The 72,089-nt window shown below is 39.1% G+C and overlaps 1 long non-coding RNA gene across 3 annotated transcripts; it reads right to left on the reverse strand.

Annotated features, from left to right (window-relative positions):
- Positions 1-26,183: 26,183 nt before the first annotated feature.
- LOC115653998 lies at positions 26,184-36,224 on the reverse strand. Of its 3 annotated transcripts, none has more exons than XR_004001062.1 (4): positions 36,144-36,224; positions 35,053-35,214; positions 33,846-33,971; positions 26,184-32,427 (listed from the first exon to the last, which is right to left on the reverse strand). It is a non-coding gene; the product is annotated as an uncharacterized LOC115653998 (long non-coding RNA). The 3 variants fall into 3 exon arrangements; XR_004001060.1 differs by having other exon boundaries at positions 33,846-34,197; XR_004001061.1 differs by lacking the exon at positions 33,846-33,971.
- Between the last annotated feature and the right edge of the window lie 35,865 nt (positions 36,225-72,089).

Raw genomic sequence — 72,089 nt, forward strand, 5'->3', positions numbered from 1 at the left:
GATGTTCTCAACAAAACATCAGCGGTCCACATATAATTGGAAAGTCACTAATCTTGTTAACTTTGAAACCATTATGATCATTTTAAACTAGATGCTTATACAGGTAGGTCAGATTGCAAACCCTTTACTTATTATAGACTCATAGAAATGTAGGACTGGAAGAGGTTACCTAGTTCAGTCCCATGCATTGAGACAGGACTATGTATTATCTAAACCAGTGGTTCTCAAAGCTGGTCTGCCGCTTGTTCAGGGAAAGCCCCCGGCGAGCAAGGCCAGTTTGTTTACGTGCCGCGTCCACAGGTTCGGCTGATCGTAGCTTCCACTGGCTGCAGTTCACTGCTCCAGGCCAACGGGGGCAGCGGGAAGCAGTGTGGGCCGAGGGATGTGCTGGCCGCCGCTTCCCACTGCCCCATGTGCCTGGAGCGCTGAACCGTGGTCAGTGGGACTCGAGATTGGCTGAAACAAATCAGCCTGGCCCGCCAGGGGCTTTCCCTGAACAAGCAGTGGACCGGCTTTGAGAACCACTGATCTAAATCATCTCTTAGAGGTGTTTTTCTAACCTGTTCTCAGAAACCTCCAATGATGGAGATTCCACAACCTCCCTAGGTAATTTGTTCTAGTGCTTAACTATCTTATAGTTAGGACGTTTTTCCTAATGTCTAACCTAAATCCCCCTTGGTGCAATTTAAGCCCATTATTTCTTGTTTTATCTTCACTGGTTAAGGAGAACAATTTTTCTCCCTCTTCTTGTAACAGCATTTTATGTACTGTGCTATTATGTCCCCTCTCAGTTTTCTCTTCTTCAGGCTAAACAATCCAGTTTTTTTCACTCTTTCCTCAGAGGTCATGTTTTCTAGACCTTTAATCATTTTTGTTGATCTCCTCTAGACTTTTTCCAGTTTGTCCATATCTTTCCTGAAGTCTTAAGCCCGGAACTGCACACAAAATTCCAGTTGAGGTCTTATCTGAGTAGAGTGGAAGATTTATTTCTCATCTATGACTTACAAAACTCCTGCTAATACATCCCAGAATGATGAGGGTTTTTTGGCAACAGTAGTATATTATTGACTCACACTTAGCTTGTGATCCACTATAACCCCCAAATCCTTTTCTGCAGTACTCTTTCCTAGACAGGCATTTCCCATTTTGTATTTATGCAACTGGTTATTCTTTCCTAAATATACTTTACATTTGTCCTTATTGAATTTCATCCTATTTATTTCAGACCATTTCTCCAGTTTGTCAAGATTATTTTGAATTCTAAACCTTTCCTCCAAAGCACTTGCAACCCCTCCCAGTTTGGTATCACCTGCAAAGCTTATAAATGTACTCTCTATGCCATCATCCAAATAATTAATGAAGATATTGAACAGAACCAGAGCTAGGACAGATCCTTGTGGGACCCCACTCAATATGCTCTTCTGATGTTGACCATGTTAGTTTCCCAATGGAGGGAGAGATGGATAGCTCAGTGGTTTGCGCATTACTCTGCTAAACATAGAGTTGTGAGCTCACTCCTTGAGGGGACCATTTGGGGCAAAAATCTGTCTGGGGATTGGTCCTGCTTTGAGCACAGGGTTGAACTAGATGATCTCCTGAGGTCCCTTCCAAACTTGATAGTCTATGATTCCATGAATTACTGGGGAAGCACAAACAAAAACGGTATTTACTACTTCAGACTTTGCTGTGTTTTCTGTTATTGTCTTTCCTTTCTCTTTGAGTAATTGGCCTACCCTTTCTTGGTCGTCTTGCTTCTCATGTATTTATAAAATGCTTTCTTCTTACCTTTTATGTGCCTAGCTAGTTTAATCTCATTTTTTGCCTTGGCCTTCCTAATTTTGTCCCTACGTGTTTGTGGGTTTACATAAGTGGTCTCTTACCAGACTTCCTAGCTTTCCTGTACATTGGGGTAATTTGCTCTTGTGCCCTTAATATTATCTGTTTAAAAACCTGACAACTCTGCTGAACCTTTTTTTTCCTTTAGACTTGCTTGTTCATACCTAGGTCTCTGCATTAGACCAGGCCCCTTCCAAGTTCCCTGTCAATCATGGGCTTTTTCTAGAGCATTGTTTGGTTTCTGACATGGTCAACAAGACAAGGGTGAGCTTCAGCATCCAACAGTGCACTTGCAGGTATGGCCTGTATCTCTAATTCCTCTCCCTGATATTCAGGACTTGGACTCCAGAAAGATTCTGAAAGCCATCTAGAAAGTCTCCCAGAGATACTAGACTGTAGATCTAGATTCACTTCAAAGTCCCTTCTCAGGCAACTCTGACTTTCCAGGTCTTTCTCAATCAATGCTTTCAAGCAAATCCAACATTTTCAAGGGAAGCAACCCATAGCCTGTATCCCCCCTGTCCCTAAAATCAGCATAATTTTCCGTAGGCTACTGTCTCTCTTCCTCCTACCCTTTTCTGGGACTGCTTTTCTCCTTAGCATCCCCACACCCTTAGGTGTTACCTTTCCTCCTCTCCCTTTCATGCTGGAGTGGGGTTATATAAACCTCAGAACCCTCCTACTTCCAGCAGCCTCTGAGAGGATTGGCTAATTGCTTCAGCTGTTTGCATTTTTCCCTCCCCACAAATGACAGTTCCAACTGTTGCAGCTGACAGTATTTGAAATCTGTGATGTTCTGGTTCAGTGCATAGGTAATCTGGTATGTTTCTATTTCCTAACCAGGTAAATACAACTCTTAGATTTAAGTTTCCCTTTTGAATACTGATTAATACAAATTCTAATGATGATTTGTTCAACTCTTTTGCAAGATTTGACTTAATATCATTTCTGGGTACATTCCTGTGAGCAACTTCATTTCCTAGGATTTTTGCCTTCTGTGAATACAAAAGGGGAACACACACAGCCAAATAATGTCTGTTTATAAACCTGCCAACTCTGCTGAACTTTCTTTTCCTTTAGACTTGCCTAAACTTTGTCATCAAATGTGTCTAAGTAATTCTTAACTTGTTCTTTTCCTATTTTAGCCACAGATTGTACTCCATTTACACTGATGGGAAATGGAAATGGGGAAATGTTTTGCAGTATTCACCAAGCTGCAGCAATTAGCTTCAGAAGCTTGCAAATAAAGTCTTTTTAAAATTGTTTTTATCCTTTCCATTTATCTAGCATTGATTGATCCTTATCTTTACTTTTTAAGAGTCACAAGCCTACTTGATTATGACTCATTTACTTCCTTTTCTGTCTTTCACCATTGTAAACCAGCTAGTTGGTTAACTCCCTCTGCTGGTTGAATGCACAGTCAAGTTTTTCCTCACAATGTTTATTTCGCATTTGGAAGTACCTTTTGACTTACAAAATGTGTTTGGTATAACTCTGGATACATTCCAGTAATGTTCCTGTTAGCACAGCAGCTTTTTGTGGTAACAGACAGGATTGACTTTATAGCCATGAAGAAGACTTATTAGTATTCATGTCTGTATATTGCCTCCTGATAAAATTCTATACAAGAACATCCCTGACTTTGCAGCAGTGGAACATCATTGTGTCACAGGACTACAATTCCTATTGCTTTTCTTTCAAAACAACACAACTTAGAACAGAAAATATAACTTGGTGGTCATTTAGTGTATTCATGAAGCTTTGCAGCTGGTGAATAATTACTTGTATAAACTGACCTTAGTGGCTACTATAAAACAGTCTAATTATTGCATTCTTAGAGTGACTGTAATTAATGTAATCTCTAAAGCACTAAGATATTAATATTTCAGGTTGCAGATTGTCTGTAACATTTGCTGCACAAGCTGGTGGTTTAATGTGCAGGCTGTGCCATTATTCACTGTTAATCTTTCAATATTGTACCTTTAAAGTGCCAACTCTTAAAAAAAATTGTTGCTATAAATTCATAGGTTTGAACTCCACTCTGGCTGAAAATTAGCAATTAAAAAACAGCAGTTGCCTAATATAATAGTTTGGTGGGTTTTTTTTCATAGGCACTACCTCTAATGCTTGCAATTATAAACAAGCACTAAGTACTACATACCAAAATCTTCTGGATTTTAGGTGCTTGTGACAGAGTGCTATTAACAGCTTCAAACTGGGCTCTACAGAAGCCTACTACACCCTGATCACTTAAAACACCCTAGGGCACTGGGTGTGGCTAAGGTAGAAGGGAACACTTCCACTTGCAGGTAGTCAATGAGGAAATTAGTTCAGCAGCTGGAGAACCAGGAAAGGAAGCAGGTAGTATAAAACACTAACTCAGGCATCAGAAAAAGGGGTTTCTCATAACTGCTACTGTATGGTTGTCTTATACCTGGAGTTTAAGAAGGAGATAAACAATAAACACAGATGGTGAAGGTTCATTGGTTTGCTTGTATGCTGCTTAATTCATCAAGAGGGCTTACCAGCCAGGTTTTCCTGGAGAGTAAGGAGGAGTCCATTCACTGTAGTATTTAATAAAGCTGATGCCATTTGATATAGATATTCAAAGCCTTAACACCCACTCAGTGCAAATAAAAGAAACAGAGAACAATTGCCCTCATTTCCTATCTATGCACATTTGACAAAAAAGTCTTTGTTATATTATTGCAATGAATCAGAAGTAGGCTACTTTCTTGAATACTGTACTGTTAACCTTGAAGAAACCTGAACGGTGTAGGTATGGTCCATAAAAATACAAAAGAGATCAATGGGAGGTATCATTTTGTATGTAAAGAGATATGAGCTGCCTATGAACCCCATCCTTGAGCTCCTGCTAGTCTGTTTAAAGATGTGAGTACTTTTATTAAAATACAGAATCCAGTAAATATATTATTTAAAAGTATAGTGCTGCCTGCTTTCAGAAAAGTGTCCTTTGCTTTGGATGACTGAATTAAACTATATTGTTAAATCCTAAGGGTTGATTGTATTATTGCATCATATTCATATTTTTGGTTTTGTTGTATTTGTTCATATATCCTCCAGGCTAACATTTTTATACTGCTTTCAGAAAACATAGCCTATTAGTACACCTAATAGATATGAGAAGCTATGTGTTTGAGTATCCACACTATTGAGCAAGGTTGTCAAAACCAATAATCTAATTAGTAATAATTATTAATAAACAACTCTTGTAATGCAGAGTTGTACAGAAGCTGCATATTTACACAAGCATAAATATGTGGGCAGGTTCAGTGGCTCCACAGGCTGTCTGAGGGAGCAAGATTGTGTTTAATGTAATTGTATTAACGTGGAGCATAATATTATGGAAAAAATGGACACAATTGCAAAATTTTGTGGTCTTGCCATGTAATCTTGCCTATCATAAAGCTTTCCTGATTCAAATTTAAAGGGAAAACTGAATGTGTAGCTTATAACCTTTTTGCATTTCTCTTCTGAATGACTGTACTAGTCTGTACTTGTAAAATGTTTCATTAGAAGGATGATGAGCTTCCAAAATGGCCCTTTAATGCATTTTGTTATGGCTCAGGCAGCCTCTGATATCAAACTTCTGTTCTCCTAAACCTGTTTAAGTCCATTAGAGAGAGATCCTTTTCCAAAAAAGACATTCTTTGTTTCCCCAAGTTCAACCACATGCACAAAGAGTTTTAAGCTACTGGTAATTTGTTCCAAAAGTTTTACACAGTACCATTCACAATAACTCTCCTATTTATTTGTTTTTGCAGTTTTTTTTAAAAGTAGGTAACATATTTTAGATACTTTTCTTTATAAACATGCTCAAATGCTACCATTCTTAATATATATTTTAACCTTTATTGTTGTTTACTCTGTGCTCTCCCTCAATAGCACCAATGGTCCTTATTACCAATATTCCACTTTCCATCCGAAAATATAGTCTTCATGGTCCTTGACTTTCATCACTTTTTTGTCACAAAGTAATATGTAGTGTATCTATGTGTAGAACTCAAAAAAAAAAAAAAGTTATAGTGCCACTTGTACCAGTATATCAACCATTTCCAACAAATAAACTTATATAGGCTTTGAAAGTTCAACAAGAATAGGTTTCGATAAATTACACCACATACTCAAATCTCGTTCCCAGGAACTCGACTGAACAGCTGCTAAAGAGAATATGAATATTAGATCAAATAAATGGAATGTTGAAATTCTGAATGGTGGCAGGTTCAGACACCTACACCACGGGAGAATGTTCCTTGGTGTCTTTAGCCACCACAAAATATTTATCCTGGGTGAGGTTCACATGTTGGACTACAAGGTACATGAGTAATATCTTTTATTGGACTAACTTCTGTTGGTGTAATGTACAAGCTTTTGAGCTACATGGAGCTCTTTTTAAGTTCTAGGGAAGGAACTTGGAATCAACATAGCTACAACAATACTGATATTTTAACTAGGAATTTGCGTGAGACAATTGGGAGATTCTCATGTAATCTCCCTGCCTGATTTTAATACTGAATGGGAGGAAGAGTGGATACAGCAAATGGAGAAAGAAACAACAGAGAGTAGGAGAAAGTTCCAATATCAATGATAGTAACAGTCAGGTAGGTGATATTGGCAATAAAATGACTGTACCTAATTCGGTGAGATATCTAGGTGAAGCCAAACAGAAATAGCTAAGATGTTGCAAGGAGGTTGGGTAACAAAATGAAGGAATTAGAACTAATAATGAAGGAAGTGAAACCAAATATTATAGGGATAATGGAAACATGGTGGAATAGTAGTCATGACTGGATTACAGGTATTGAAGGATAAGTGCTTTTCATCAAACGCAAAATTGAAGGAAAAGGTGGTGGAGTAACATTGTATACTAATGATGAGGTAGTCTAAATAAATTAGAAGTGATGAAATGTATAAAGTGGAATCTGTTTGGATTAAAAATCACTTTGGGGAAAAAAGTTAACAGAGGCTTCACTTGAATAGTGCTTGGAATCTGCACGATCTAAGATGGAAAGAGACCTCTTTAATATTTTTAATGAAATAAATACTACTGGGAATTGTGTGATTATGGAAAACTTTGCTCTCCTAGAGATAGATTGGAGGAAAAATGATGGGGCCCAGATATTCCTGGATGTCATAGCTGACAACTTTCTTTACCAACTAGTCTCCAAACCAGCAAAAAATGATGCCATTTTAGATTTTGTATTGGTGAGTAGCAACAACTTCATTTATAGAACTAGTTGTAGAGGACACCTTTGGGTTGCATGGCTAGAGGGGAGAGACAGCTCAGTGGTTTGAGCATTAGCCTGCTAAATCTAGGGTTATGGGTTTAATACTTGAGGGATCTATTTAGGGATGTGGGGCAAAAAATTGGATGATTTAGTTGAGGATTGGTCCTGCTTTGAGCAGTTGGATAGACTAGATGACCTCCTGAGATCCCTTCCAACCCTGATATTCTATGTCAATTCAGTTTAAATTAAACGGAAGGATAAACAAAAATTGGTCTGCAGATAGGGTCCTTGATTTCAAAGGAGCAAACTTTTTAAAAAATGGAATTAGTTAGAGAAGTGGACTGGCCTGAAGAACTCAAGTATTTGAATGTGGAGGAGGCTTGGAATTACTTTAAGTCAAAGTTGCAGAAACTCCTGGACCTTGCATCTCCTGCAAGGAGAAGAAATCATAGGGAAAGGTTGCAGACCAAACTGGATGAGCAAGCATTTCAAACAGGTTATTAAGAGAGCAGAAAAGTGACAAGGAATAGAAGAAAGGATGGATCAGCAAGGAAAGCTACTTCTTGGAGGTCAGAAAGAGTAGCGGAAAAGTACGAACTTCCAACAGCCAAGCAGAGCTGGACCTAGCAAAGGAAATTAAAATCACAGTAAAAGGTTCTTTAGCCATATAAATAAAAAGAAACAAGGAAAGATGTGGGACCGCTAAGCACTGAAGATAAACTTTTTTTTAGTTTTAATAAAAACTAAGACAGAGCTTGGGGAGAGTTGCAAGGTGGCCAATGCGAACATGGATATGGAAATAGAAATTACCATATCCGAAGTGCAAGCAAAACTCAAACATCTTAATGGGGCCAAATCAGGGCCCAGATTATCTTCATCCAAGAATACTAAAGGAACTGCTACATGAAATTGCAAAACAAATAGCAAGGATTTTTAATGAATTTGTAAACTCGAGGGTCATACTCTATGACTGTGGAATTGCAAATATAGTCCCTATATTTAGAAAGAGGAGACGAGGAGTGATTCAGGAAACTACAGGCCTGTTATTTTGACCCCAATTGTATGCAAGAACAAATTTTGAAAGAGAGTAGCTAGGACATCAAAGTAAATGATAATTGGGATAAAATACAACATGGTAGATCATGCCAGAAGAACGTGATATCTTTTTGTTGAGAAGTTAGCCCATTTTCTAGACAAAGAAAATGCAGTATATCTAATCTATCTGGGTTTCAGTAAAGCATTTGATACATTTTTCTGTGGGAAATTAGTTAAATTAGAGAAGATGGGGATTAATATGAAAATTAAAAGGTGAGTAAGGAACTGGTTAATGGGGAGATGCTAACAGGTCACGCTGAAAGGTTACTAGTGGAGTTCCCCAAGGATCAGTCTTGGGCCATATCTTATTTAACTTATTCATTAATAACCTTTGCACAAAAAGTAGAAGTATGCTAATACAATTTGTGGATAACACAAAATTTGGAAGCATAACCAGTATGGAGGACTTAAATATAGGAAGGTCTGGATGGCCTTGAAAATAGGAGTAATAGTAATGAGATGAATTTTAAAGTGCAAGGGCATGCATTTAGGGACTAACAACAAGAATTTTTGCTATATGCTGGGGACTTATCAGTTGAAAGTGACCAAGGAAGAGAGAGACCTGGATGTATTGGTCAATCATAGGGTGACTTTGAACCATCAGTGCGATGTAGCTGTGGAAAAGGCTAATGCAATCGTAGGATGCATCAGGTAAAATATTTCCAATAGAGATAGATAACTGCTGTTACTATTATACAAGGCACTATTGAGACCCCATGGAATACTGTGTGCAATTCTGGTCTCTCGTGTTTAAGAAAGATGAATACAAACTGGAGCAGATGCAGAGAAGGGCTATTAGGATCATCAGAGGAATGGAGAACCTACCCTACAAGAAGAAAGTAAGTCTGTAAGGAAGTTGGCTTGTTTAGCCTAACCCAATGAAGGCTGAGGAGAGCTATTGCTCTTTCTAAATACATGAGGGATAAATACCAGGAAGGGAGAGGATTTATTTAAATTAAAGGGTCAATGTTGGCACAAGAACAAATGGACATAAACTGGCCATCAACAAGTTTAGGTCTGAAAGTAGATGAAGGTTTTCAGTCATCAGAGGAGTGAAGATCTGGAACAACCTTTCAAGGAGAATGATGAGAGCAAAAAACCTAACTTGTTTCAAGACTGAGTTTGATAAGGGTATGGAAGGAATGGCATGATGAGGTTGTCCACAATGGGATGTGGTCCATCCAGGCCTGCTACTAGCTAATATCTCCAACATCAATAATTGGGACATTAGGTTTCTGGATGACAGGTGTCACTTAAATGTTCAGGGTCTAATAGATTGGCATATTTTGGGATCAGGAAGGAATTTTTCTCCAGGTCAGACTGGTAGAGATCCTGTTTTTTGATTTTTCTTTTTTCCCTCCTTCCTCTTCAGCATAGGGCATTGGTCCTTTGCTGGTTTGAACTGGAATATATGGTGGATTTTCTGTAACCTGAAGTCTTTCACTCAAAATTTGAGGTTATGGGACTATTAGAAGAGTGAGTGGATGAGGTTCTATGGCCTGCGATATACAGGAGATCAGACTAGATGATCATAATGGTCTCTTCTCGCCTTAAAGTCTACACTGCAATTAAAAACCTATGGCAGGCCCTTGCCAGTTGACTTGGGGTTGTGGGGCTCAGGTTACAGGGCTGTTTAATTGCAGTATAGACATTCAGGCATGGGTAGGAGCTTGGGCTTAGGACCTTGCAATGTGAGATGGTCCCAGAGCTCAGGCTGGAGCCTGAGCCATCTACACTACAATTTAACAGCCCCTTAGTCCAAGTCCTGTGAACCCAACTCAGCTGGCACAGACCAGCCATGGATGTCTTATTGAAGTGTAGATGTACCCTAAGAGTCATGTATGATGCATTACAGCCCTGATGCAAGAAAGCACTTAAGCATGTGGTTAATTTTAACCATGTGAGCGGTTCAATTTCAGATGCTTAAAGCTAAGGATGTGTTGAATGGGACCGTCCATGTACTGGATTGGGTCATAAGTTAAGAAAGCAGTTGTGCAAAGACAGGTGGAAACAGATTGTAAGGTTTTTAAAAGCAAAACACAGGCTCTCAGATTTTTTTTCCTTGGTAACTAATGGCAAACATGAATAAAAATTTGCCCTGTCCAAAACATCCTTGAAGCCATATAGTTACACCACAGGTGCATTTGGCCTTGTGTGACTCTCATTTATTTTAAAATATTTTTTTCTCTCTGTTAAATTTTAAAGGGGGAAAAATAATAGCTAACAAATAAAAAGAAGTATATGCATCACCTTTTTTCCCTTACTGTATTTTTGAAAATGGTGGTCCTTATAAGTGGTTTCAGAATAAAGTACTCATTCTGTCATAAATATACAGTAGTTGGTAGGAAAATTAAACAGAAAACAAACAGTTCTGAAAAGATGTCACTGAATGATAAATGGACAGTAAAGACAAAGTTTGAAAATGCAGCATTAAGAGTAGTTTTAAACATTTTAAATCTCCCAGTATTTACGATACATCATGTTCCAGGCTACAGTGGGTGATTCAAACAACCTGGCCCATTGTGCCTCGCATTAAGGGTCCTGATCATGAAATCTGAATCTGGAACATGAAATTTGGATTTACACAACATTCATTATGGGCCTGGACTGAATGATTCAAGAAATTGGTGATGATGAACAGATCCTCAGTTAGCATAAACCAATATACTTCTGTTGACTCCATTGCAGCTATACCAAATTACATGACCTGATGATCTGACAGGTATACATATTTTTTACATGTGAATCAGCAACCATAATACATGATGTCTATATTTAGAGGTCAAACTAGGGACCCTGGGGAAAGTGGTGGTGATACTCCTCCAGGATTGTGCTTGCAAATGTTTCTGTGGATGTTCAAAATATGGTCATGCAGCTCTCTGAGCTCTGCTTGGCTCACTGAGTTTGGCAACCTCTCACTAGGGCCTGAAAATACTCATGGCTTCTGCAAAACTCCTTGAGCTTGAGATCTTCTTCAATATCTCCTAAATGGCCCCCGTTTGTGATACCAAAGTGAGACTATGGTCCCAGAGAATTGTTCAGATCTCTGATGTTCCCTTACCTTTCTTATATGAGGAATGCAATAGTTAACCATGTTGACATTTACATTATCATAACTGTGCATCTGCATGAACACCTCTGTCATTGTGTGAGGCTGGCCCTTCAAGACAGAGCGTGCCCAGTGCACCTCTGATGCATCAGCTGACCTAAGGTATGGCTACACTTGCAGCTGTACAGCGCTGGGAGTTAAACCTGTCTTCGTACAGCTGAGTAGGGAAAGCGCTGCAGTCTGACCACATTGACAGCTACCAGCGCACTGTCGTGGCCACATTTGCAGCATCTGCAGCAGCATTGAGAGCAGTGCATTATGGGCAGCTATCCCAGCATTCAAAGGGCTTCAACGTGCTTTTCAAAAGGGGGGTGGGCGTGGGGTGGAGTGTGACAGGGAGCGTGGGGGAGAGAGAGAGTGGATTTTTGGAGCCGACACAGTGTCAACATCCTGCCTTGCAAGTTCTGACCCTCTCCCCCACCCCCTCCTTTCACTCACTGAAAGCAAACAGCAGCAAGTGTTTTTTTTCCTCACAGACCAGATAAGCAACCTCGCCAAAACAGACCTCCCCACGCCCGCCACGCTGCTTCTCTCCTCAAGTCCCCTCGCTCCCCCGCTCTTCAAGCAAACACTAGCTGTGGGTGTTCCAAAGGGAACCTCTCTGCCTCTGCTCATTCACCGCAAACAGTAGCGGTGTTTGGTTTTTTTGATAACCAACTCCGGAGCCCAGAGTTGACAACAAAACAAAGAGAGTAACCTTCACTTCAAAGGATTGTGGGAAGCTTCTGGAGGTCAGTCACAGGGTACTAAGATTATTCCCTGTTTACACTTGCAGTGCAACGCTGCAGCAGCAGTGCTATGCTCTTTATTCCTCTTGTGGAGGTGGAGTACAAGCAGCGCTGTAGCCATGGAGATACAGTGCTGTATGTGCCTTGCCAGTGTGGATGGGGAGTGAGTTACAGCGCCTATAAAGCCACCAACAGCACTGTAATGCTCAAGTGTAGCCAAGGCCCTAGACTCCTCTAGGAGATGAGGCAGTGAGAACCTGAGAGATTCACCCAGAGTGAACTGAGGAGCTGTTTTGTTTAAGTTTGGACACTTAAAACGCTGCAGCTACACTACTGTTGTGCTTCAGTGAAGATGCTACCTACACCAACAGGATGGCTTCTCCCATCAGCGTACGTACTCCACCTCCCCAAGAGGTGGTAACTATGTAGATGGGAGAATTCTCCTGTCAACCTAGCACTGTCTGCAGTGGAGGTTATGTCAGTTTAGTTGCTTGCTAAGGGGGGTGGATTTTTCACACTCCTGAGCGACATAATTATACGAATCTAATTTCCTAGTGTAGATGTAGTGTTATGTAAAATTGCCAAAAAAAAAACTTGTTCGCAGCTCCTTTGTAAGCTGGGGAGAAGTCCTGCTTGTTACACCTTCTTTGAGATGAATAGGGCAGTTTGCACCTCTTAAGCTATTGTTTCAAGCTTTCTACAGGCAGAAGCAGACATCTGCGCATCTGTTACACTATTCACACTTATGAGCTTTTTCTCACAAATACAGTCATGATAGTAAGGACTTGTCTTCATTGGCAATTAACAGCGCTGCAACTGTCTCACTCAGGGGTGTGAAAATACACCCCCCTGAGCCCAGCAAGTTGCAGCACTGTAAAGCGTGGGTGTAAACAGTGCCCCAGTGCTGGGAGCTATGCCCCTCATGGAGATAGTTTTTTTTAGAGAGCTGGTAGATCTCTCTCCCAGCACTGCCCCACAACTACACAAGGCACATTAAAGCGCTGCTGCAGCGCTTTAGCATTGCCAGTGTAGAGTAGCCCTTAGACTCATATTATGGATACCAAGAAAAGAAATTTAACAAAGCCATCAATGTTCTGTACCACTGCAAACCGACTCCAAATGAGCCCTGCCTTTATTAATAATAATTAAAATAATAATTTACATATTATAGATGTTCAGCAGCCTTTGTGAGAAGAGTTACTTTTGGTTAGTTTCTAAAGGACAGAGACAAACTCACAAAATCATAGATATCACAGTTCTACAATGTGCATTCTTTTCAGCCGTGTCAGAAAAGCTGTAATTTTGCAAGACATGGAAAATGGACTACCCTTTTACCCTGGAGGTGGTCATTCCAGATCAGAACTGAGTCTCACTTGCTGGTACCCATGCTGTCTTGCTGAATAACAAAGTAGAGAAGAGTGGATATTTCCTACATGAATATTTTAACTTTGAGCCTGATTTTCAAGAATTCAGCTTCCCAGGTTCATAGAGGAAAAATATTGTTCACATGTCCTTAATGAAGTCAGTAGGAAAATTTAAACAAACCTAAACAAAATGTTATTTAAAAAATGATTTGCAAAATTATTTTGCATTTTCTGGCCAACTCTATCCTAATTGCATGCATTGATATTGCATACGCAGACAGACACACATTTGTTCACATAACCATGGTAATTGTACATCTATGCACTTAGACAAGACATTTTTTTCATTTAGCCTTAGATTATTTATTTTTCAAAAAGTCAGACCACAATCTAGAAAATTTCTGATTGTCCAGCATAACTGAGGCTCATACACAGATTTTTGGTGTGCTACTGTGGTTGTTGATGTAGCTAGCATGCCTGCCAAGCCACAAGCAGAAATCAAACCTGTAGAAATCAAACACAAATAATGTACCATAAATGAAGAAAAGTTCATGAAAATGATCAGAAATTGAATCCTAACAGTTTAAACTCCCGCACAACCCAAAGTTTAGCAATTTATTTAAGTCTTCTTTATTGTCTTTTTGTTCTTGCTATAGTGTAGCAATAAAAAAAAAGCAGACAGCAACCATCACTCATAGACTTCAGCATTCTCTTTCATTCTTACATGAAATATAATATTATCCTTCACCTCTTTCATTTCCTTTTAGCCAATAATATAGAAATATTCAAATGGAAAGAAAATGAGTATTACAATAAAAATGTTGTTAAAGGTCAAATCACCTTATTCAAAACCATCATTAACAGTTTGGAGGGAAAATGTATCTGCTCTTTTTCTTGCAATCCATATTTTCTGAAACCAGTAGAAAAAGTCACATGACACATTGGCAGTTTCACTCTTGGAGGGATAAATCATAATTCCCATTTGAAGTGCAGTCACTAAGGTAACAATGTTGTTAGTGGCTACTATACCACACAATGGAGGATGCAAAAGATGTAAATTATCTGTCAATTACTGCTCTGTTTCCCATTGCAAAATATCAATCTACATACATCCCAGTCATCACTCTGTTTTTAACATCTGGAGTTACAGTATGTAACCTTATAGTGTGTAAATGATTGGTGACTATGGTATACACTGAAAACAGAGAGTAATGATAAATAATTAAAACAGCATGTAGTGATGGCACACTCTAAATCTTTTCTCTTTCTGCATTTCTCTTTCCTGATTTTTATTAGTAAGTACAGGTGCCTAAAAAGAGGATTTCAGTTTCATCTGCCTATTCCCCACCAACCTTTAATTTGTGACATCACATTTAGTTGCTATGAAATGATCTCCATGTTACAGCAAACAGAGGATTATGATAACTTCAGATTGGGAATAAACAGCAGGAATTGATGAACCCTTAAGAAACAAAAAATCTTTTTTTAATGTAAATGATAAGAGAGGAAAAATACAGAAGATAATTGAAATAGAACTGGTTTACATGTTTTTTTCTTAAATGCTTGCCGTAAGAGTTGGCAACTCTTTAATATGTTTACATTTATTAATTTTTGAAGTGTTTAATGAAGAGCCTGGCAATATTTACTGGAACAGTAATGAAACTCTCTGATGAACATACAACTTACCAGTAGCAGACTTGAAGAGTCTGATAGGGCAAATTCCCTTTGACTTCTTCTGTGGAGTATTGCATGTCCAGGAGTAGATCATGGCCACTCTTTCCTTACAGAATTACCACCATTGAGGAAGATGTGAGTGAAAGCTATTTGCCTTACTCAGTTTGGCATGTTAGCTAACAAAAAAAAACACCCCATATTTTACATCATCAGTCCACTAACAGACCTTTCACATTGGGACTGGACAGGTTACATTTTTATCAAAGAACAAATATAGACCCATTAGTGTCTATACTTTAGAACTGCCTATACACAGTATATTAGAAATATAATTAAAGAAACTCAGGTGCATATTGTTAATTAAAATCTTCAGCAGATATCTCACTATTGATATCAGGAAAGTGACCTGGGGGGAAAAAATCCCAAAACACCACATGAAGACTGAGATTGCTGCAAAAGTCAAGCAGACAGACACTTCAGCTAGGAGAACAATATTGGATAAAATAAGAAATGGCCTGAATTTAGGTTAAAAAATAAAAATAAAGCCCTTTCGAAATATGTGTCTAATTTTTTTTTTAATTTTCCTTGATTTTGCGTCTCTTAGTTTCAAACTGGACAAACAGTCATCTCATGTAGTTACTGATTATGCAAAGGTCAAAAAAGTTGAAAAGAGCCTACTCCTTACCTTAAGCTCCTGAAAAAGCACAATGCACAATTACAGTCCTTGTGCTAAGGGGTCAAACAGAGCTAATACTTAAAATGAGACAGGGAGATGAGAGGTCATGCCCTTTTCCATACTGCACCAGCTAGGTCTACTAACCTCCCATAGTGGGGAGCACAAACAGAGAATGTCCATACTGGGAAAATGCATTGTGTTAGAAAATGTGTTCACTAACACAACATTAAACATGACTTTGTCCCAGATCCACAGATGGACATAGGCTGAGTGTTGAGCAACACAGAGCCTAACATTTAGGAACCTAGATAATCACAGGAACAACACTGCTACCCATAACGTCTGAGTTAGACACCCAGCCTCCTTACTCAGTACATAGGCAGATATAGGTGCCTAACAATGCAATCCACAAAATCCAGCACATTAGACAGGGAACTACCTAAATTAGCCAATAAAAGATGCTGACCAAAGGGTTGTGTCCTACCTAAGTCCCTCCGTCTCACAAACATAGGTGCAGGAAGATACTTATCTCTGCTTAGTAATCCACAACACAAACCTCTCTCTCAGTCTTTGGCAGTTTAAGAGCCTAAGTTGTTCCTTGAGGAAATGAATTAGGTACCTGCCTTGCTCCACCCACCCGCTGTTGGAGGTGGTGATGGTACACACCTTATAACTCACCTGGAAAATCAAGGTTCAAGTCCTGTTTCTCTGCCGGGGGGGAAGAAAGGATTTGAACAGGGATCCCCCAGTTCTCAGTAGAGTGGTTTAACCATTTATCTATGGGATATGCTGATGTGGGATTTCACAGTCTCTCCTGTTCAAGCTGTTCCACTATGGATAAATAGTTAAAGGGTGATTGGAGCAGAGGAATTGGACCTTGGATCTCCCACCTCCCGTGTGGGTACCCTAAGCACTATAGAGTCATGCTTCCTATCTCCCCCCTCCATGAATATAATGGCTATTTCAATATTTATCAACAATGGAATAATCATTAGGCCAGAAAAAGAACAGATGAATGCCTGTATTTCCCTAGTTCACGGATTGCACTGGGGTTCAGCAAGAGATAGGTGTCTGGATGCCTAGATTGAAGCAGCAGTGCACATGTCTAGAGGCAGAAACATAGGCACATAGGGAAGCTTTACCCTTGAAAACTTAGACACAAAGAGAGTTTAGGCACCTATAGCATTTAGTGGGAGTTTTGTGGATCACAATGAAGCGTAAAACTGGGATTTAGGTTGCTGCAATTGAAGATAAATTGAGGGAGGCTAAGCTACATTGATATGGGCACATCAAGCTGTGCCCGGAAAGTTATACTAGTAAGATGGCTCTTGCAATGGCTGTGGAGAGAAGATGACCAAGGGTGAGACCAAAGACTCAATTCATGGACTGTATATGAGTGGAACTTAGATCAATCTGCATAACAGCTTGGTGTACAATCACAAGTTTTGGAAGAAGGCTATAAAAGTCATCAACCCCAAATAGGTATGTAGCAAGAAAGAAGAAAAAGCAGAAGAAGCAGAAGATGATGACAATGAGCCCTTAAAGATGGTCCAGTAGCTGCCTTCCTTGGGAGTTGCTGAAAACTTTCTTAATATCTGTCTGTCTGACTTTGTTAATATCTGCAGGAGTATTAACTGGGATGGCGTAATTCTTTACTGCCCTATACCATAGGCTCTTCTCTAAATGCAATGCATGATCTCTATATCTTGCAAATGTGACAGCAGACAACTTGGACAACATACTTGTGACTGAAACAGGGGCATCTAGCACAAAAAAGTTGAAATGCACCTGTAACGCTCATTGACCAGTTCATCACACAAATAAGACTATTTTCATGATACAGGAAGGGTGACTAAGTAGGGAAAAACTTCCCATAACCATCTGAATTTCTGGAAACTTAACTGAACAAGCTTTATAAACAGTTTGATGTTTGTACCTCACTCTACAGCTTTTAGTTAAAAACAATAATTAGCAATTCTTAAGCTCTACAAAGTGTTTGTCAATGATTAATTAAATTAGTACCAAAATATTTCAGCCATTTAGAGCATAACAAATTTAAGTAATTGCAGCTGTGTACTTTATATTATCTAATAAATCTTTATATATTAGTGCATTTGATAAACATAAATTAATGTGACAAAAGTATAACATTTTTATGTAGTGAAATTTATTATATGCCAAGCCTACACAACAAAACATAAATATAGGAAGAGCTGAGTAGAAGAATGTGCAGGGAACACATAGTTTCTTATTAGGGTATTCGGCCTTACAACTCCAGTATTAATCATGGGAGGAAATCTAAAATGACCAAAACATATGGAGAAAGACACACAAAAATTGGGATATCTAGACTTGCATTCATTGTCAGCTATCTACATGTTTATTTTTCATCTGTAACCCTTCTGACAGATGTTGACAGCAGCAAGAAGGGCCAGATTTGGTTTTCTAGGGCTTTACATAAAGACTAAACTTATACCAGCATGAGGCCCCATAAAGAAACCTGGGAAACTATATATACCACCCTAGGTATCCTTGATGGGCAATTCTTCCTCACTCACAAGCTTTAAGTCAAGAGGTTACAATAAACCAAACTTTAGCGGTAGAGGGGAACCACAGAGAGAGGGAGAAAAACAGGAGAATAAATTTGAAAAACAAAATAGCAATTACAGATGCTATGATGAAAGACTCCAACCCCCAGATATCTTAACTTTAGTCCCAACCTTCCTTTGGCTATTGTGTCTGTTTTTGCCACTTTTCTGCTACTCAGCTCCCCACTCATTTAGTCGTCCTGAGTTGGAGAAGTCCAAGGTTCCTAGCAGGTCAGTGCTACCTGGATTGCTCTGGGGCTCAACTACCTAACCCAGCTAGAGTGATTTCAGCTTTAATTGCTGGGTAGGGAAACCCTCACAAGAGTCCCTTGGGGTAGGGAAGCTGCCTAGCTCAGCTGCTGCTGGTCTACCTGTCTCCTAGAAAGTGGTCCTGCCACTCTACACCATGTGCCACCTCAGAAGAACCACTGCTGCTGCCACTCTTCACCATCATTCCCACTAAACTGCTGCTACTGCACTGTTCAGAAATCTCAACTCCGTTCTTTGGGAGAGATCAATATCTAAAACCCTTGACAGAGTTCTCGCCACCAGTGAAGCACTCCATCAGCACCCACAAACATTTTCTCTCCTCTCTCCATATCTCTGCTCTGTCCATGCTCCCTGTGGCCCCAGGCACATTCAATGTCAATGTTTTCGGCTTGTATTTCCAATGAGGTCAACTGTATTTCATGGCCTCCAAACACAAAACATAACTGAATTTCTACCACAGTGCCCTAAACCATCATAGAACTGAAATGTAAATGAGGCCTGGCCCATTCAGAGAACTCCCCTTGCTCTGCAACAGATGCTGGCAAAGAGGTCCCCCATCAGTGGATCCTCTGCCCATCTGCAATTCTTAAGCAGCTCTGGGCTGCTCTTCTCCCATTTTAGCCACAGGTGAAGCAGTGAGCTCCCTTCTCTCTTAGGCTTCTGGCCACAGGACTTACACATCTATTACTAGTTTGCAATTTAAAAAAACAACATTGCTAGATTATGGCTCAATTCTGTGATGTTCTGAGTATTCTATTTCTCCTCTGCCCCACTGAAGTGAATGGCAATGATTCCAGTGACTACAATGGGAATAGATTCAGGTCTAAGCACACTGCACCTTTCAGGAGATGCTCAATATTTTGCAGGATTGAGACCTTGATTATCCATCCGTGTTTTTTTTGCAGGAGGAGTGGGAAAATAATCGTTACTTTCATGACTAGTAAATGGTGAAAAAAATGGATTCCCACCTCTGGCTTTTTTCTTACATACATGGTTTTCTGTATTATCACGTTGGAATCAAAGATTTTCCCAGGATTTAAGACTGAAGTTAAGCTAGCAGTACTGCTTAAACAAACAAACAAAACATGAGAGTGAGAGAAACATATTGCTAACTTCCTGAATGTAGTGGTCTGATACTCAGTTTTGGATGACTAGCCAAGTTTGTGAAGTGTCATTACTTTCCTTCATGCTTTCTGACCCTCTGTTGAAACCGTAGCTTTTCCTACATTCTGACATTATATCTCCTTAATAGATGTGGTCCACTTCCATGGCATTGTGGAAGGATAATTGAGGGAAGTGTATTTTATTTTCTAGCCTCATGAAGGGCATATCTAAGTTATGAAAAAACAGCCATTTCAGAAGGGGACACATATATGAAAAGGAATAGAGAGTTCTACTGACAGTGGGAAGCCTACACTAAATGTACTATGGACATTAGTTCTTATATATTTGAATATATACATTGGCTGATTCCTTTTCCTTTTGTTTAATTATTATATGTTGATATTATTATTATTATTTATATTACAGTAGCACCAAGAGGCCCCAAATGAGATCAAGTACTGGGAACCAGCCAGCATCAATGTTAGGCACTGTGCAAATGCACAGTAAGAGCCAGTCCTGTTCTGAAGACTTTGCAATTTGGATAGATAAGACAGAACAAAGGCTAGGAGGGGAAGCAGAGGCAGAGGTCACACAGCAGAGGTGGGAATGTCCAGTGCCCTGTCTGCTAGACCGTGCAGTTCTCCCCCTCCTCACTGCCACCCTTACGCCCACACTCACGATCAACACAGGGTAAAATTCTCGTCACATTGAAGCCCATAGGAGTTTTTCCACTGACTTCAATTGAGCCAAAAATTCACCCTCAATGTTGTGTATTTTACAAACTATGGAAAATAGATTATATATGCTGATCTATACAATAGTTCTTTTTAGATTGTTAGATTGCCTTATCTATATTCTAATATATACAGTGGTATAGTAGTTCAAGTGCGCACACATAATAAATTCTAACCTCTGCACATATAGGTGCAACTCCCATGAGTTTGTGAGTCAGGGCTGTGATTATGACCAGCATTTATGTTGATGGCTTCTTGCTATGCTCCTACATGTTTACATAACAGCAGGGGACATTCTGACTCATAATAATATTGTGACTCAGGAACCTCTTAGTGCCAACAGACCAAGGGAACAGACTGGATACACAGGGGTTACAGGTATCTTCTGACTCTGGTATTTACATTCTAGCTCACCAAAAGAGTATCATGTGAGTTCTTGAATAAAAGCCTGTGTCACTCAGGTCATTAATATCATTGTAAAATATTTGTATAGATACTATATAAGGAGTTATATGTATATATTGAAAATACTTTCTTAAAATCTGTGTCTGCAGACTGGTCACCCACAAAGGTGAAAAACGTTTTCTGTCACACAAGAGATGTTATCCATCTATTTGTTTAAAGGGAAATCAAGTGTAGCCTCATACACAATGAGTTGCCACTCACCTATCTAATTCAAATGCGAAAGAAGGGCTGGCAGGGACTTCAGAAAGAAATTAACAGGGAGAGAAAACAGTGGGTATGGGAAATCCCCATCTGGAGCTCACATGCACTACTATATTTGGTGGGGAAAAGAAGATGCCCTTGCATCTTTCACTGAGGAAGAAAGCGGGCTGCAAGTTTGCTTTTTGAAAAAGAGCTCTCAGCTAGGCTTCACTGAAAATGCCGGAGAGAATATTGGGTAAGATAAACTTCTTTAGATAGGAGGTTAAGCTGTTAGTTAAGTTTAGTCTCTAGAAAGCTTGTTATGATCTTGTTTTGTATGTAACCATTTGTTTCCAATATTTTTACACACTATCTCTTGAATCTCTGTTCTTTGATAATACATTTATTCTTGATTTCACTATAAATATGTAAGGGCTCTAATGTTAAGCAATGTAGCAATTATGAATTGAATCTTGACATATACTGCTATTTTGGGAACAGCAGGTCCAATAATTCTGTGAGTATTTAATGAATAAGGAGCTGGACACTGCAGGAAATGGTCTAAGAACTTAGTGACTGGTGTGTGCCGAACACTACCTGTGTCATGTACTTCTTGTACACAGTAGGTTGCAAGGCTCGAGTATCTGTTTATAGCTTCTAAGTTAGTGTCAGTTTTTTTCAAGTTGCTCCTGACTTTTGTTCTGTTGTATGACTAGTTCAGACCGCTTTGCTTTCTGTATAGCTGTGGCTAGAGTTGTCTGTTTTCAATTGTAGCTGCTGTGAAAGATTTATCTGTTAACTCATTAACCTGCCTTTCTCTGATATCTTCATGTTTTACATTCCCAAAAATCAGTTTTCAGCCAATATATGCAGAACTCTTATAAAGCATTCAACATTTTCCCCTAATTCTTGTATTCTCTGGTTAAAACATGCTTTTTCATAAATCATATTTCTCTGAGGTTTATAATATGTATCAAAACATAGCCAGAACTCTTTCATAGTCTCATAGACTTTAAGATAGAAGGAACCATCATGATCATCTAGTCTGACCTCCTGCACATTTCAGGCCACAAAACCTCACTCATCTACTCCTATAATAGATCCCTAACTTCTGGCTGAGTTACTGAAGTCCTCAAATCATGGTATAAAGACATAAAGTTACAGAGAACCCACCATTTACACTACTTTGAACCAGAAAGCAACCACTGCCCCATGCTTCAAAGGGAGGTGAAAAACCCCCAGGGTCTCTGCCAGTCTGACCGAAGGGAAAATTTCTTCCTGACCCCAAATACAGCAATCAGTTAAACCCTAAACACGTGGGCTTGACCTACCAGCCACAAACCTGGGAAAGAATTCTTCGTAGTAACTCAGAGCCCTCACTATCTAGTTTCCCGTCACTGGCTGTTGGAGATATTTGCTGCTAACAGTCACAGATAGGCTATATGCCATTGTAGGCAGTCTCATCATCCCATCCCCTCCATAAACGTATCAAGCTCGGTCTTGAAACCAGTTATGTTTTTTGCTCGCATTGCTGCCTTGGAAGGCTGTTCCAGAACTTTACTCCTCTGATGGTTAGAAACTTTCACCTAATTTTAAGCCTAAACTTGTTGATGGACAGTTTATATCAATTTGTTCTTGTGTCCACACTGGTGCTTTGCTTCTCCCTCTCTGGGATTTATCCCTCTGATATAGATTTATAGAGAGAAATCTTATCTCCTCTCAGCCTTCTTTTGGTTGGATTAAACAAGACAAGTTCTTTAAGTCTCCTTTCATAAGGTAGGTTTTCCCTTTGTGACTGTCTTCAGTAAAATCAAAGGATTTAAAGATAAGCTCCTCCTGCTTCCCCATAGCACAAATTAAAGAAGATATCTCCAATTTTCAAGTGGAGCTTGGTAGTAATGCAAAATCTTGCTAATATTGTTTCCAGTCTGTCCATTCTGAAGGTTTGTCAAAGTTGAAGTTCTCTGGGACACTGAAGAGTAGCAGGTTGATGAGTTCCTGCCACCTTTGTTGCTTTGTTCCTTCTGTCTACAATCTTTATTGCTATTTTCCTTCCTTTTCTGTTCTCCTCTAGAACTAGTTTACTTCTCACATCATTCTATGTACTTCTTCTACATGGTAGGTTGCAGAGCTAGCAGATCAGACTTCTGTTTCAGATATAAACTGACTACAAAGCTTACTTCTGCACAAGTTAAACACCAGATGTGTTCATCATAAAATCCTTTAATGTCCTGCCAGGTATGGCTGAGTTTAGTTTAAATAAGGTATTTTACACACAGTATAATACAATTTAGCGTGCCATTAAAAGCTGTATAGTGAGGGAGGCTGAGGAGGTCTGAACTGTAGTTTTTGTACTTCCAGGGACTGGCGGTTTCAGAGAGCTGATCCACAGTAGGCATAGACAAGATGGCTTTACACCAGGGGCAGATGGTGGTGAGGTGCCTCACAACCCTGGGTATCCCTGGGGAGCATGAGAAATATATAAAACCCACATTATATTTACTAAAATATATTTTCATTATAGAATAAACTAAGGGGCAAAGTTAAGTTTGTGCATGTCTGTCAACAGTATCCATTAGTGTACGCTTAAACTGTGTTTTGAAAATAGAAATGTAAAACTTCATAAAATTTTCAAATATGAAAATTTCTCTATCATATTGGCACAGAAATGCTGAAATCCCAATTATTTCCTTTTACCGGGGATAGTTCAAAAATGACCCACTTTTGGCATGTCATCTAACTTACAATTTATCCATACAAATATAGCTTTGGTGTTTAGTTCTTCATCACCCAAACACAAAGTCAAAACCATGGTCAAAGCCCACAATACAGCCTTTGCCTTCAGAGTTAAAGATTTTGCCAAAGTCTTTCTAGTACATGCTGATGTAGTAGTTCTTTAGGTTGTTGTGATCAATACATTTGACATACTGAACATTTACTGCTCACTGGGTCTGGTATTTTTTTTTTTAACGAAATGCTCTTTCTAAGTGATGTTTTCTTAATGATATATACACCACCTGCTCCTTATCTTTGTTCATGGCTTCTCAGGATTTTTATTTGACATTTACTAACTTAAATTGCTGCAGAGCTATAGATTACATTAGTTCATATTAAATCTAAGGCCCAGTTCCTTGGCTGTGAGAAGTCCACATAACAACTCAGAAGAAGATTGCCAAGATGGATTTGTGACATTGCACTCTATATGATTTTATGAAATTATGCTAATGAATGTGAATATAATGTAACTGGAATATGCTTCATGCAAAAGGTCTCTTGTAAGATATCATTACAAAGCTTATAATCTACTGAGTGTGGTCATCCTATTTGTATGTATGTCTCATTCTTATGTCTGAAACTAGAAATATGAACGATAACTCTGAGGGCCTATTGTAATTATGCAAAGTGTGGGCCATTAATGATGGTTTGGAATCTTGATGGCTCCCATCAACCAGGACAATTGACTGTGGATGGCTCTGTTTGCTTGCAGGCCTTCCTGTGAGTCAGGCTGGGAGGAATCAGGGCTTGGAGTCTTACAGTGACATGTGATCATGTCACCTGAACTGGAATCCATCTTTAACCTGGTGCTTTTCTGTTTAGAAGGTGGGGTGGGAACCCAGAGAGGGACAAAGGATTCCTTCCTTGTGCAAAAGATATATAAGGGGGTGGAACAGAACAAAGGGGGCTGCAATCATGAGAAGTCCCCTGGCTACCACCTGAGCTGGAACAAGGGCTATGCCAGGGGAAAGGATTGTGCCCAGACTAGGAAGGTATCATGTCTGTGACAGAAGCTTCTTGAAACATCTGAGGGTGAGGTTTTATCTGTATTCAGTTTTCTTACTGTACTAGGCTTAGACTTGTATATTTTATTTTATTTTTCTTGGTAATTCACTTTGTTCTGTCAGTTATTACTTGGAAGCACTTAAATCCTACTTTTTGTATTTAATAAAATCACTTTTTAATTTATTAAAGAGTATGTAGTAATACCTGAGGGAGAGGGAGCAAACAGCTGTGCATATCTCTCTACCAGTGTTATAGGGTTTACCCTATATACGTTTTATACAGGGTAAAACAGATTTATTTGGGGTTTGGACCCCATTGGGAGCTGTATATCTGAGTGTTGGAGATAGGAACATTTCTTAAACTGTTTTCAGTTAAGCCTTCAGCTTTTGGAGGATGTAGTTCAGACCTGGGTCTGGGTTTGCAACAGGCTAGTATATCTGGCTTGAACCAGGCAAGGCACCGAAGTTCCAATCTGCCAGGGAAAATGGGCTCAGAGGTAGTCTCAGCACATCAGCTGGCAGTTCACAAGGGGTTTTCTGTGATCCAACCCATCACACAATTTAAGCCAACTATGTGTTTTTTCAATCCTGGGCTGGCTGTGCAGGCAACTCCATGGCATAATTAAAGCATCCTGAAGCCACCTGCCCTTACATCCTGCTACTTTTTGTGAGTTAAGTCCTCAGCCAGAACCTGTGATTCTTCATGTGTGCTTCAGCAGACAATACATGACCAAGGATCAGATCATATGACCTCACCCCAGAGACAGCTGTTTAATACTACACAAAGAGCAGTAAATTAGTCTGTGCAAGATCAACACCTGCCCAAGATGGCTCTACCTGTTTCATTGAGTCACCCAGCAGACCCCCTTACATTTTTTCCCCTCATGGACAATTCTGGCATCAGAAATAGCCCTTTTGGGTTGGTGGCTCTACTTTGTGTCTTCTCATGACCTAAATCCAATCCACTTTTCCAGTGCCCTGTAATTAGTGTTTAATAAAGGAGCCCCACTACAGTATTTCTTTAATATGCCACTATTAAAACTGGATTGTAAACATTGCCATTTTCTTTCTTATAAACTTAAAGCAGTAGTTTTTTTTTAATTGCATTTGTAAATGTATTAAAAATGGCCCCATCTAAGAAACTACCTGAGGTCAGAAGTAACAAAAATTTATAATAATAAAATAAATAATGACCATGATAAGTTCTAGAGATGGTCGACATTTTTGAATGAAAAGTTTGTTTTATTTTATAATGGCCTTCTATAAAAAAAAAGTTGTACAGTTCTTTTTTTTTTCAGATTTTTGGAAAAATCAGCTTTTTTTCTTTCTCCTCTTTTTATACACATAAAAAGTCAAACATTAAAACACATACAACAAAAAAATTGAAAAATTTAAAACCAATACCATATTTTTATAACCTGCAGAACTAATATAATTTTCAATTCCCCTCCACCCCCAAAAAAAATTCTTTAACATTTTTGACTAACTCTAATAGTTATCTTTTATTCACTTCAGATATATGCAATTTTTATATAAATCAAAATTTATTGTGAGTATGTAAGCAACTATAAAAGATATTGGGCCAAATTCTACCCTCATTTATATGCCTATTTAGGTTTCACGAAGATTCTGGACCAACAGTTCTATAAAGCTCCAGTATAGATGCATTTTATACACTTTATATCAAACATTCTTTTGTCTTTTAATTATAACTCCTATGTTGTCCTTTGGAAAAATAAACTATTGACAAACAACTTGCATGTCTACAGACCTATGTTTGTATATCCAAAATTTCCAACTCGAGTATTCTAAGTTCATTCAGTAAGCATTACATGAAAGTCATAGCTCTGATTGCATGCTGATTGGCTTGCTCAAGAAGGTAATTAGAAGAAGCCTTGAATTTCTTTATATTGCCTTTGAAAGCATCATAGTAAGGCTATAAGGTGCTTTCTTATGCACCATGTCTCTATGGTCCACAGCTTGCATAAGTGTATGGAATGGGCTGTACAGTACTTTCTGCCACTTCTACTACTCTTCCCTCTTATTGCTTTAACTTTCCTCCATGCTTTGAAATAAGTTCCATTTGATTCATTTACTCCATTTGCTTGTTCCCTCTATCACATTATTTACTGACAAAATATGAACCTTTAGTCTTCTGCTTTTCAACTGAAAATGTCTGCCTCAATTGATTTTATAATGTGCTTCATACAAACTGAAATAAATGGAGTAGTTAAGTAAAAACACAGAGTGCTACTTGAAGTACACTTTGGATATTTTAAGAGCTTTCAAACACTCGATTGCTGTGCTGTTAACTCTGAATTGTGGCCTAAAAGGAGGGACAGGGGAAAATGAACAAATACCATCTAATTTGATGAAAACTATTTCTATTCATTAAGAATAAGAAAAAAAATCAGATCCTATGCCAATGTACTCCTCAGAGCACCTCTAACAAATTGTATGTTCCTCATTATTTACCATTTTAGGAAAGAAATGGTCCTTCATGGTAACAGCAAGACAAAAGCTCATAATTGACTGAAATGCATGGGTCCAGCTAACTAAAACCATTTCTAACTAGTGGAGACCCGAACAGAAGGTATGAAAGTTTCAGCCAATTGCAAGAAAGGTCACAATTTATTTATTTTTTTAATGAAAAAAAAAGATGATAAAATATTTTGGATGTGAATTAGAGATGCTTCAACTTAAAACTGGATAAAAAGAAACTGCAGCATTTCAAAAATGTTTTACCAGGTGTCCGATTATTCCAAACTATGCATGATATATTGAGGAAAATTGATCTTATTTAAAAGCTTTCTCTGGTATTATTATGCTGTCCGCACAAGGTTTTCTGATGTGCATGTATCCAAGGGACTTGATTAGTATTTCCAGGAGCCAATGCAACAGTGTGCAAGCAGCACTTTGATAGGTTTATACAACAGGCAAACCAAGCCAAGTATACTAAAAAAAATGAAGCTTTTCATTTGTAAACAGTTCTAGCAGTGTTGTTTAAAAAGATGAGCTTAAGAAGAGAATTCTGTAAAGTTTTAGCAACCTAATAATAAAAAGCCAAATCCTGAAAGGTGCTCTACATCTGAAGCTGACTCTGAAGTCAATAGGACTTGCAAATGCTCTGTGCCTCTTTGGATTTGGCCCTGCATATTAAAGAATTATAATATAATTTGATCTTCCTATCAAGTTCATAAAACACTAAGGAATCATTCTTATTTCCTCATTGTATTCAACATATATCCCTGCTTGTCTGAAATAATATCCTCTGTGCTCTCAGTTAATGGCCACTTCTGTTTTTCCCTTCCAGGTTCAGAGCTAGTAGTAGCACACAGTAGTACTTTATATAGCTTGGCCACATTTACCAAGGATTTGGGTTTTGAAATTCTTCTCTCCCACTCTCTATGTCAGTGAAACAGAATCCAACCTTTTAGACATATTGTATTATGTGAACCCCACTTGTATGCAAGAAATGTGTGCCAAAATAAGGTCACTTGAGGCAGTCAGGGTTGCATACTAATGAGATAATGATCTACATGCCTGTAAAAATAATAGGAAAATATCATGACACAACTCAAACTGTTCAGGCACTTGAGAAGAAAAGAAACATTACATTGCATGGCCAGTGAGTGAAAACTAGGTGATTGATGTGTTTTAGGATTTTGTTCAAGCTAAACTTATTACAGCTGAAAAAGTGCAGTGTTTCAAGAGCCCATCAATGACAGCATTTAAATCAAGGGAAATTAAATATATATGAGGCCAGATTCTCCCCTGTACTGCTGTGAGTGGAGGGAATCCAAACCTTGGGTGTGCAGAAAGGAGGGAGCACCAGCTCTGTGACACACTCCTCTCTCTCCTCCCTGGGACTTCTGCAAAAGCCCTTTTGCTGAATATTTCTTCGGGTGGATCTTCACAAAAATGTGAGACCATACATAGGAGTGGGTGAACGTGCTTAACAGATGCACTGAGAGCTTGATTCCTGTGGATATCAGAGAAAGCATTAATGCTACTCTAATTCACTGCTACGGCAGGGACTCAGGACAGGTAACCAATGGCAACCTGAGCTTTTGCAGGTGTGCTGATATTGTCATGGATCTTGTGTAATCAATGACTTACAGGGTGGAAATTCTGCCTACTCTATAGGGATACAGGGAGTCTCACTCCCATGTCAAAACATGGGGTTGAGGGAATGCCACAAGTTGAAACTCAAAGAATTTGCTGCTTGCATATTTTTTTTTCTGATGTATTAAAATATGCCCTCTTAATTTAATAATGCAATTTAAATAACATTTAGGGTATTATTTTATGTACACACTTACAGCTTTTGGGAAAGATGGTCAACAGCCTACAGCTATTTGACCAACCTCTTTGCCCTTCCCTGTATATTTTCAGATAAAATAGGGCCTAAATTTAAACTATTCCTGGATTCAGTTTTGATTTTATAAAAGCAAAATCCTCCACAGTTTGGCCAGTTTCTAGTTTCTGATGATGTTTATGCACCACACTATAACATGGTCATCTTACTAAAATGAATAACTGCATGATAGTATCTTTTCTCAAATCAAAGCCAGATAAAAACAAAGCCATTTTAATCAGCTTAAAAAAAAAACAAAACACCCAGGGTAATATTCTTTTGAAGTGGAAAATGCTTATTTTTATCAAATATTCAGAGTTTGTAGGGTTATTTTTCATGCAATATCTTTCAAGTAGCTTATGAAATCCATAGTGAAGATATTCCTTTAATCACATTGTGCTCTGTACTAACTGTAAATGATACAGAGTCTGATACATGCTTTCATATTTGCAACTGAGTTTATTCTGCTTTCCATGTTTACATTCATGATCCCTATTTCACTGGCAGGGAGGTAATTTCTTTGGCTCCGAGTTATCCTATATATTGAAAAAGTGTGCAACCTTTTAGTTTCCCGAAGTGAGATCCAGGAGCCACTGATTCTTTGTTTTCATACATACTTGCTCAGGTAAAGTGTTCAGTAGGGGCCAGATTTCAATGCTCATAGACCTGGTCAACACTGAAGAACACTGGGTCAGACCAATGGTCCATCTAGCGCAGTATTCTGTCTCCAACAGTAGCCAGTACCAGATCTTTAGGAAGAGTGTACAGAGCAGGGCAATTGTGGAGATATCCACCCCTGACATCCCCTCCTATCTTCAGGCACTAAGAGGTTTAGGGTCACTTCGAGCATGGAGTTGGTTAGTAGCCATTAATGGACCTATCCTCCATGAATGTATCTTTTTTGAACCCAGTTATAGTTTTTGCCATCACAACATCCTATGGCAATGAGGTCCACTAGTTAATTTTACATTGTGTAAAAGAGCAAGTCCTCTTGTTTGTATTAAATCTGCTGCCTATTAATTTCATTGAGTGACCCTTGGTTTTTGTATTGTGGGAAAGGATAAATAACAACTCTTTATTCAGTTTTTCCACACAATTCATTATTTTATAGACCTTCATCATATCCCTCCTTAATTATCTCTTTTCTAAGCTGAACAGCCCTAATCTTTTTAGTCTGTCCTTGTATGGAAGCCGTTCCATACTCTTGATCATACTTGGAAGTAATAGAAGTAAAACTATATCAGTTGGGGTATGGCTTTTTACCAGTGCATTATAATTGTACAAACCCTAGTGCAGACCCAGCTATATCAGAGTAAAAGTGCCTTATGCTAGTATTGTTATTTCCCTTCACCTCTGAGAATCAGAGCTATTTGGGAATTTTCCAGCAAAACAAATATTTTGAGGAAACCTGCCCTTTTTCCTGTCAGCTCGCTTGGCAGACTCCTGGAGATCCCAGGGTCCAGCTGGGATCCATGTTTCCAGGGCTGCCTGCCATGTGGACTTCATAAGATTTGAGGAACTCAGGACTTCCAAGCTATCTGTCACAGAGCCAGAAACCTGGAAGCCCTGAGAGCCCTCGGTTGCCAGTTTTTCAGCAGATCTCAGGGCTTCCAGAGTCCCTGTAATGGAACTCAGAAACTGGCAGTTCCAGAAATCCTGGGATACACATCCCTAATTTAAATAGTTTATACTGGTACAAAAAATGTGGGTAGACCAGACCTTAGGTATGCTACTGTATGGAACTCTATTGGCTGATATTAGCAATATTACTTCTATTAGTACCCTTAATGTTAACTTGAATTTTTCATTATTTGTAAAGAATAATTTTAGTTGTTGGGAATTAATTCTCTGGATTTTTTTCTACTGCATAGATGTAAAAGGTTTTACATAGATAAAGTTTGTGTGGAATCTTCAGTGGTTTAGCTGCTGATGACAAAAACGAATCCAGGGAAAACTACAACTCAAAATTTGCTACAGTCTTTTTCTCCCTCAGTTTTCTGAATAATCACCATAGGTTCTTGGAGTCCTTGGCCCAGATTTTCCAGTACAATCCATTTGCTTTGCATCACCCAGACAGTGAAAAGTGAATGGATTTTAGCCAGAAGTGGCCAGCAGAAAATGTGGGTGTGGCAGATGAGATAAGGGTGTACTTATGATTATTTTCTACTGTGCAAGGTCTGTTATACATAAGATACAAAATGTAAATTGAGATCTAAAAATGAAAAGTAATATAAAGAAATATAGAATTGTATATGTCAGATCAAATACACAATGATAAAGAGAAAGAAATAACCCATGTCTACCATACTAACAAATTCCTATCCAGATGACAAGTCACATTCACAGAGACAGAGATTTTAAAAAATCCAAATTATATTATAATGAACAGCTCAAGAAAATATGGAAAAAATATCAAATATCCTATATACATCCCAACAGTCTCATATGTTTCCATCAGATAAATCAGACAGAGCCAATATGGTATACAGGCAAACTATTAATTTGAAGTCCTTCAAAGGAGCAATTATTTCAGAGCTCCAGTTATGGCAAAGTATTGTTAATATATGTAATAAATCAAAGGTAAACTTAGACAAAAATGAAGTGTGTTGATTCCATATAATTAAAATGCTGGTCCAAGAATTGGTAAAGCTAGGCTTTCAATAGCTACAAGTTTCCATTTTGATTAATGTCATTTATGAGAGGGAGTGTGTGTTAATGTTTAGAGCAGGGAACTGGGAGTCAATACCCTTGGGTTCCATTAGCGACTCCCACAACTCATACATGTATTCATTTCATCCATATTACAGATGGATGAAATAATATTTATCTACCTCATAATCAAAGCACTCAAGATAGGAGTAATCCAAAGGGAAAATAAAATTTGATAATATTATAGGAAAGTTAAGGGGCGGGAATGGCCTTATGGGTAGATGGATTATTGGCTCATATGAAGGAAGGGAAAGAAATGTATTGTACAGACTGTTCCCACTTTCCCTGGGTAATTCTCCCACTTCCACTAGAAATATGGAAGACTGACACTGTACTCATTCCCTTCTGTTAGAGTGCTTTAAAAATTCTGGAGAACAAAGACATTTCTATGGCGAACTCTTTGGCAGGCTCTCTCTGTGTTAGCCCAGGGTACTGGCTTATTCAATCCAAGAGTTCCATCTTCTGGCTCAGAGAAAGGACCTGAAATTCAGCGCTCATCATAACACATAACTGTAATGAAATGAAAAATGCTGTAAGATGTAAATTTGACATGAGTAACATCCAGGTAAAAATCTGCAAAAAACTTGACAGTGGGTATAGAAACAAGCATCTACAGTTGTTAATTTCATCTGGCACCAATCAATGGATTCAAATGTAAAGGATTACACAGTATTAGAAGTATGCATGAAGTGCATAGGTAATTCTATATCATGTAATTTGGATTTACATATAATTCTTGCTTACAAGACTAGAAGAGAACAATACTGGGATGATTTGGGCTTCTGAAACATTATATCAGCTGGATCAGTAGATATTTGTGTTGCATATAAAATAGGCTCTGCTGTGCTTTATATGAATTTATAATTTTGTACTATTAGTGTTAAGCACTTTGTATCATATTTGATTGTGTTTGAATGTTCACTGATTATACAAGATCATAAGTAAACTGGAGATCATTTTATAATTATAAGTAAAATGTTTATAAGCAGGAAGAGATGTCCATCATGACTAGAGTTTTTTTTCTAACGTGGCTATAAAAAATTTGAATAATATAGTACTTCCCCCACCCTTGTCCCAAATAGTCTCATCTTTTTTGCCCTGTGGCTGTCATTAAGAAATAGACTAGCAAAGTAAAGCATGCTAAAAGCTAGGAAATTTTATTTGGCATGCTCTCTCTGATTCTGTACATTGCTAATAGCACTACAGCAGAAACAATGAACATCAAAACAGATGCTCCAGGTATTTGAAATTTTGGTGTAGATTATAATAGAAAAGGCAGTGCATCTATTTACCTAAAGTACTTATTAGCGATAACATGAGCTGTTTGATTCCAACAGTAGTCTTTAGAGTTGTGTGAAAAAATTTGCACATTAAAGTGAAGTGAAAGATGCTGGGAATTTGAGTATAATAAACAAACCAACAAAATTTGCTCCAGCTTTCGTTATTTTAAATCTAAATGAAAGCCTTTTCTAATAATTGTAAAAAAGTTGTCAATGTTGAGCAGAAACAATTTCATAGCGATTAGGCAGAAAGCTGAGGAGGGGAAATTGGGAAAGGTGAATTCAGTGAGCAGCTCTGCTTGTCACAAAAATCTTCCCTGATCTACATGAGTGCAAATATGGGAGCAGCATCTGGGTAACCATGGGGATAATTGGGCCTTATAATACTTTAGGTTGGAGAAGAAGAGATAATGGAAGTGTTACTTGCGTATTCACATTACGTCTTATCATGAATGGATTTTCTGGAGTCTGGCTGCCAGCGCCTCCTGAATTTTCTAACACATTATTATCCACTATGTCATAATTCAGTTGGTAAACTAAACAGAACAAAACACTTTGTCTCTCTGACTGGTCTAAAATATGCATGTGTATATTTGTAAATAAAATAATGGACTAGTTGGTTTAGAATAATGCATTAAACCACCAGACCTTAGTATTAACCATGTACTGGTGCGTGTCCTTGTTTCACATAACTTCTTAGGAGTAGTCTGGGAGTAAGAAGTCCTATATCCTTGTGTGAGCTGATTGAGGGCTCCCAAAAATCACATCCTTTGCCTGTGGGTGAATGAAGGGACTGTTTGCCAGATGTCTGTTAGACAATACAGTTTAAAAACTGTCCTTTACTTTAAGCTAACTGGCAAAACTTAGTCCTGTCTGAAGAACATGGAGTTTAGGTAAAGATCGTCCATTGATACTCTAAACAAACAATAAGCTTCTAGGCTGATGCACAGTGAAGGAAAGATTTCTCTTGCCCGGAATGTGGGACAGCTATGAAGGACCCCTGTGTGAAGAATTTTAAGAAATTAGAAGAGTTAATTCTCAATCATTTTTATATCTAAAAGAGAAAGGTAGTACACCAGCCTCTCTCTGACAATGACAAGCTCATATTTAACATTACAGGAAGAATTTCTTGGAGGTGTTTACCAAGTCTAACCAAGAATAAAGTTTTAAGGAAGATTTGGTGGATGGAACTGGATGATGATTTCCTCCCACATTTTGATGCAATAAAAGTGGTTAAACAGTATACTGGGAACCTTATATCTCGACAGACTGACCTGCCTTTTTATTAAATTAAAAATTATGAATTTCTGCTAGATTGGCAGACACAAAGTGAGGTATAGTCATTCTTCAGCAAACTATGCTTAAGAATCTTAACTGTTCACCCAGGAGTGGCTTTAGGGATTTTGCCCCCCCAAGCATGTCAGGCAGGCTGCCTCCAGCGGTTTGCCTGCGGAGGGTCTGCTGGTCCTGCAGCTTCGAAGCCACGGGACCAGTAGACCCTCCACAGGCAAACTGCTGGAGGCAGCCTGCCTGCTGCCCTCGCGGCGCTGGCAGAGCGTCCCCCATGGCTTGGCGCCCCAAGCACGGTTTGGCATGCTGGGGCCTGGAGCCGCCCCTGTGTGCACCATAGATTATTTAATCTGAGCAGCATTTCTTTGCTAATGGAGGCGTCATTACTAAACAAAATGCAATGTTCACCATGGAAGATGTAAGTATTTACCAAGTTACCACACAATAATATAGAAGATGTCACACTTCACTTTTCTAAGTGCAGGAAAGGCTTCAGTATCTCAAATACCTCTCTGTGGCAAATATTAATAAATGTTGGCTGTCTGATGATGTCTATTACCCTTACCTGTCTGCCTGCAGAAATGGTAGTTTGCAGTATCAAATACTCATCAGAATGAGAAACACCTTTCAGTTGCATTATATGTCTTAGCTGGAGGAGGTTCATGAGCCATCCAATGTCAGAAGAAGGTAGAGGATAATGGAGAAAATGCAGATAATTCTTCTGTCACTGATCATAGATCATAAGAGATGAAAGTTAAACAAAATCGAGAGCTGTTGCCTTAGGCAGAATTTTATGTTTGCTTCTCTCTATTCAGTTCAATGAACTATTTCATTGTTAATTTTGAATAACTTGTGAAAACCATAGAAATAGCAGTGAATGGATTTTATAATGTAGTGCCTAGGATAGCACTCACATTGGTACCATTCTCAAAGTTTTAATTAATAAACAATAGTTTTGAAAAGAGAAAGAGAACCGAACTAACATGGAGAATCAACGCCCAAATGGCTTTCTGACCCTTTTTACACCAACACATCTGTTTGTGTTTAGTAATTTTCTTTTAGTTTTCAAACAGTTGTTGTTGGGTGTAACTGGTATTACAGTGATAAGTGGACAGAATAGAAGAATTTTTCACTTTATTATTTTTCTTATTATTCAGACCTGCCAAACCTACAGTAGACTGTAGGTTTTCAGCAACTTCCAGGCTCTGTGTGGAAAACCCCTAATCTGTGAAAAAATTCCATCTTCTTGGCTGTTTTTCCTAATTTTCTTACCTCCTTGGAAAAAGCAATCAATCAAAGCTTCTCCTCAGGCTCAAGGAGCCTCACTCAACAGGTGGAGCAGGAGGAGGCTTGCCTCTCTTTCCCTTTGACCACCTCCACCCCCATGTAAACAAAGTGCTCAGTGCAGCAGTCAGCCCTCTGAGCTCAGACTAGTTGGTTTCCAATTGCTCCCTGATGGCTCTGTAGCTCCCCCTGCCTCCAGCTCCTGGAGTGGGTGAAGGTCCCTGAAAACCCCAACCCTCAAAAGTGACTGTAGTCTCTCCTTCCTGGGATGCTGCTCCCACCAGGGCCGGCTTTAGGCCGATACGGCCGATTCCGGGGAATCGGGCCCCGTGCCTAAGGCACCTTTTAAAAAATTTTTTTTTTTAAACTTACCCTGGTTCCCGGCTGCAGTCTGCTCCTGGGTCTTCCATGGTCCCGCTCCTTTGAGCGAAGCGCCGGCGGGAGAGCGGCGCGGCCCCGCTCTCTAGAGCTCCAGCCGGGGCGGCGGGGCTTGCTGCGCTCCGGCCGGGGCTCCAGCTGGCAGAGCGGGGCGGTGGGGCTTTGCCGCGCTCCGGCCGGAGTGCTGCAAGTCCGGCAGCTCCGGCTGGAGCACGGCAAGCCCCGCTCTCCCGTCTGGAGCTCCGGCCAGAGCGTGGCAAGCTCCGCGACCCCGGCTGGAGCTCTGGGCCCTTTAAATAGCCCCTATAGCGCTGGGGCAGTGAGGGGCTCCGGGGGCTATTTAAAGGGCCCGGGGCTCCAGCTGCCTCTGCCACCCCGGTCCTTTAAATAGCCGCCGGAGCCCCGCCTCCCTCATGCATTCCCCAGCGCTCCCGCAGCTATTTAAAAGGTCCTGGGCGGGGTAGAAGGGAGTTTGGGGGCTACTTAAAGGGCTGGGGTTCCAGCTGCCTCTGCTGCACCCCCTGACCTTCCCACACCAGTCCAGCACCCCCTGCCTGCAGCCAGCTCTGCACCCCGTGCCCACAGCCAGCTCCTGCCAAATCCCCTGCCACACACTCCTGCAGCCCTGCCCAAAGCCAGCCAGCCCCACACACACTGCTGCCTGCACCAGCCTTGCACACCCTGCCCAGCCCACACCCCCTGCCCTGTCTCCAGTCAACCCCTGCTGCACCCCACTGCCTGAAGCCAGCCAGTCCCGCACTCCTCTGTCTCCAGCCCTGCAAACCTCTGCTGCACCCCCTGGCGGCCCTGCCTGAAGCCAGCCAGTCCCGCACTCCTCTGTCTCCAGCCCTGCAAACCTCTGCTGCACCCCCTGGCGGCCCTGCCTGAAGCTAGCCCGTCCCACACCCCATGTCTCCAACCAGCCCCACACCCCTTGCCCTGCCTGCAGCCAGACCCTACCTCCAGTCAGCCCCTGCCCTGCCTCCAGCCAGCCCCATGACCACTGCTGCCCTGCAGTTTCCAGGGCAGTAACCCTGCACACCTGCTTCAATGAGGGGGGCAGGGAGCAGCTGGGACCAACACATGTGCACACCCCCAGGGAGTGGCGGGGACCCACACATGTGAAACGGCAGTCATTAATAGCCTATCAACAGCATATATGATGCAATGTATATAATATATAATTTTATTATTCATATAGTTATGGAAAGTAAATAATACATGACAGAAATGAAGGGCTTTTTTTTCCACTTTTTTTTTTAAGTCATCCCTGCCAGGGCCCCGCTGAAAATGTTCGAATTGGGCCCCACACTTCCTAAAGCCCGCCCCAGCTCCCACTCAAGCTCCTCATGTGCTGCTGCTGCTCCCCACAGAATCCCAAATTGTTTCCACTCCCTTCGTCGGCCAGACATCATGTGCTTCTGCTTATCACTTCCCACATCTAACCCGAGAATGCTGTTCCCCATTTACCACAGGAGTCTACTGGTATCATCATGAGGATCTGCCCTCCTATCTTTGTACTCAGTGCCAGAGGTGTTCAATCTACAACTCACATCCAAAGGGCCAGATTCCAAAACGCTTATTCAAACTGAGCATCAAGGTACTCTGTGAGCAGCCCTATTTATTTTAGTGGAACTTCTCCTGGAAGACTTGACTGTAATTTTCAAACTGCCCTAATCATGAGGTGGCACATAGTTATACAGCCTATGGTCAGAAAAAAAGGAATTGAGATGCTTACTACCTGTATACCCAGCTAATCCACGCGACCAGAGAGAGGAGGTTGGCCGATGGAGACCCCGGCGACTGTGGGGCTTGTTTCCGATCCATGGTCCGTTCACGCATCCGGGCGGAGTTCCTCTGGGCGGCGTCCACTGGCTCCCTTGACGCCTTCGAGGAGCAGTGGGCGCTGTCCGGGGTTCTCTGCTCGGTGTCCCCGTCAGGTTCCCTTCTTATGACCCTTTGACCTCACTCCTGTCCCTGTTCTTCTATTAGTTGTCCCCCGAACTCAGTGGGTTCTGTGGTCCTGTGGGTCCTCCCCTTAGGCTGGGGGGGGATCCTTTAGCAGTGGGCGGGCTTCACCCGCCCACTTCCCAGACACCCAATAGATACCCAGCTAACTACTTTGGCTGGTGAGTAGGGAGTGTGGAATTAGGGGCCTCATTTTTCCCACTTCTTTTTAGTGAAGGGTGGATGTTTCAGGCAAGTAGCCCCTTTTTTCTTACCACCACCAGAGTTATAATCTAAGCATGAAGGGATTAAAGGATCCCTGCATAGCTGACTAAGGTCTGTAACATCCTAGCATGGAGTGAATAAGGATATTTGAATCTGGCCTGCTCTGAAAGCTGTCTATGTGTGGAGCTCATTGATGAGAGATCTGAATGCAGAGCATTTACAAGATCAGGCCCTAATTTTCATTTGTTTGTTTTGTCATGTCTATTGATATTAGGGTGACCAGATGTCCCGATTTTATAGGGACAGTCCCGATTTTTGGGTCTTTTTCTTATATAGGCTTCTATTACCCACACCCCAGTCCCGATTTTTCACACTTGGTGTCTGGTCACCCTAATTGATATCACATTTTGAAGTAGTTGGCAGAGCTGCAAGGAAAATACTTTTCATAACCAGCAAACAAACAAACAATAATTAAAACAAAAATTGGGGCAGAAGGAATTTTTGTGAAGAAACAATAGCCTCAAAGTTTTCATAAATATGAACGTTTTGCAAGTGGAAAACTCATTTGATAGACATGTCTGTTGCTCAGCAATTATGTCTATATTTTAAATAAAAATTGGAGTTTTTAATGGGGAAATATATGAAAATTGAGTTGTATATTTGCAAAGGTGCATGTAAAGCACCATTATTCAATGAGCTCCTGGGGGGGCCCACACAGAGCCTTACAGAAGTCACAGGGATCTACATGGATGTAGGAGTTCATCTGCATAAAGCTTTTTACAGATTTAGCACATAGGTTTTCCTATCTTCTCAGCTATATTCCTCAAAAAAGAGACTGGCAAAAAATAGAAATAATACAAATTGAGGCAACAGATACAAATAGTAGTAAGATACAGAGGAGAAATTAATGGGCCTAAAATACAAAAGGTCCTGATTATGTCTGACCCTTGTGAGGATGTATGAGGGAGGGATTTCCCCAGTAACATCCTCAGTCCCAACTTCAGTATAAGAGCCAAGGACAATCATAGGCTGTGTGCTTGTGGAGAACTCCCTCTGTAAGGCCTATGGGTGAATATGGGCCCAATGGGGATGAGGAGGTGCAATACTGGTGGTAGTATAGCCTACAGACCACCATGCATTCTGAACTACTTGAGAAAGCAACTGAAAGTAGCCGGATTTAAAATATTTTTTTAAGAAATATTTTTCTTTTCTTTTTTTATTACCAAGAGTTTGGTTTCTTTTGGAAGCAGTCAGAGCAAAGCTAATAAGAATCTTTGTGTGGGCCTCAGCCTTAGCAATAAGAGGCAGTTTTCTTAGATTGTCTCATTTCCCTGACAGGAATTTGTCTAGGCAGGCCTGTAATTCATAAACTCACAGAATCATAAAAGATTAGGGTTGGAAGAGACCTCAGGAGGTCATCTAGTCCAACCAGGGCCAGCTGCGAAGGACCAGCCACCAAATTGCCGCCGAACACTGAAATGGCGGCAGTAGAGTTGATCATGATCGCATCTTTTTTTTAATTTTTTTTTGCTGCTTGGGGCGCCAAAACCCTGGAGCCAGTCCTGAGTCCAACCCCCTGCTCAAAACAGGACCAACCCCAACTAAATCATCCCAGCCATGGCTTTGTCAAGCCGGACCTTAAAAACCTCTAAGGATGGAGATTCCATCACCTCCCTAGATAACCCATTCCAGTGCTTCACCGCCCTCCTAGTGAAATCGTTTTTCCTAATATTCAACCTAGACCTACCCCTCTACAACTTGAGGCCACTGCTCCTTGTTCTGTCATCTGCCACCATGGAGAACTACCGAGCTTCATCCTCTTTGGAATCCCCCTTCACATAGTTAAAGGCTGCTATCAAATTCCCCCTCACTCTTCTTTCTTCAGACTAAGTAAGCCCAGTTTCCACAGCCTCTCCTAATCATTTTCATTGCCTTCCATTGGACTTTCTCCAATTTGTTCACACCCTTTCTGTAGTAAGGGGCCAAAAACTGGATGCAATACTCCAGATGTGACCTCAGCAGTGCTGAATAGAGGGGATCTTCCCTTGATCTGCTTGCAATGATAATACTAATGCAACCAATTGTTCAAGACAAAGTCAGCCACATGGTCAGCTCAGAAAAAAAATGAAAGTGTTTTGCCTTGTCTTGATATATTTCATTTTCTCTAACTCAGTATTGACCCTGAGCAGTTTCTATGAGATGTCCTGTAGGCCTCTATATACACAAAAAGAAGGTTGAGCATAAAATCAATAAGACTATGACTAGTTCATATAAGGTACCTTTAATACCAAATTTCAAAGGACCATAAAGTAAATCATATACAAGCTCTGGTATCCAGTGAATGAATCTAAATCCAAGAGAAATTTGACATACAGAACAATTTGCTCCGCAGCCTGTGAAGTTTTATTAAATTGAACTGTTATTGCTTTAATGGACATATTATCCTTACTGTATGGGTAGTTTGTATCTCTATTTTATTCAACTTCTCCATTTGTTTCTCTTTTACTTCTTAGCTCTGTTCTTTAGCAACTGTTGACCAAGCAATAGGGGCATCCTTAAGAAAAGTGATTCTTCACAGCAGTCTAACATCAATTCCAGCTGTGAGTCTATTTATACTGAATCACTGTAATCTCTGAAAACAATTTATGGAGTTATTTTGGAACCATAATTTAAATTTGAACATTCAAAAAAATGTTGATCTTTATTCTTTTTGTAGCCAAAATTAGTGCTGCTAAAGTAAATTAATTGTAATTCCATCTTTGTCTATAGAAAAAAGAGGAAAATAGATAAATATGTGAATGAATTAACATGCATGCAAGCTCCATACCAAATCAGTAGCATTGTTCTGTCCATCCAAATTAGGGTGTTTAAGATTAAGGTTAGGTATGCTGCACTGGCCTACAGCATTAGAAATGACATATACAGTATTATAATTCTCATAGAAAACCAATCCCAAGAAGGTGGAGCAGACAGTCATGGCATTTTATAGCATCATGCTAAAAATGATAACATTGTTAGTACAGCACGGAGTTCAGTTAAATAACTTTTACAACTTTATTTTAAATAGTGTAGCACAAATCAAACCCTCAGCTCCTTTGAAAACAAAAGATGTTCATACTTAAGCATATTTACACTTCTAAAATCTCTTAAGATGAGTGACAAATAGCTTTGTGCTTATCAGGGCATTACTGTGTTTATATCAATCGTACCACAAAATAAAAGATGTTGATCATGCTATAGTAAATGTGTAATTCTCAGGGCTGAATAAATATGTTATAAAAGTTGCATTTGTAAACATTTCTTAGACTGAATTGTTAATTTTCTCCAATAGTATTTGTAATCTTTTCATTTGTTTCTCTGAAATATGACTGATTTTCATAAGAGTGCTTGTAAATAGCAAAATATTCATGTATTCACAGAAATGTTTCCATCATAGTCTTTGCACAATCATCTTACAATCTCTTTGCTTTCCCAATTCCTGTTTATAAGTTTCAATTATGCAGTCAGGGATCAGAAACAACATCATATGACAAAGCTGGTCAATCACACACCACAAACAATGAACACTGAATAGGCAAAATCACAGGTGAAGTGAATTGGTCACTAACCCAGATGTTCTAAATATATTTGCCCAAAGTGTTTGGTATACAATTTAAAATAACAAACACATTTGTAAAAATCAAAGCCTGCATATGTTACTGTCGGGGGGTGGGAGGAGAGGATAAAGTCATTGGCAAAATTATTGACTGCAGGGAAAATTCACTCCTGAGCATAGGGCAAGCACTTTAGTCACATATGTGGATGGGATGAATTTCAATTCACAAATTGTTTTTCCAGATCAAGGAACATCCCAGAAATCCCTCAGAATATACTAGCCCTTTAAAAAAATAATTGGTTTGATGAATGAACTTTTGTTAACATTTCATGGGGGGAACTATATAACCACTCCAGAGAGGCAGTTTCACAACCAGCAATTAGGGCACAGACATGGGCCGTGAGTGGGGGGAAACTTTCTGCTCCTCCTCCATCCCAACAACTTTCAGTAAAGAAAGATTCTAAGTCCAAGATCCATCTACTTTTTGACCCTCCCACTCATGGGCTGTTCAGGAGACTGGAGCAGCCTCCGGCAAAGTGTAGACAGCCTGTGGGGGCTAAGTGACAGCAACCTCTCTGTGCTTCCCTGTGCAGTGATCTAGAATTTCTACAATGTTGTGTCCTGACAAACTCTCTCCATTTCCATTCCACCCTTGGCATGCCCTGCTATTTCACCCTTGTTAAGGAATCCAGCACAAAAGAAGTGAAATTATTATTTAATTAATATTTGTATTGCTGCAGTGCCCAACCATGATCAAAAGCCTCTCTGTACTAGATGATGCACAAACACATGGGACAACAAGGCTCCTGCCAGAAAGAGCTTAAAAACTAATATAAGGGTATGTCTTCACTACCTACCAGATCGGCGGGCAGACAAAGCACTGCTAGTGAGCGCAGCAGACTTGGAGAGGGAACTGGGGAAGAAAGACAAGGATAACAACAATCAGAAAGTGTGATGACAGGAGCTATGGGCACATATGAAGAAATTCACATGAAAATGTTGATAAATGTGTATCTTCAGGACCAAAGAAAGGTGCACAGAAGGTGCATAGAAAGTAGCTGCTTGTTAGAAAGTACAGAAAGTAGATTGGACAGCAAACTTGGTGGTGAAAGCTATACAGCAAAAGGTGACTCAAAAGTTCAAGAAGGGATTTAATTTTCAAATAAGAAATGTGTTGTTATGAAAAAAAGACAACTGACTTCTGTAGGGGAAACTTTTTTGACATGAGAAAGAACCTTGATATAAAGTTGATTTTATTACGTGAGGTATTTAAGGGTTGGGGAGGTTAACATTGCCTTTTGAGATACTGTTCCAGAACCAGAAAGAGTAAGAACAAGGCAAAGAGTTCTGAGTGATAGAGCTTAGCTAGGGCTTCAGAAATAGCTATGCACTGCATGTGGGAGCTGAGTCAGCAGCTGGACTGGGAATAAGAAGCTTCACTGTACTGTACTATGTTCAAAGGATATCAAGACTTATGTCATAAGGTTTTGCATTGTGTAGTGAGAAGATTTAATTTAGCACCCTTATTTAATACACTTAATCCACAATAAAATCACTTTCTGATACCCATCAATTTATATAATACTATCTTGGTGCCTTGGCTCTCCCCTACTCTAGCTTCAGATGTTTTACAAATCGTTTCTGTGGCCACACTGTGTGATGAGGCTACTGATTGAATAGACGTGCATTATAGCTACGAGATTGCCAGTATCAAATGCTTAAGAGGAAGGCAACCTCAGCCACACAAATAATATGTCGCTAGTTATAGAAAATTAATGGCTTGGTTAGAATAACAATGTTGACTCTCAGCTGCTTCATGATATGAGGCCTCTGAGCTGAGTTGTGTACATCATGTAGAATTGGCCATTGTTGCTGCCCTGTTGTATTTTAGTCTCACATCTAATTTATAGTATATTATGACCTTTGGCTTTCACTGGGTGAAATTCATCTCTGTGTAGAGGGGAAATGCATAAATCCCATGCTACTCAAAAAATGCCTTAAGTCAGCTTTAAGTAATGCATACGTTATATGTAGAAGTGTTTTACATTTTATTCTCTATTTGGTAACATGAATGAGCTTCAGTTTATGAAGTTAAAGAATTTACAACCCTCAAGTTTTGATTTTCCTGAAATATGCTATTTTATTCCTGTCCTCTTATTGGCTGTTTCCCTGAGAACTATGATCCACACACCCAAAATTTGTTTTGTCTGCTTCAGTTTCTGACCCTCTCTCCATTGGTATCACCCACCAAATCCCAGTCTTCTCAGTATTTCATCACCTGCTAATCCTCACCTTTTGAGGTAGACTTAAAACACTCTCCACGCACTAAAAATTGTTTTTAATATCTTGGGTTGAGTGGGATGATTTTTGTTCTAGATATATGGATGGAGACATTGATGGCAGTAGCCAGAAAAGAAGGATTTGCAAATTGATGAAAAATACTTTGTATAGGGAAGGGGCTTTGATTTCAACTCCACGCCTCCTTTTGGGCCTGATTCTGAGAGGTGCTGAGATCCTGTAGCTCCAGTTGACTCCAAAGGGACCATGAGAGTAAAGATTGAGTCACCAGCTTTCCGCACAAATAACAATTAGTTCATGGAGATGTTAATTTGCTTCATTGGAAATAAAACAATCTTTGCATGCATACAGGGGAATTTTTGATACACACAAAGGCACTGATTCAATAAGTTGATCAGTGCAGATGCACTGCATCTATGAATGAATTTTATGGAACAGGGTCATATGATGGTGATGTATGGTGCAGGATTTCTACTGCAGACTTTTTAATTACAAATTGCTATAAGAAAAACACATGGAAGTATGTGACCCTTTGAAAATGATGAAACGTTAATTTTAAATCATTGATACAAGAAATGGTTAACTTCGTACTTTTAACACCTTACCAGTGGTTAAAATAGGCATCTGTTTTACTGAAGTTTGGAAAGAGTGGCTAGCATTAGGTACAGTTTCCATTTGCATCTATTTAAAAAACTTGCAAAAAATAAAATAGGAGCTTCATCCTCTTCTACTTCTAATATATTACTAAAAATGATACTTCATTTGTTTAACTATAGTGGTATGGTCACAGATTTGAAAAAATATTATCAACTCTATTGTTAGTGTTCTATACCTTTGGTGTATATCTTCACTTCAAATTCAGATGGCCTATCATTTTCTAAGCCAATACCAAATTTCATTCCCAGACTTCAGTAGAGTCAAGTTGGTTTAAAACAAGACTCATCCCACTTTCTTTTTCAATAGTTAGTCTTTTTGGAGTGTACCACAGTGGTGGGTATGTTGTGAGGATACTTTGTCTTCCTTCCTTTCCCCATTATGAACCAAATGTTGCCTCAAGAGTCCAGTTTGAGAAACTGAGGAATCCATGGGAGGAATGTCAAGAATTCTCCACTTAAGGAGAAAGTGGGCATCATTCCACTTCTACAAGGCAGGAAGAATGACCAAAGTACCGGTGTATTGGCCTCAAAGATCTGCTGTGCACAGCAGCACTTGTAAACTCGGAAAGGTTCAGTATCAAAGGTCCTTGCATGGACTTCTGGCTTCCTGCCCTCACCTCCACACAATGTGGCTGCTGTGTTTCCACTGTGTCAGAGGCTATCCAAAGCTGTAGAAGGAAGGAAAGACATAGACCTTAGCAGTAATCTCGTTCAGGGACAATGAATCAAGCTAGTTTGGCAACGATTGCAGAATTCAGCACCTTAATATTATTTGGTTTTCAATATTTATGAAAATTATAATTTGCATTAACAATAATTGTACTCTGTTATTTTATGCATTTTAGTAATTTGAAATCAATGGGACTACTCATGTGAGTAAAGCTACTCATGTGCTCAAGTGTTTGCAGGATCAGGGTTATATCTTAAGGCCCTGATCCTGCAATAAGCTCTGTTCAGATACAGTGGTGTAGTCATACAAAACCCATTGTAGGATCAGGACTAAGTACTGAAGTGGATGTTAAGCATGTCTAGTAACTACTTTTCTTCAGGTTTTTTATTTGGTTGGTGGCTGGGCTTTGTTGTTTTGTTTTGTTTTGTTTTGTTTTGTTTTTGGCATAATTTTGATATGCCCAGTACACTATATATATATCTATTTATACAATAAATCAAGATTACTTTGAGTGAAATGTTACGTTTTCTGGTAAATAAAGCTGTTGTTTAGCATGAAAGATTAATCTGCTTCATAAGGCAAAAGTTTACAAGACAAGTTTTTTCTAAGGGGTAAATAATGATGTCTCATATTGAACTCCACAGCAAATGAATAATGCAAAGTTCCCAAACAGTTATATTTTATTTTAGTCAGCTTTTGCCAATAGCATGTGGACACAAAATGGTCTGTTTATTAATACCCTACACACACAAAAAATTAGATCATTTGCTACACAGCTTGTAGACCTGAGCAATAACTTATCATGAGATCTGAATGGGTCATTGAACCCTAAGGACAATCTATGTGTATCTTTTGAGAGAATTAGAAGTATGGGTTGAATAATCATTATTGCTAAAGCTGATAATTCAGTGGGATTTCACTTCACATGGAAAGTAGTAAAATTAATAAACAGTTTTCCATAAAACAACTTTTATTTGAATGCATTCAGCATTTTTTTCCTCTTACATGCCTGCAAAATAACAACTTTGGCAGTCAATGTATTTCTACCTTTTGCATCTTTAATGGGCAGACACAGTCTCTTCCAATCGTATCGGCTTTCATTTTTCTTCTGCTGTACCATTCTAGTCTAGTTCTTTCTGATAATGAATTATGCATTTACAGTGCAAGAAAGCTTGTACAGGCATATAAAAACCAGAGTTTACATTCATTTTTTTTTGTTGCACACTGATGTCATAAGGAGAAAGCAATCTTAGAAAAGCACAGAATAAATCTTTGGAAATAAAAAGTTTTTTAAATGAAACTGTCAAATCGTGGGAACCTGAGATGGGAAATACCCCTGAAACCCTGAAGTAGTCTGAACACAGGAAAATAAAAGCCATTTTAAAATACAAACTGCTGTTGCCATAATTGGTTTTATAGCACTTTTTACTGATGCCCAGTAGCTTCAGGGGACAAGAGGACCAGAAGGGCCAGGTGATGAGTGGAAGACAAAAACAATATATAGTGGAGAAGACATGAAATGCAAATGGGGGATTCTGAGGACCAGAGATACAATTAAGTAAGAAGATTTGGTGTAAAAATTTGAAAGCACCTATGTGGCTTAGGCTTTTAAGTCTCATTTTCAAAAGTAACTTCAGGCACATAGGAGTAAGCCTCTTCAAAAGTGAATGGCACTTAGGCTCCCAAGTGCCTAAGTTGCTTTTGAAAATGGGACTTAAGCTCCATCATCACTCGGGTGCTCTTGACAGTTTGACTTAATATTTGTATAACCTAAACAGATATGTTAAGTCTGTATCCCAAGATATAGAAATTAAGGTGACCCTATCATGAACATGAGTGTGCATAATTGTACATCTGTATTTGCTAATGGAATTGCTGTGATGGTATTTGCACGTGCAAATAGATAGTTCAGCATCTACATAGCTGTTTGTACATGCAAATTAGATCTGCACATGTACAATCATGGTAATTCCTTTGAGCGAACATGGCACAGCTGAGCACACATTTTGGGTATGCTTAGCTCTGGTTTCTGAGAAATAATGGGTGAGATTTTGTGCCGTACCTCTGAAGGGTGCAGTATAGAACTTGTAACTCAGGTAGCTTTTTTAAACCATCTTTCACCACCCCAATCCTTGACTGCTCTGAGGGCTGGAGAAGCACCCAAAATTATATAGCCAGTCCTGGGGGCTATAAACTCAGCACTTCCTGGAATCTCTACAGCTGCTTGTTGCAGCCCTGCCTCGAAAACACTCCACTCACCCCCAACCCTGCCTCATTCCCTATGCCAGGAATTGCCAGGGGGTCCTGATCAGGCAGCTTTACAACTTTTTGTAGTCCCTGTATTGGAGAATCCTCCCTTCATTTAATATGAAACTTTTAAAGCCACATTTTAAAGTTTCAATGGCTGATGCATATACTTTGGCACTGGAAAGGAAAGCTGATGGCAGAAGAACATGAGGCAGAAAAAGATCTTGAATGGACAGTATATCCTGGGTGGATAAAAAGCACTGTTCATCCACAAACAAATTAGCAGAAGATCATACATAATGGGGTACCATGTTTGCCATCCTCCAGTAACAGAGATACCATATAAGAGAAAACCACTTTATGTTGCTCCTGCCCACTTACTCAGCTTAAAAAGGCTGGAGAGGGACTAAGAATCTCACCTCAGATCAGGATCTGGGCCATTGGGTAAGTCAATGGAGCTATGACAATTTATATCAGCTGAGGATTTAGCATATCATCTCTCGGAGTGCAATTTCATTTGAGGGTCTGGCTAACCTGAAAAAGGCATTTGTGCTGTTTTCTTCTAGTTTATTATACTAGCAAAAGTCATGATGGAGTTGTAACTTTATTACATACAATTGGCGTGAGTTATTCTTTAGTTAAATCACATCATATCACATCACATCACAATAGATAATCTGTCATCCAAAATCACAAAGAAATAAAGATGTTATTCCAATTTTAATAGTTATATATCTATCATAGAGTAAATAAATAATCCTGTGCACTGTTACAGGAGCAGTGGGTTATATTCTATATGCTTTGCGTATTAAGAACACACCATACAAATAAGGAACAGGACAGCTGAACAGGAAAACACTCATTTACAGATAATTGATATGCTATTTGTTGTAGAATGGAAGGACACACCATTGATTTTCTAAGAGCACAACTGAGTAGTATAATTTAGTATATATTTTACAAGGGGGTAAATGGTGGTCTTATGGTCATAGTTTGTTTTCTTAGGACAGCATCTGAACAAACACAAAGGGCTAACTGGTGGACACCAGCTGAGGGACCCCCGTGAGATATATATCTATAAAACATGAATGTTATCAATACTTGTTAGAAAGAACCATGTAACATGTAGGTGGTATGGTCTAGGGGGTAGGGCACAGGCCTTGGATTCAGGAGACCTAGGCCGAAGTCTGATGATAACCTGCTGCATCACCTTTAGTGAGTCACCTCACTTCTCGGTGGCTCTATTTCTCCTGCCAGTCTCTGTCTGTTTAGTTTGTAAGATCTTAAGGGTAGAGACAGTTGCTGATGATTTGTTTGTACAACGGCTAGCAAAATGGGGCCCTAAGTTTGGTTAACATCTCTAGGTATACTGCAGATACAACCTCATTTGCTCCAATCCCTCAGACAGAGATAAACACCTACAAGATCTCTATCAAGCATTCTTAAAACTACATTACCCACCTGCTGAAGTGAAGAAACAGATTGACAGAGCCAGAAGACTACCCAGAAGTCACCCATTACAGGACAGGCTCAACAAAAAAAGTAACAGAATACCACTAGCTGTCACCTTCAGCCCCCAACTAAAACCTCTCTAGCACATCATCAGGGATCTACAACCTATCCTGAAGGACAATCCTGCACTCTCACAGATCTTGGGAGACAGGTTAGTCCTCACTTACAGACAGCCCCCCAACCTGAAGCAAATACTTACCAGCAACCACACACCACACAACAAAAATACTAACCGAGGAACCTATCCTAGCAACAAAGCCCATTGCCAACTCTGTCCAAATATCTATTCAAGCGACCCCATCATAGGACGTAATCACATCAGCCACACTATCAGGGGCTTGTTCATTTGCACATCTACCAATGTGATACATGTCATCATGTGCCAGCAATGCCCCTCTGCCATGTACATTGGCCAAACCGGAGAGTTTCTACGCAAAAAGAATAAATGGACACAAATTAGACGTCAAAAATTATAACATTCAAAAACCAGTCGGAGAACACTTCAGTTTCCCTGGTCACTCAATTACAGACCTAAGAGTCACATTTCTTCAATAAAAAAACTTTTAAAACAGACTCCAGTGAGAAACTGCAGAAGAGGAATTAATTTGAAAACTGGACACCATTAAATTAGGCAAACTAAAAACTATTTCCCCATGCTATTTTTCTGCTACTGTTACTCACACTTTCTTGTCAACTGTTTGAATGAGCCATCTTGATTATCATGACAAAAGTTTTTGTTTTTCTCCTGCTGATAATAGCCCACCTTAATTAATTAGTCTTGTTAGAGTCGGTATGGCAACCTTCATTTTTTCATGTTCTCTCTCTCTATATATATATATCTTCCTACTGTATTTTCCACTGCATGCATCTGATGAAGTTGGTTTTAGCCCATGAAAGCTTATGCCCAAATAAATTTGTTAGTCTCTAAGAATTCCTCGTTCTTTTTGCTGATACAATTAACACGGCTACCACTCTGAAACCTGTAGTAATAATACTGAATATATTGGAAAGGCTAAGATATATTCAGCAAAGATATTTCAGCAAGAAAAAAAATTGGAGCAAATTGGAATAAATTTGAAAAAAAATTAAGCTTCAACTTGCTCCTGGTCAGCTGTCTCTCCACTTCCCAGAGAGCCATCGGCTTCAGGAATCTGGAAGCCCCAAGAGGGAAGTGCCTGAAGAACTGGGGATACAGAGAAGCCTGGGCTGCTTGGTTTCTATAAACTGTTTTGACAGAATCTGCAAATTCCCACAGAACTTTTCAATTTCATTTACTGAGGGTTGTCTGATGGAAAAGAATTTTCAGTTTGTTCTACTCCTGAGCTTTCTAGGTACTTGCAAAAGCTTTTACATTCTGTAGTATATTCAGATGATGTGGCTTCCATCATGAATTACATTAGATTGTGCAACCACCTTATCTGATACACCCAAAAAAGAGAAATATTAAGTGTCCCTTTTTACACAGAAAAGAATTTCTAGGAAAACATTCAAAACCAAAGTCATCTTAGTGTGGCTTTGGGGAATAGGAGAAACTGGCTGTTATCAGTGTAAATAGATTTCTTTCTTTCTTTTCTTTTTTGGATTGTTTCTTCCTAAATTTATTGAAAACACACAGACAAACACACACAGAAGTTCTTGGATTAGGCCCAATCCTAAAGTCCATACTCAGTCCTTTATAAGGAAACAGTCCCACTTTCTATTTAAACAAGAGTTGCTTTTTTTATGTTTTGTTTTGCCTTTTTTTTTTTGCCTTGTGAGTGCATATGGGCCCCACTACATTGAAACATAGTCTGCCCTGGCACAGGCACACTAACCAAGACCTTATTATTCCAGGATTGCTCTCTTCTCCTCAGGCTAGAGTTATTTCTTCAACTGTAAACTGTCACCAATCTTTGAGTGTGTGTGTGTTATATGTGTGTATCAATGTTTTTCCCCTACATTGATTCTCCTATATATAATATAATTGATATTTTCATCCAAAGAATTTCTCATAAAAGAAAACTGTTCTATATCAATACAGGCACATTTCCTTTTTCTTGTCAGCTGAGAATATAGCCTCTAAGGGTATAAGAATCATAAAGCAAAGTTGAGCCGTTCTGCCAGCCTGAGGACATACAAGGTGATGCTCTTCAGAAGAGAAGAGAAGCATAGGCAGATTATTAATAATTTATATATCATTACGGTGTTTTAAACTGGGAATGTTTTAAAATAATTTTGAATGTACATATTAGCTTTTTTGTCAAGTGTTCTATAAGTATCAGACAACCTTGGGAAAGAAAAAAAATGGCTCATCTTGACAATACACAAGAACAGACTCTGAATGAGCATTCACTGTGTATTTGGATGGATATCTTTGACAAAGAAGTTGTGCCGAGTGATCACAGGTGCATTTTGTTCTTTCTTTTTTTTATTCTTAAATTTCAGTTCATCATCAAAAAGAAAAATAGAACACAAATAAAGTCTTATCAGTAGTGCAAGGGAAAACCAAGAGCACCTGAACACTATTCATAGAGGTAAAATTTTCATCCAGGTATACAGCTATGGCCTCATGATGATGAAAAAATACTACAGCGTACAGTGAAGTGTGTGATCAAGAAGTTAGCTCAGTTAGTTGCTAATTTACAGTGGATTATTTGATGGATGATCATTCATCTTTTTCTTAAATATTTGGACCACTTTGATCAATATGACCCATATTTTTTTTAACAGTTAAATGAATACTCAGGTTTCAATGCTTGCCACATACTGAAATCAATGAGATCAAATTCCATAAAGATAAGCGCAAAGTACTCAATTTAGGAAGGGAAAACCAAATGTCCAATTAAAAAATGAGGAATAACTGGGTAAGTGGTAGTTCTGCTGAAAAGGAGCTTGTGAGTTTTGTAATGACAAATTGAATGCAAGTAAACATAGTGATGCAGCTGTGAAAAAGGCTAATATTCTGGGTTTTATTAACAGAAGCTTTGTATGTAAAAGGTAATTGTTCCACTCTGTTCACCACTGGTGAGACCTCAGCTGGAGTACTGTCTGTAACTCTGGATACCATAGTTTAGGAAAGATGTAGACAAATTTGAGAGAGTCCAGAGGAGAGCAACACAAGTGATAAAAGTGATAAAAGATTTACAGAACTTGACCTTTGAGAAAAACTTAAAAAACATGATATATTTAGTCTTGAGAAAAGATGACTGAGGGAGCACCTTACAACAAGCTTCAAACATGTTAAAGGTTATTATAAAGAGGATGGTGATCAATTGTTCTCCATATCCACTGAAGCTAAAAGAAGAAGTAATGGGATTAATCATTAGCAAACAAGATTTAGGGAAACTTTCCCAGCTATAAGGGTAGCTAAGCTCTGGAATAGGCTTCCAAGGGGGGTTGTGAAATCCTCATTATTGGAAGTTTTTAAAAAGAAGGTTGGACAAAACACCTGTCAGGAAGGGGCTAGGTTTATTTGGATCTGCCTTAGGGCAGGGGGCTGGACTTGATTACCTATTGAGGTCCCTTCCAGCGCTACTTTTCTATGACTCTGTTACTAAATAGTCTAACTTCTAGCATTAACACATAATAAATGTCTAAACACACTATAATTGGCAAACATATCACACAAAACATTGCTCTTATCCTTCTTGGATTCTTTTAAATTTTCTCTAAGACAGCTGGGTTTTCTTCTATAATAGCCTAGAAAAGACCAAAGGTGATTGAGGTAATATCTTTTATTGGATCAACTTCTATTTGTGAGAGAGACAAACTTTTGAACTTACACAGAGCTCTTCTTCAGGCACACACACACACATGTAGAGCCAGACACACAGATCCTGGCCAGAGTTCCATGGCTGACAAGCCACCATGCCAGTAGGTAGGAGTGAAATCATGAAGGAAAAGCACTCCTCAGCAGCAGCAGCAGTCTTTTTCCACTCTCTGCTGGAGAAGCAAGAGTGATGCTGCCTTCCACAGTAGTAGATCTAGAGTGAAATAGGGCAGCAGAACTGGCTCAAAGTTCCAATGACAAGTTTTCAGCTGAGAACAATGATGGCTAACTTGGACTGAAGACATTCAGGGCTCTCTGACTACCTATACCTATAAATCACTTCTAACTATGGTACATGATGCTTTAGGTCTGCAAAAGCCTCCATGGGTAAGAGAGGAAGTCAGATTATTTTCATAAGCACCTCAATTCATTCTGGGATTCTGCTTGTCACAATCATGGAGCACTCCAGGAGCTGCTTCCCACTCTCCAGCATATTGGCCTGTCTTTCCATAGTATTGGGCAAGCTGCTGCAGTGATCTTTTATGCAGGAGAAGTTGCTAATTTCTTTTTCCCCACACTATGATTGAACTGTGCCTTATGTTATATTAATAAACATTAGTGACAGGCCAAATTCATACCTGGTATCCATCAGTATATCCAGTGGAGTTAAACTAGGGATGAATTTGTGGCATTACGTCTATAATGTATTGAGGTACTGACATTGAACGATGTTGTGGTGCCTTCGGTGATGTGCTGAGTACCCATGATTCCTATTTATTTCAATGGGAGTTAAAGTCACTTAGCATCTCACAAAATCACAAGCTATGACCTTGTATCAGGATGACATATATTTATAGCTGCATTTTCACTTTTCTAGTTACTTCTTTCATTTCATTACTGGTAACAATAGATTTTACTGAGTTTATTCTCCCAGGCCCTGGCTCTCCCATTCTGGACACTGGATGTGACCACCAACTAAGTTTTAGCAAAAACTTTAGATCTGTTTTTTATAAGTTATTGTTACTCTCCCAGTACAGTGGCAAGGAGCCCAGAAAAGTGATGGCAGGGCTGATGTTAAGCAAGCCAAGTGATTAGAACTGTGTGTAGTCAAGCAGAAGGGTAGTAGCAGAAGTGCCAAGCCTCACTGAACTGAGCAGCTGAGAGCATAGGAGAGAGGCATTAATGTAGGTGGGACATTAACCTAATTGGCAATAGTAACCTCTGTTAAATCTGCTTTGTTCCACTCCAGTGGCACAAAGACTTAAAGCTCATTTATGAGGTCAGCTGGGGATTCCTTCTGTGTATGGGAAACCTGTAGTAGCATAGACAGCTGGACACTACCCGCTCTTGCAATTCCAAGGTGAGAGGAGTGGAAGAGAGTATGGGCAGAGGACTACTAAACTGTAGCTGTTACTAGTTCCTGGACTGGCCACTTGGTGCTTTTACAGCCAGTAAAAACTTAAAGAAGTACTGAGGTTGCTGTGAGTTGTGCTGTGGGCCAAATCAGTCTTCATCCAGCTCTAAAATCTGGATAGGAACAGGCATGATAGTGGCATATAGCCATGTTTGTCACCAATCATCTGTTGGCTTGGCCCCGGACATCTAACCTCCAGTGAAGTTAGAATGGAGGTCAACTTGTTTTGGTAGTTGAAAGGATGTTGATGGATATAATGATGAAATAAGCTTCTCTGATATACTGTTTTTTATCTATAGCTGAAAGGAAAGGTCAACCATCCAGCATAAATTACATATGTTGGGAACATATGCTTCAGATTCAATAGGAAAGGGAGCTTCCTTAGCTGGGTAGCCTGATGCCAGATGTGGACAGAGGGATGGACCAGATCCCAGGTCCTTTAGGCTTATGGTTAGAGTACCATCTGATGAGAGAGCCCTACAAATGGAATACCTTATTGTTAAGAACAATGTTAAAGATAACAGAGTTTGGCAGAAACTGTTAAAAGAAGTAGTAATGGTGCTGAAGGGAGAATCAGACATTTGGAATACCTGACTGGAGGTGCAACAAAGGAGGAAGAACACAATCAGAATTAAAGAGCAGTAGCTGGCCTGGAAATTTCTTGGTTAAAGTTTCTAGTGCGATCAGTGCGTATAAAATCTATTCAGAATTCAGGTTTGAGGACCTCTGCAAAGAATGGCTACCACTGAATAGATTACGTTCAGACCTTGCTACCTTTCTAAGATAATTTATAAAAGCAGTATTCCCCGAAGAACAGGGGAATAGCATATTAGAGTGCTTTTTTTTTCAAGTGTGGTGGCTCATTCAGTGAAAACAATAGTGGAAGATCTAGGCTGATAATGTCCAGGGAGATCAGTTGCAATGGTTATGACTAGTGTAATAATTAGTGATGAAGGTAAGATTATTATTTTCACTTGCGGATCACAGGATTTAAGCTAGAGATGTGTGTTTTATCGCTCAGTTCAAATGAAGTATTCTCATGAGACACTGGTCAGTCTAGAATTGCCTTTGACATCAATGGGAAAAGGATTTCACCCACAGCCTTTACCATCACTAGATAGGCGTTAGATTTTGTAGTCTAATCATTGTAACTCAATTGACATAATTTAGATATGGTGGTGCAGTTGAAAGAGAGTAAATTAAGGGAAAGGGACTAGTTTAATAACCTTCTGAGATTTAAAAAAAAAAAAATATATTGACTGGATTTGATTACTTTTTTGTTTAGCTCAAGGAACTACAATGAGAGTTTGCAATACTAAGTGAATAAGTCAATGAAGCAAATGTCTTTATTTATTAATTATTTAATTTTGGAGGAAAATTTTAACATTTTCTGAATAACTGGGAACCTAATTAGGGTCAAATTAAGGGTTTTCTCTACTCTTTTGGTTCCTTCTTAGTTGTTGTCATTATAAAAATGTGGATGCATCTGCTCTCATTAAATCAGCTTTTGATTATAAAGCAGAAAATCCTACCCCTCCACAAATATGGAGCCCATTTAGTAACAAACCACTTTGAGTTTGTTATGCAGCTGAGGTAGAGGAAAGATACGAAGAATACGGGCAGAAAGTGCCTTCGTCATACAACTCAAAGTCCACTTCTGTTGGAGTTCCTTGAATATTAGAGCACGGCTGTGATTTAGGACATCAGGAAAGGGGCAGAAATGTGGTCAATAGCCACTACACTGATCTTCCAGCTATCTCTGTGGAAAGCAAGATGCTGTGATGGTACTTCAGCCCTAAAATATAGCACCACAGCATAGGGAGAAGATTCCTTCCCCTCATGCCCACAAACTCTGAAGAAACAATCCAGCCTATAACTTGTACATTCATGTGCTAGACCAGTGGTTCTCAACTGGGGGTACATGTACCCCTTGGGTATGAAAAGGTCTTCTGGGGGTACATCAACTCATCTAGATCAGTGTTTCTCAACCTGGGGGTCACAAACCCTAAGGGGCTGCGGTATTGGTATAAGGGGTTTCACAAGCACAGGGCCAGCATTAGAGGATGGCAAGCATGGCAATTGCCTGGGGTCTTAAGTCACAGGGGGCCCTGCAAAGCTAATTTACATACTTCAGCCCCAGGCAGCGGGACTCAGGCTTGAGCCCCGGGTGGCACGGCTTGGACTTCAGACTCCTGAAAGAAGTACAGTAGTCTGGGAAGTTGAGAACCCCCATGCTAGAGAAAAAATCAATGTTAGTGCTTGCTCACTCTGGGAATCCTCTTGTTTTTTGTGTACCTTTCTAGGTTTGTGTCTGATATTTTTTGTTCTACTTTTCAGAGTATTTGTCTAAAATAGCACCAATGTGCACTGTTAATGGGAGATTTTATTGTACAATATATGGTGCTGCAAATTACTTGCTTTGGCTCTTATCCTAAAACTGTACCTCTGATATGTTAAGGTTATATCTAGATTTGATCATTGCTGCAACTTGCTCTTTCTACCTGTCACTGATATTGTTTTAGATGCCACAGCAATTTAGCATAAATGTGGTTCTGCCTAATTCTTTCTGCCCAGAAGTACCAAGAATAAAGTCACAAGGCTTTCAGGCCCCAAGCTGTTAGATGAGGTTGCATATATTGTAATTTATGAGGCCTTGAAATCACCTATGTTTGAATATTGCAAAGATTCCGTTAAAGTAGCCTTAAGTATTATTCTTAGAGGAAGGAGTCATCTTGCATCCCTTTTTAGCACCATAGACAGGTGTTTAAATGCATAAAGTTTAGTTAATAGCCTCTTAATTCCTTCAGTGGATGTTTGTAATAATTTCTATAACTATTTTTTGAACAGGCTTTCAATTTTGAGCGCAGATTGCAAATTAACTCAATCCACTGATTATGCTCCTCTCCTTCCAAGACTTCTTTAATTTGTCCTTCAGGGACATGAAGTACCTTTTTCTAAGGTATCTGTGTCACCTATTGTTGAAGGGATGCAAGGCCTGAGGCCAACAGCATGCGGTTTAGGAGTTCCAACTACTATTTGACTGCTAAAGGAATGTTTACCTGCTGAGGCTACTGAGAATCAGGGAACAGTGAATTTATCATTGGAAACTAGAACTGTTCCATCAAATTTTAAACAAGCCTTAATAATTCTCTGAAGAAACCTCTCTCAATAACTGACAATATGTTTGATTTTCATTCAGTTTCCAATTTATGCTTTTTTATCAAAAGTATATGAAAAAGTTATTTATATTCAATTACAGACTCATCTTACTCCATTTGATTTATTTGAAAAAAAATCCGTCTGCCTTTAGAAAGCATCATAGCATGGAAACTGCATTGTTAAAGGTATATAATGATTTATTGATTGCAACTGATACAGGATCTCTGTCACTTAGTTTTATTGGGGCTTTCAGCAGCATTTAATATGTCTGTAGTCTATCACTGGGCTCCTATGGACTGATGTATCTTGTTTTAAATCATATTTAACACTTCTGCTTTTGACCGTTTTTGTGCAGATGTGTTCAGATAAAATCCAATTTCTTATTGCCTTGCTGGTCCTCGTGGGTCTGCTTTAGGAACTCTTTGTTTTCTAGATGTTGTTACTTAAAACAGGCTATGCTTTCTCTGTGTTATAGGGTTGGTACCCAAATGTATTTAGCGCTTCCATCCAATTGCTATGTTGGATTGACTATTATCGTTTTGTGATATCCAGCTTCAAATGTCACAGCACTTTGTGAAAATAAAAAAGTTTGGATAGCATTTATCGAGCTATCATTTGTTCATATGATGAATCTATCACCCTATTAACTCTGAACATAGTCTTTAGATGCCCTCTTCAGGTATTTAAAGCTTCAGTGTTATATGGTCATCTAACATTTATAAAGGAATTTGTATCTTTCTCTGATCTGTTCATATGACCCCTTTTTAGCATTTATTAAATATCACCACACTAACACTATTGCAGGGATCCAGAATTGTTAGCAAGACTGTTATACTGGCACAATTCTGAGCCAAATTCTCTGCTGGTGTAAATAGACACAAAAACATTGACTTCAGTGGAGTTATGTGTATTTATATCAGCAGCAAACTGGAACCTCTTTCTAAGTGTTCTCCATCATATTTCCTAACTGAAGACTTTACAAAATGGAAATCTCATTGCTGCTTCACCATATTAATCCCATTTAAAAAAAGTTACATTGGATCTCTGTGAAATTTCGTATTCAAGTTTCTTTAAAAAAATTTGGGCCCAATCTAAAGGACAGTGGAGTCAATGAAAAGACTCCTACTGACTTCAGTGAGGTTTGGATCAGGGCCATAATGGTTGTGTATCAGTGTAACTAACTTATCTTTTCTTACCATGTGAAAGCAGTCATTTAACAAGATCAGAGTCAGATGGGTATTTAGTTTGACCTATTTTTAAACCCAGGAACCTGGGAGCTAGAGTATTTTAGAATTATTCTCTTTGACAGTGGAAGTAACTTCCCATCACTATTCAAAAGTTTGTTTCAAAATTTAAAATTGCACTAAACAATTAAGGGCCTGATACTGCTCTTACTTGTAACAATAAATCAGAGGTAACTCTTTAGAAGTCAGAGGAGTTACTCTTGCAGAACTGGTGAGACGGGAGAATCAGGTTGTTTAAATATTTGTCATGTATAAGTGTCCTGCAACTATTTTGTGAAGGCTGCTACATAAATCCATTCATCTGTACTCAGCCCCTTAACTTATTTTTACCATTGTCAACATTACAGCTTCTCTAGGGGTACATCCAGACTACCCGCCCTATCGGCGGGTAGCGATTGATTTGTCGGGGATTGATATATCGTGTCTCATCTAGACGCGATATATCGATCCCCGAACGCGTTCCCCGTCGACTCCGGAACTCCACCGGAGTGACTGGCAGTAGCGGAGTCGATGGGGGAGCCACGGACATTGATCCCATGCCATGAGGACCTGAGGTAAATCGATCTAAGATACTTTGACTTCAGCTACGCTATTCACATAGCTGAAGTTGCATATCTTAGATCGACCCCCCCCCCCCAGTGTAGACCAGCCCTAAATGTTTCACATTTCAAATGTCAACAGCAACAGAAATGGGAAAATGACAAAATTATAGTGATTTTTCTGTCCCATTTTTCAATTAATACACCTGTTTGGTAATAAGCATGCACATTTTCTTTTATCATTGCATAGTCCATATGAAGTCAATTAGCAAAGGGCACCTGCTTCCTTGGGTCAAAACCCACAGATTTGATATGAATAGAGTTGTATTGAGTCAGCTCTTAAAGTAGACTATGTTTCATCTCATTCATCTATTTGAGATTAAGTTATAGTACATATCAGTCCTCGACATATGGTTAGAGAGAAGGGGACACTTTCTTAGAGCCATTTATTTGATGTCAAAACATTCTTTTACAGAAGAATTGATGGTGCTCATCTATGTACAATTTTATATTCCCAGTGCCATAATTTTACCAGTTTGCAAGACCAGCTCATCCAAAGAAAAATACTAAAGTCATCTAATCTCTGACATGATGTGTAGCCCAACTTCTGGATATTAGATAGTGTTAGTGTGTTGTGGAGATGGAGAATTTACAAATTGCCTACTCTCTTTTCTCCAGTTAATTAGACCCTTAGTGTCATTAGTAAATATTCATATAAGAAACTAGACATATAATTTTGGTGCAATAGTCACATTTTCCAACATATGCATTTTCTAAAAGTTATAAGTTACCATGGGTATAATTTTGAGCCTGCTGCAATAATGCATGACATCAGGAGATGTAGTAAAATTATGTCCTCATATATCATAGTATCAACTTTTAAAAAATTGAAATAGCTATTTATTCATAATAATGATAGCATTAGGGTCACAGTAGCAGCAGAAAGGTCATTATTACATAATACATTGTTAGACATAATACCTAACAAGAAAAAAAGATCCTGAAATGTATCCCTTCCTCTCTGTCCTGTCTTTGATCATGATCTGTTACCTAAATGATTTAGTCATAAAACCATGATGCAATGCACTTCATTGATTTAAATTACTTTTTGTCTGCAGTATTGTTTACAATAGCTTGCTAAGATTCATTGGTCATTTTAAATTCAGACAGTCTGCAAATTGTCCCAGCACCACAGGGAAGTGAACATAAAACAAACAAACAAACAAACAAAAACAACAAGAACAAAAAAAACAAAACAACCCCCCTAAACTGTTGCTAAATATTGAGTTACTTTGATGGCAAGTAGGGTACAAAACAATATTTGCAACTTTACATATCTTTCAAATAAAGATACTTTGATGCTAGGAAAAGTTAGGCAGAAAAAATAATTTATAGTTTTGAGCTCATTAACAATAATTTTCTTAATTAGGAGATCAAGATCACTTAAATTAACAATCCCAGAAAGCCAACAATGAACAAAAGAAATATTGAACTAACAAGCAACATATTTCAGAAACATGAATGTATGTTTTATATGAGTTTTTTGAGGGTTTAGCTGGTCTGCTCTTCTAAGAAAAGAAATGTTTTTATGTTAAATTTCTGGGTGGGCTTTTGCTTGTATAAGACACAAAGAACTACAGTTGAAAGCCTGTTTTAGGAAAGAATTTTCATATTATTTCCCATGAAATATAATAAAACAAAAACATCAGTTCAATTGTTAGTAACTGAAAGGCTGCCACTGTGAGTTATTTTTTGACATCAAAGTAGACATACAACTCTTGTATTTACAAACACTATTTCTTTTTCCAAACGGCAAGCTTTTCAGCTTAAATTCTTTCTCGCTCCGCTAAGCCAATGAGCTAGCTTGTCTTTAGTGGTCTCCTTCTATTTTCCCCTTGTGTTTTCTAATGATATTCAGCATAGAAATTAATATGGCTCTTATCATTAGAGCAGGAGAGCTGTTTGCAGTGATATTTTTTAATTAATATATCCCTTTTATGAATTATTTGTTAAACTTTAAATTCTTCAGAATTACTTAATAATTCAAAAATATTCAGCAACTGAAGAGTTTATACAAGTTTTTATCAAATAGACCGCTGGGTCATGAACTATCCATTACGTCTAGTATTTCCTGTTTGTAATTAATATTCATCCCTGTGGTTGGTCACTTACATTTCATGATTTTTTTCCTGTTCACTGATTGGACAATGGACAAAGAGCTTTCAAGATGGCTGCATGAACACTTCCATTGAAAATACCTTGTAACATATGTATTCAATACACCCTCAATCATTTTTGCAAACAAATTATCATATCTTCACTAATGTTTCTACAAAGCAACTGAAACATGCAGAATGTATGATGTTTATTTGAATTAATGTAGGCTTTTGCAATACTCCCAAGATCTAGATAACAAGATGTTTAGGAAAGATGTAATGGGAAGAAAGGGAAGGAGAAGCAACATGCTACATCAAAAATGCCATTACCTGGGTTTGGAGTTATTGATAATTCAGAAGCACAAAACCTGGAACTCATATGGATCGGTATCCTAACTAATAAACCAAAAGATGAGATTCTGCTGGGAGTCTGTTGCAGACCATCACATTAAATAAGACAATCTGGTGAGCAGCTCTTTAAGCATCTATTTGTAATGTATACAAAGAAAAATCAGTTACCGTGGGGGAGTCCAGTCTAGGGGACACATATTGGATGCCTCACTGTCACTAATAAGAATCCTTGGAGTTTCAAGGGAATAGAGGTAATTTGACTACCATCTTCAAGTACCTATATGGGGAAAAGATTTCTGTTAGTAGATTACTTTTTAATCTAGTGGGAAAAGGTATCATAATATCCAATGGTTGGAAGCCAAACCTAGACAAATTCAGACTAGAAATAAGGCACACATTTTTGACAGTGAGGATAATTAAATACTGGAATAATTTATCTATTGATATGGTGGTTTCTCTATCACTTGAAGTCTTCCAGATTGGACATATTTTTAAAATTAAGGGGTTGACGCAGAAGTTACAAGGTGAAATTCTGTGGCCTACTTATTCAGGAGGTCAGACCAAATGATTTCAATGGACCATTCTGGCTCCCAGTGACTTTAATTAAATATTGTCCATTTTAATTTTACTTGTATTGTTTTGTAAGTGTACTGATAAAGGCAACACAGTTTGGTTCCCTTCAGAAGCCAAAAGATGGCCCTCATGCTTTTGAGAACCATCTCAATTTCCACACACCACTCCATTCAATATCTATGGATTCTACTAATGCCTATCACAACATGTGGCGTACCTCACCCACTGCAGTCAATGCCCCAATAACAACCATGTGGATGAAACCAGACAATCACTATTCTCTTGAACGAACCCCCGCGGAAAAAAACTCTGAGACAAAATCATCACATCACCCATGGATGAACACTTTTCACAAATCTTTCTAGGTCTGACTTCTCAGTCTTCATCCTCCAAGGAAACCTGCACAACACCTTCAAAAGAAGAGCCTCAGAACTTAAGTTCATAACTTTGCTAGACATTAAAAATCATGGTCTTAATAAAAATATTTGATTTATGCTGTAAACAAACAATCTGTAAGGCACTAAACCCCCTTTTTTGTCCTATTACCACAGAGTTATTAAATGGCCACTTCACCTTGAATATGTTTTAACTATTTATAATAAATAATCTGATCCACCTTGTGTTTAGCTGTGATACTCTGAGTACCTTTCCCAGATGTGAAGAGCTATGTGTAAACTCAAAAATTTGTCTCTTTCACCAAGAAAAGTTGGTCCAATAAAAGATATTACCTCACTCACTTTGTCTCTCTAATCTGCATGTAGGACAGATAGAGAAAATCCCTTGATTGACTTCACTATATTCATTTAAATATTTGTATCTATTAAATATTCAATTAAGTTGCTTTCACTGTACTATTATGTCCTATCCTGTTGACCTTTTGGTTGCCCAGTTACCAAGATTCATCCCTGTATATGATTGTCTACAAATATCAGTTTAGAATAGGGTGACCAGACAGCAAGTGTGAAAAAACGAGACAGTGGATGGGGGGTAATAGGTCCCTATATAAGAAAAAGACCCAAAAATCAGGACTGTCCCTATAAAATCAGGACATCTGGTCACCCTAGTTTAGAAATAGATTAAGATTTTTTTTAAGATTAACTTGAAATGACAGTGGGTGTGATCATGGAATTGAATCTGTAAGAAATATAAGTGGAAAGTGAAAAATAAAAATTTGCTTCAAAAGATTCTTCCTTTTATTAAAAAAACCTCAAATTTGTCCAAAGTTTACTTACTCTACAATAGCTGGCACGTAAACTACTCTTTAAAAAATCATTTTGGCAGTAAGTAGAAAAACGAGTCTGATGAAAACGTTACAAGTAAGTGTTCATGTTGTTTGACCAGGTCTCCTATTTGCAAAGGATCATTAGTCAATATTTAGCAACCCAATAAACTCAGACATCTTGCCAAATATGAAGTAAATGCTTTATTCTCCTAATTTAAATATGTCTCTACTGAACAATATTATACACATGAAAACAGAAAGAGAAGAATGTTTTTGTTTGATAAGAAAATGGCCCTTGATTGTTAGTTACAAGTCAAGGCTGCCTTGCAAGCTCCAGAGTGGCTCCTTACTATTTCTAAATTCTGCAGTTTCATCTGGATTAGGCATTTTCTGTCCTTCGAATGCTTAATTCTACTCCCAAGAGTGGAAAAAGATTTTTTTTTTAATGAGAAGTATGCATTACATTGCTGCCTGCAGGCATTTGAAATGAGAGATCATATATAGAATGATGTCAATTAATATGAGTACCAGCAAATGGTTCATAAAATGTGTGATTGTATCTGGCCTCTGTTAAAGTGTTTCTTCTTGCATGTTCTTATTGAAAACACTATTTTGAATCCTTATACAGAAAATTAATTTGTGAAGCACGACTGAAAATAAACAAAGAGAGGTGGTTAGTTTGGATCACCATAAACATATAGGTTGTTGGTTGTATGGGGGATTTATGTTTCTTTTGTACCAATTTGAAAATATTGCATAATACAAACAGTACTTTCATCCAGTCCTCAATCTAAATGTGATCATGAAATACACAACATTGTGGATTAAAGACTCTGAAAAAAAAAAGCTTATAATGGTCATGACTTGTTGAAATCTCATTTGGGTTGCCATTTACTCCCAAATCTCTGGACCTGAGAACAACTATATAAAACAATTATGTTTTGCAATCAACATCCTTAAAGGATAATGAGTTTAAGGAAGGGTGATCTACACCTTAGGCTGATTAAATTACAGGGTAGAGGTTTTCTTTCTGAAGTCTTTAATATTGCTAAAAGGATCCTATCTGAATATATTAGCATTAATGGTGGATGTTATCTAAAGGGTTCTCATCACTGAAGATAAGCATGAAAGTCTATTAACTGAGCAGAGTGTCCCCAAACATGTTTCAGGTAACTTCAGAAACATCTTGTACCATACTTTCTAGCATCTATTATTGGCCAGTGTCTAGAGACAGATTCTGGACTCAATGGAACTCATGTCTGATCCAGTATGGTAACTCAAACACAAACAGCTAAACTGTGTCTAAAAATAAATTAAAAAAAACTGTGCACATGCTGCTTTTGTGAAAGCAAAACCAGCGTCAGTGACCACTAATCAGATACTTGTGTGAAATTACCATATTTGTATTGCAAATGTCAATTGCAGTTACAACTTCAGGCTTTTCCTGAGCAAAAGGTACATGCAAAAGAAGAGGGCACCCACACTGGAAAATGTTCCTGTTTTATAAAAAGTTTCCTTGGTAGGAAAAGAAAAATCCTTTTGTCAAAGTGTTCTGCTTTTCATGGAGAATAATGTCTTTAATTACCAAATCTGCATTTTTTCTGAATTAAATGTAAACAATTGAAACTAAATCCAGACCTGATCTTGTGAGACATTAGGAACACCTCTAACAAAAACTCTGATTTAATCATAACATGAGCCAAATGTGAACCTTAATTGATAATGGTCTAAAACTCCAATCCTGTAAAGACTTATGAACATGGAATAACTTTAAGCATGGAAGGAGCACCAATGAGTTCAATGGGGCTATTAATATATTTAAATTAAATCTCACAGGTTCAGGGCCCAATACCTTATAAATTTCAAAGAGCAGAGTAACCAACTCACGTCATACTTTGTTGGTTCTATTCAGCAGAGTTTTCAGGTGCATGATCCTGCAAAGACTTAAGCACATGTTTGATTTTATGCATGGAGAATTCACTAGGACTAGTCACAGTGCATGTCTTTGTATGGCTGGAGCCCAAGCTAGGAACTTATGCCAATGTTTTCAAATTTGGGTGTGAAAGGTCAATGCACATTATATTCATTTTGCACTTTGGTAAACTGAGGCATATAAAGGCTTAGAAACTCATCCAAGACCACACAGTTGTTAGCCATTAGTAGAGATAAAAGGAAATCAGTGAGTCCTGAGCCCCAGTGTACCAGCTTAATCAGAGCTCAAGGAACCAGGAGTTCAGTGTTCTGGTTCTTCAGCTGCAAATAAGTTACTGTGATTGGAACACGTCATTTAGCCTCTTTGTGTAATAGTTTATCCATCTAGAAAAGAAGCATGATATAGAAAAATGGATCTGCAAAGTGCTTTGGGCTCTTTACATGAATGGTGCATGAGATGTGCACAGCGTTATATTCAGCTCCTACAAAGCACCTACTGATACACTGGAATATATAACCTTTGAACTTTTACCTGTTTTGGTGCACAGTCAGATTATATATCATGAAAAAATGGCATGTGTCATTTTCCTCATTTCAATTGGCAAATTATTATTTTTTCTGTATTATCAATAGATAATCTCTTCAAAAAGGATTAAAGACAAAGGGCCTTTATGAAGCTTTACCAGCTGAGTATCTGATTTAGAATTTTGCCATATGAGTATATCCACTGTAGTCAACAGAACTACCTTGGTGAATAACTGCTCACCAATGCAAGAGGCTCACAATCAGGCTTATAGAAAGTCAAAGATGAAAACCTTTATAAAGGCTACACTATTTAAAAAACTATTCACTATAGCTTGTCTATATTTAATAGACAAATGAATTTGCTGCAAAACATCTATGATTTAATGCTCACATGTATAATGCATTATTGGTGTCTTTTCCAGATACAAATGGGTCCACTTGGAAGGTACGGAATGACTGATGAGCCACAAGAGAAAGAATATCCTCTGATCCACTAATGCTGAGAGGTTATACAGCACCACTTTACAGAAAAATAAACAGATTAGGTCAATGTAAAGTAACCTTCAGTTGAGAGGCTGTGAATTGTGCAAGACTAATTGCATGAGTTGACTATAAGCAGACACCAATATCTAGTTTCTAGCACTTTTGCCATGTATTTTGGTTTGACATTCATCGTGAAACTTATCCAAAGGTAATATTCTGGTGTTTGTCAAATCACATGTGTAGCTGAAGAAAACAGACAGCAGATGTAATTGACAGTACCCTCAAGGTAGGATAGTTTACTAAAATGTGCTTTGTTTTATTGTTTAATAAGCAGAGCTTGGTATTTTTGATTCAGTCCCTCCACTACTTGAAAGCACAGAATAAATTCACTATTTAAAATGTGCCTCATCATGATGTAAACATATTTTGTAAGTGTTCCAGCTCACTGAGCTTGGAGAGTGCCCCATTAGAATAGGAATGCAGATTTGCTTTTTGTATTATAATGAATGCAGCTGAGTCTCCTTTTATTTCCTAACATATGACAAATAGAAAATGGCCAGTCTTCCTTGCCTTCCATCTGCTCTGTGTAGCTAGATCAATCCAGATTCCCTTTCATAACATGAATCCAAAAAAACCAGAACCCCCAAAGCTTGCTTTATTCTCCAAACCAATGTTGCGGCCTTCTCACACTCAAGACTTATTGATTTACAAAGTCCCATTGCAATTCAGGTTTGTAATTGTTTGAGGGAGGTAGTGGTGAGATGATGGGTGTATTGCAAGGGTTCTCAAACTGGGGATCCGGACCCCTCAGGGGGTTACGAGGTTATTGCATGGGGGGGTCACGAGCTGTCAACCTCCACCCCAATTCCTGCTTTGCCTCCAGCATTTATAATGGTGTTAAATATTAAAAAAGTATTTTTAATTTATAAGAGGGGTCACACTCAGAAGCTTGCTATCTGAAAGGAGTCAGCAGTAAAAAAGTTTGAGAGCCACTGGTGTATTGGCTGTCTTGCTCTTGAAGTAATAACTGGAGGAAGAATGGTCCAGTGTTTGGCCTGAAAGTCTGAGATTTGGGAGACTCAAGTTTAATTCCCTCTTCCACCCCAAACTCCACTTCTGTGTGAGTTTGAGCTTAATGTCTCTCTTTCTCAATTCCCCATCTGTAAAATAGAGATAAATACATTAAAGACTGTGGTTTGCTCAGATACTACAGTAACAGGGGTCATAGAAGTAAGATAGAGATACAGTTCTTACCATAATCTTATTCCAGTATATTATGAGACAAAGCTTGGGTCTGGTGTGTGATGATGATAACACATCCTTCAGCTGGGTGGTGGACTGGTGGATGACAGGACTGAATTCTGGCTTCTGTCATGATAGTACCCAACAAGAGGAATGTTCCTTCCATAGAATACAAAAGCAGTAGGGTTAGAATCCATAAAGAGACTTAAATGCTGAACATCATGATATATGTAACCTGAGTTCAGTGAATGTGCTTTTACAATCAATAGCAAGAAATAGGCACCTTAGATTATGATCCACAAAAGCCAGCATGCTAGGTAGGGAGCCACCTAAGCTAGTCAATCAGAGATGCTCATGAGAGGGGATGTGTACTAAGCCACAGCCTTCTCACAGAGAAGCACCTAATTCCAGGCTGCAGGGGGGTGCCTATATTTGCTCAGCAAGCTATGAATGGGAATGCATTGCCTGGAGTCAGGTAGTTTAGGTGCTGAGGCATTTCTCACAGGAATGAAACTGATAAATATTTACCACAGTGGAACAGTCATTGGACCAGAGAGAGAAAGAATAATTATGTAGTCCAATCGTTAAGGCACCCAAGTGGGAAGTGGGAAACCTTGGACACCAGACCCCTGCTCTACTCAGTCTCTCAGTAGTTAGCCACAATTCAACAGCTTCAACAAGAGAGAACGAGGAAGCCTCATATCAAAATACCCCAAAACTCAGTGACTAGAGCACTTCTCCTGAGTGGTGGGAGACCCCTGTTCAAATCCTCTCAGGCAGGAAGGGGTAATTTGAACCTGGGTTTTCCACATCCCAGATGAGTACTTTAAGCACTGGGTTGAAATTCATGAAATGGTCACTGCTACCTCTTTCTTTGGCTGGATTTTGAATGGAACTCAATCGACTAGGCAGCCTCTGAGCATAGCTACCAGATTGGGCTGTGCCCATGATTTAGGCAGGCAAATATCTATCTTCCTACAGTTCATAAAGTGCTCAGGCTTAGGCAGGAGATAGACATCCACGAACACAGAGAGGCAATGTGGTTGCCAGAGGAAGACACATAGGGAACTTTTACCCTGAAACCTGAGGTGCTGAGATTAGGCATCTACCAGCAATGGAGCCCAAACTGGGGATTTGTGCAGCTACATAAGAGACTTAGGTGCCTACATACCTCTGTGGATTTGGGGCTAGCTCTCGAACAAGTACAATTCCCTTTTGCCTTTATAAGTCAGCAACCAGACACAGGATCTCTGTGTCTCTGGGAAACCAAATTGCAGATGGTTTATTCAAATTCCCAAAGGTTTAGAAAACAAAGTAAACATCAAGATTTATTTAGAATCATCCCAAAAAACAAACCAAAAAAAAACCCACAAAGCTTTTTATATGGCTTTTATTACACAAACAAGAAGCTAAACAACTCACCAAAGAAAAAAGGTTAGTTTATTTATTTGAATTAGCTTCAATTCTTCTCCAAGTGCCTACCTACTGGAATACTAAATGAAGCTTAAGCGTTAAGCTATGCTTTGTCAAGATCTTTTTACAGGGCTTTAGCTCCAATCCTTATAACAGTCTTCCTTCCACAAGCTTATTCTTACCAATGGCATGCTTTGTGTCTTTATGTGAAAAAAAAAATGTGGCAGGAATAGCTGCTGACTCACCCTAGGTGGCTCTCTGCCTGTTAAACAAGCAACAGGCAAGAAAAAGAACTCTCCTCCTTTTTGGAAAGGATTGCCAGGGGAAAGGAAAGAACATCCTTAAGTTCCCATGATATAATACTCACAGTATAACATGGGTAGGAATACTCACCATGCAAAAGCAAAATTGGATACTGAATTCCCTAAAACAAGCACCTGCAGATATTTCCCCACCAAAGCCAGATTACTGTGTAAAATAGAAGGCCCTAAATAGCCTGGTCTAGGAACTCTGAACAAAGACCCAGTTAATATACTGGCAGTAATAGAGAATGAGGAGGTGGGTCAATAGGCATTAATTCACCCACTACCAGTTTAGAAGGCCTATTGCTCCACACATTCAGTGAGTATCGGTTCTCAGAAACATTGTCAGGTAGTCTCTTGAATGGATCAGGATAACCCAGTAAAAAGAAATGTGTTATCTTTGCTCAATGAGATACTAAGGCAGCAATCAGAACTTCACTGGACCCAGACTTTATAGAATACCAGCCAACTTCTCATCATCTTGAAGTATGCCCAAAGCATTTCTGAGCTATTTCTGAGCAGCATGTGAATACGTAGTGTGGCAGTGAGATAGGAAATTCCTGTCTGGCCTATGCTTGGTGTGGAAGTGGTTCCAACCATGCTAGTGACTGGGGGAGGAGGCTGAGTTATATATGATATTCTGGAATGCTGATTACACTTGCTTTTTGTTACAACACACACTGGTGAGTTATGTTGAGTCAGTAGGGACTGACCACATTCTACTAAGCCAGAAAAATGCTTCAGCATTGGGATTGTTTCTGGATTCTGAGAATTTGCAGGCAACTAGGTCACCTTGGGAGAGGAAAAAGCTCTCTGCACCAGAGCTTCTTCACTACCCCTACAAACAATGTTCTCTCAGCTATTTCTGCCAATGCCACCTTTTGCAAGTATCTTATATATGTGCTTTTGAACCAGCAGGGAAGAAGAAAACATTGTCAGTCACATTTACCTTCCTTTTTCCTGTCTTCTCCCTTGTGCTAGAGCAAGTGGCTAATATGAGTTTCTATACATAAATGTCTTGATTTCCAAAAGGCTCCTCACCTTGAAAAAAGGCATATGCTGGATGCATTAATGGGATGGGGCTTGGAGAACTGACAAATGGTTTGTTGGAGGCTGAGCATTATGTAACACTTGAGCAATTCAGTGTGATGCGGTCCTATTTTCCCTTCCCATGATGACACAGATGAGTAGGCACTGAAGCCCTAAAGCAATAAAAATATCCAGAAAAAGCAACATTTAGACTGTTATTTAGGGCAGAGAGCTACACCTAGGCCTGGTCTACACTACGCGTTTAAACCGATTTTAGCAGTGTTAAACCGATTTAACTCTGTACCCGTCCACACTACGAGGCTCTTTATATTGATATAAAGGGCTCTTTAAATCGGTTTCTGTACGCCTTCCCAATGAGAGGAGTAGCACTAAAATCGGTATTACCATATAGGATTAGGGTTAATGTGGCCGCAAATCGACAGTATTGGCCTCAGGGCAGTATCCCACAGTGCACCACTGTGACCGCTCTGGACAGCAATCTCAACTCGGATGCAGTGGCCAAGTACACAGGAAAAGCCCTGTGAACTTTTAAATTTCATTTCCTGTTTGCCCAGCGTGGAGTTCTGATCAGCATGGATGGCAATGCAGTCCCAAATCCAAAAAGAGCTCCAGCATGGACCGTACGGGAGATACTGGATCTGATCCCTGTATGGGGAGACAAATCTGTTCTATCAGAGCTCCGTTACAGAAGATGAAATGCCAAAGCGTTTGAAAAAAATCTCCAGGCTACACAGTGCTGTGTGACAAGCATAATGGAAAGGCAAAGAATCAAATGGACGGTCATGGAGGGAGGAAGAGGGGACTGAGGACTCCAGCTATCCCAAAGTCCCCAGCAGTCTCCAAAAAGTATTTGCATTCTTGGCTGAGCTCCCAGTGCCTGTAGGTTCAAACACATTGTCCGGCGTGGTTGGTATAGCTCGTCAATGTACCCCCTCCCCCCCACGTGAAAGAAAAGGGAAAAAAATCGTTTCTTGACTTTTTTTAATGTCACCCTATGTGTACTGAATGCTGCTAGTAGACACGATGCTGCGGCAGTAAAGAGCAGTATCCACTCCTCTTCCCTCCCCGGTGGCAGATGGTACAATATGCTTGATAACTGCTGAATACCCCTGGCTGGCCTCAGGTGAGGCCGGCCGGGGGGGGTGCCTGGGTAAAAATAGGAATGATTCCATGTCATTCCCAGTAGATGGTACAGAATGGCTGGTAACCATCTTCATCATAGCAACTAGGGGCTTAGCTTCAATCAGCCTCCTCCCTTTCATGTGTAAAGAAAAGATTATTTACTGCCTGGGCTATCATAGCAGTGGGATGCTGGGCTCGAGCAGCTGGAGGCTGCCTCCCCCTCATTTTATGTCACTTACAAGTCACTGTTTCTTATTCCTGCATTCTTTATAACTTCATGACACAAATGGGAGGGACACTGCCACGGTAGCCCAG

This window comes from Gopherus evgoodei, chromosome 6 (assembly GCF_007399415.2).
Source record: "Gopherus evgoodei ecotype Sinaloan lineage chromosome 6, rGopEvg1_v1.p, whole genome shotgun sequence".
NCBI lineage: Eukaryota > Metazoa > Chordata > Testudines > Testudinidae > Gopherus > Gopherus evgoodei.